Here is a 72,089-nt window from a genome sequence, read left to right on the forward strand (position 1 = left end):
GTCATTATCTTAAAATTCAGACTAATGTATAAAGTCAAAAGATGCTGGGTAAAAACCAGTGCCCAAGAGAGAGGACTGGCTCACTAAATGATGATACAGCCACAGAATGGAATAGATGCAGTCATTAAAAAGAGCATTATATATGTGCGTGTGCATGAATGTATGTATAAACACATCACTGCGTAAATATATATGCATGCCTGTACACATACATTGATACAAGAAATGTTCACAATGTAGTGTTAAACAAAAGAGCAAGCTTAAGAACACTATGTAGAGTATGACTCATTTATCTGAAATATATATATATATATATTTGTAACTGAGACACAGTCTCGCTCTGTTGCCCAGGCTGGCGTGCAGTGGCACAATCTCTGCTCACTGCAACCTCCACCTTCTGGGTTTAAGTCATTCTCCTGCCTCAGCGCGCAAATAGCTGAGGGTACAGTCACCCGCCACCACGCTTGGCTAATTTTTTGTATTTTTAGTAGAGATGGTGCGTCACCATGTTGGCCAGGCTGCTCTCGAACTCCTTACCTCAAGTGATCTGCCTCCCAACGTGCTAGGATAACAGGTATGAGCCACCATGCCTGGCCTGAAATATATATTAATATGCATGCATTTATGCATATAAAGTCTAAAGAAATATATTCACCAAAATGTTAATTATGGTTGCCTTTTAGCACTTTTTTCTTATCTAGATTGTATTGCATTTCTACAAAGATAATGTATCAATTATGTAAATTATAAAATAAAGATTTAAATAAGAAGTGCCCAGAAGTTTCAATATCGGCCACCCACTTGAATGTGCTGCCCTGGGAGGAACGGCAAGTATAGAGCTGCAGATGAGGTCGTCTTGCCCATTCCTCAATGTTGAACCCAAGACAAACACTGCAAACCTCCTCAGCCACTGCAACCTGCCCTCCACCACGAGCCTCTTGACAGCATACACTCACTGTCTGCACTTGACCCTCACTCTCTGCGTGTCCTCGGCTCCCTCTGCAGACAGCCTCCTTGCGCTGGATCTGCCCTCACTGCCTCCCTACTCTGACGACCCTCTTGTTGGGTTCAGCAAAGACCTCCCAGTTGCCATGTCCAAAGCGCTGTCCACAGCCCTCTTCCTGGTCAGTCCTCTTGGCCTTGATGCCTGCACTCTCTTCCGGTCTCTCCCTCGTTGGGTTTGGCTCCTAATATGAATTGCATTGTGTCTCCCCCAAAATAAGTCAAAGTCTTCACCCCTGTATCTGTGAAAGACACCTTTTTGGAAAGTTGGTCTTTGCAGATGTAATCAAGTTAAGATGAAGTCACATGGGATAAGGGTGGGCCCTGATCCAGTTTGATCAGAGTCCTTATAAAGGAAGGGACCATGACACAGAGAAGCACAAAGGGAAGATGACCGTGTGACAACAGAGGCAGAGGCTGGAGAGACATTGCCACCAGCCAATTAACACCCGGGGCCAGCAGAAGCCAAAGAGACAGGGAAGGGTCCTGTCCAAGAGACTTTGGGGAGTGTAGCCCTGCTAACACTTTTGTCCTCCAGAACTGTGAGAGAATAAGCATCTGTTGTCATTAGCCACTTGGTTTGTGCTAATTTGTTATGGCAGTCACAGGAAACCACCACAGCTCCTGAGACACAAGGGACCCGAGCAGTCCTCTGGGCCTGGGAGCATATTCTCGTTGTGCTGAAGTGTAAGGAACACAGAGGCCCTGTTTTCATTGATATGTCTAGGAAATCCAACCTTATTATTTACATTAGGTTGGTGTAGAAGTAATTGAGTTTTACTCATTACTTTCAATGGCAAAAACTACCATGACTCTTGCACCAACCTAAAGTAAAACCCAAAAAACAAAGTAAAAACTGTTTGTAAAAAAAAAAAAAAAAAAAAAAACCGTTTGCTTGTAAAAAAAACAAAGTGAAACTGTTGTTTTCCCATTTGGCCAAAGCCTGGCTTGTTTTTCTCCGGTCTTACGGCCTCAGGAGGGCAGAGGCGAGGGCCATGTGATCAGGTCCCAGGTGGAAGCAGAAGGACATGCAGGACAGAGCTGAGAGGGCCACGGAGAGGAAGGACCCGCACAGGGGGTCAGAGTTGGGGGAGCTCTGTGGGGAGCCGAGTCCATCAGGTGAGGCCCAGAAACAGGTTGTGTCCACAGAGAATCATGAGGTATGTTTTAATTTTGTCTGGAGCGTGCCCCTCCCCTTTCTGGGGGCTGTCCCTTGCCTCCTGCAGGGCTGTGTCCCCAGGGCCCTTCCCTCGAGGGTCATTAGGATGACCCTGGAACCAGCGGCAAGCGAAACCTGGGGCATCCAACTGGCAGCAGCAGGGGCTCTGAATCAGCCTCAGAATGTTGCTGACCTTTGCTTCAAGGTTGCGCTGGTGAATACTGCCTTGCAAGAGGCCTTCATGAAAAAGAAAATACCCAACTTGTTCAAAATTGAGGTTGTACTTGTTCCTTGAAGAAAATCTGAACAATGCAGGAAAGCATAGCGATCCGTAAAACCACCCGAGTGGACAGCGACAAGCCGCTCTTCCGAGATGTGGGCGCGCCTCTGGGCATCGGCTTGCCTGTGGGCTTCCCTGCCCACCGAGCTGAAATAGCCTCCCCATCACCTCCTGCACCTCTGCTTCCTGGCACTTACAACCTAAAGATCATAAATGCGATTTTTTCTTCTCTTAGTAGAATATAAGAAACTGAGAGAGAGAACTTGGTTTTGTTTTGCTTTTATTATTTTTTCTTACAGTCAGAACCTGGAAGAATCCCTAGACCGGTGGTTCTCAAAGTGTGATCCGTGGACCCTTGGGGTCCCCAAGACCTTTTCAGGGGTCCACAAGGTCAAAACTATTTTCTTAACACAAGGTCAAAACTAGTTTTCCAACAACTAAGACGTTGTTTGCCTTTTTCCATTTCATTCTCTCATGAGTATATGGTGGAATTTTCCAGCGTCTACATAAAGTGTGATATCATAACAAATTGAATGCAGAAGCAAACATGGGAATCCAGCTGTCTCCTATTAAGCGGGACTTAGAGAGATTTACAAAAATGTAAAACAATGCCACTCTCTCTATATGTTCTTTGTAGTAACATTAGATTTATTATTGTTATTTATTAAGAGGAATTAGTGAAATATTTTTAAATGATCAATTTTAGTCCTTAATATGTAAATATCAGTAGCTATGTTCTATAGGCAAAAAAATGTCTTGTGATTCTCACTAATTTTTAGTTTGATAACTGCTGGCCTAAACCATAGATGGTGCTCAAAAATATTTATTAAATAAAAGAATAAGTGACTCAGTGCAAGTTACTATTTCAATGTCATTTTCAGTTTTCTTTACATGTATTTAAAGTTTTTATAATTTTGTGTCTTGCTTTTATTGTTTCAACATGTATACTGAAACCCATTCCTATGCTATGGAACATTCTAGAAGCAGCATTTTGAGTGGCTGCATCATAGCCCGTCCGGGGGAACAGTTCTCACACATGGGAGATCAACACCTCTGGTGGAGCTTTAAAAATGACGTAGACATTCCTGGGTAAGGTTTGGTCATTTTCTGGTGTGTTGTCACATTGCTTCCCTGACGTTGCACTGACCCGACCCATTCCCATTCCCAGCGTATGAGAGGGCCACAATCATTTACATTGTCAGCAGCATTTTCATTAAAAAAAATTGAGTGCCACTTGTGTTTTGATGGGCATGATCTTAGATCATTTGTGCTACTATCATAAAATACGAGAGACTGGCTAATTTATAAAGATGAGACCTTTATTTTCTCATGGTTCTGGAGGCTGGGAAGTCCAAGGTCCAGGTGTTGGTGGAATCAGCATCTGGGGAGGTCTCCCCCTGTTTCCAAGATGGCATCTTGCTGCTGTGTTTGCATCCTCATAGGGCCAAAGTAGAAGAGGTCAGGCAGCTCTGTGGAGCCTATTTCATAAGAACATTAATCCCACCCCTGAGGGTGGAGCCCTCATGACTTCGTCATGCTCCCAGAGGCCCCATCTCATAATACCATTCCAATGAGGTTTCAGTTTTAACATATGAACTTTGGAGGGACCCTAGCATTCAAACCATGGCAGGTGCCTCTGGGATTACTTGTGGACAGAGTTCTTCCCAGGTGTCCATGAGGCAGTTGTGTCTCCTATTCTGTGAACCATCTGACCGTGCTGTCTAAGGAGGCCCCTGAGAAGACCTGACTTCACCACTTGTAGTTTCATTTCCTCCTCTAAACCAGGCAAGCAACACAATTGTCTCCAGAGCCTGCAACTCTTACCAAGGTCTCCTGCACTTTGGTCTGAATCTAGAGTTATAGCAGGTGACTTCTGCACCTGCCCTGACCAGCCTTGCTGTTGTTTACACCTTCAGGAGAGGCATCTTCAGCCCCATCTCTGCTACTGTGTATACCTTCAGGAGAGGCATCTTCAGCCCCATCTCTGCTGTGGATTCAGAAAACCCCTGACAGGTCAATGAGTAGCACAGCGCTCCACTGGGGACCACCTCAACCTTCCAAGGCCCCCAGTCAGGCACTGAGTGTGTCCTTGAAATACATGGAGGTTCTAGCCAGTATAGAATGTGGCCACAGAGAGAGGGTCTGGAACAGAGAAGGAAACACAAATGGCCAAGAACCATGGGAGCAACCTGGAACCTCACTCTCAAGAAACAGGCACAGCAGAGCAGGCTGGGCTCAGTGGCTCATGCCTATAATTCCGGCACTTTGGGAGGCTGAGGTGGACAGGTCTCTTGAACCCAGGAGTTCAAGACTAGCCTGGTCAACATAGGCAGACACCATCTCTAAAGTAAGTTTTTTTAAAAAAGTAGCTGGGTGTGGTGGCATGAACTTGTGGTCCCAACCACTCAGGAGGCTGAGGCAGGAGGATCACTGGAGGTTGAGGCTGCAGTGAGCTTTGATTGTGCCACTGCACTCCAGCCTGGGCAAAAGAGCAAGACCCTGTCTCAAAAAAATAAAAGAGAGACAGAAAGGAAAAGAAAGAAATAGACACAACCAACTAAAGCAGTGAGGTGCCGTTTTCCCCTGCCGGATAAGCAGAGATTAAAATAAATAACACCTCCTGCTCACGAGGGTGCAGCTCCTGAGGTGTGACGGGGCACCCTACTGGAAAGCAAACTGGTATTTCTCATGGAGAAAAATTCACACACTCCCAAAAGGGGCATCATGAGGTGAGTTCTGGAGCATTAGTAAGATAGACTATTGGGCGGGCATTCAAGTTTGTATTTTTTTTTTGGTAGCTTAACATAACACGAGAATGTATATGTTTTTAAAATCTGACTTCAAACCTCTGTATGTTATTTTCTAAATTATATAAGAAAGAGAAAGAAGGGTATATTTAAAAAAAGACATAGAAATGTTAATGGTGATAAGTAACATCTGGATTTGGAGTGTGTGTGTGTGTGTGTGTGTGTGTGTGTGTGTGTGTGTGTAATTTTTTTGGCTGGGCATGGTGGCTCACACCTGTAATCCCAGCACTTTGGGAGGCCGAGATGGGCAGATCATGAAGTCAGGAGTTTGAGACCAGCCTGGCCAATATGGCGAAACCCCGTGTCTACTAAAAATACAAAAATTAGCTAGGTGTGGTGGCGTGCCTGTAGTCTCAGCAACTTGGGAGGCTAAGGCAAGAAAATCTCTTGAGCCCAGGAGCAGAGGTTGCAGTGAGCCGAGATTGCACCACTGCACTCCAGCCTGAGCAACAGAGCAAGACTCCATCTAAAAAAAAAAAAAAAAGTTTTTTTCTCCATTAAGTCTCTGCAATAAACCAAAAATATTTACTTTCCTGAAATCAACATGACTTGAAAACACGAAGTTTTTAAGGTCCCAGGTGTTTGGAGATTCCTGTGAGCAGCAGAAACTGATATTTAACTTGGGAACAAGTTGGAGTTAATTGCAGCGGGAGAGTGGAGGGGTGGGGGGGAGAAAGAGAGAATTCCAGAAAGAAAGAATAGCCAGAGTAGAGGCTCACAGGAGGGATCACACAGGAACTGGGTAAGAGGTGACCTGGAAATTATAGAACAGGCTTCAGCAAACTGCAGGCCTTGGGCCAGATCCAGCCAGCTCCCTGTTTCTCATAAAGTTTTATTGAACACCACCACACTCATTTGTTAACAGATTGCCTATGGCTGCTTTTGCGTCATGATGGCAGAGTTGAGACACAGAAGCTGAATCAATACGGACCTGAAAAGCCTAAAATATTTACAATCTGGACCTTTACAGGAAAAATCTGCTGAGCCGTGGTCTGGAGGATGTTGACCACAGGAGACTCCTGGGCTGTGGTAGGGAGCTGGGCTGCTGTCCTGAGGGCAATGGAGAGCTACTGACCCATTTGAAGGTGGAGGATGATCAGAGCAGATTTGCACTTGTGGAAGATCTCTCTGGCACAGTGGCGAACCCAGGTTAGAGGGGACAAGGATGGGGATAAACCAGGAGTTGGTGTGGAGGTGATGCATTGAGAGAGGACTGGGCTGGATCAGAGTAGCAGTGGGAAGGCTGGAGAAACGGAGAGGCCAGAGGGAGATTTAGCACCTAGCATTGACAGCAGCGGTGGTGGGGAACTGAATGCATGGGCTGAGCTGAGGAAGGGCTCAGGGTGACTGCCAGGTCCTGGCTCAGAGAAGCGCCACAGGACACAGGGAGACAGGAGTCTTGGGATGGGTGTCGTGGTGGAAAGATGGCTCCAGGTGGGAATGTCCTGTCTGAGGCTCCTGGTCAAGGGACATGTCCAGAGGCAACTGGGCCTGGGGCTTTGGGGAGAGAACTCATTTAGAATCCAGCAGCCTGCAGATGTGAATTGCAGCCTGGGTGTGAGTGGAGAGAAGGTAAGGGGTCTGGGCCAGAGCCCCAGGAAGGGGCACATCCACGGAACGCCTGTGGAAGGAGGTGTCTGCCGAGGATGCTGGGAAGGAAACAGGGAACGTGGACTCCAGAAATCAGGGAAGAGTAACTTCGTCAAGGAGGATGCTCCAGGTCACAAACGCTGCAGAGACGTCGACATGGAGAAGGATCCGTGAGTGTACACACCCGTGTGTGTCAAGGATTCGGCCACGAGGAGGCTGCTGACGCCTTACCGAGACTGTGACCTGTCCAGCCGGTGAAGTGGAAATCTGCCTCCCCAGCCCTCTTTCCTTACCCTGTGGTCTCCTTCAGGGCTGAAGACCCTTAGCCAGGGCCACCGTCGGCAAGGGTCATCATCCACGAGGGTCTTGGCCGCAGCACTAGCTGGGCCTCTGATAAGCTCATGAGTCTTAGTAACAAGTTCAGTAATGACACGGGTGCTGCTTGTTCTGTGGGAAATAGAGGAAGAAAATGACCTGCTAGGAATGGACTGTATCTGTAGATCAGTGCTGTGCCATTGGACCTTCCGCAGTGAGAGACACGCTCTCTCTTTGCTCTGTCCAGTGTGGGAGCCCCTGGCCACAGGTAGCCGCTGAGTGCTTGAAATGCGCTTAGTGCAATTGGGGAACTAACTTTTACAACTGATTTGGTTTGAATTCATTAAAATTTAAATTTAAATAGCCATATGGGACTAGTGGCTCTCCTGCATTGGATGGTGCAGTTGTAGATGATAATTTTCCAGGGGTGAGAATTGTTCCTTTAAATTAAGAATATACGATATTGACTTCAAGTAATTACTCTTTTAATACACTTCTTTCAATGTACCTAGGATGTATTTGCAAGCCTGACACTTGGATATGTTAGCATATCAAAGCAGCTATGCCGTTCTCTTTACCTAAGAGTCCATGTAGACAAACTCCTTGAGTGGAAGGGATTTGAGGGCGAAGGAGCCACTTAGCAACAGAGTTTCCCTTGCTGCTTCCTTGAGTCCACTTTGAACGCTACTATTTAATCTGAGCACAATTGACGTCATCTCACAAGTAATCCTGGTGCGCGGTGGCCAGGGCCCTGCTCTGCCTGGTGGACAGGCTGGGTACAGGCTGTTAGAAAAGCCTCTCACAGCTCTCAAGAGACCTCCTTGGCAGTACCACAGCCTGGGGCGCAGGATGAAAGAACCACTCCCAAGATGCCTTATGCCTCCCACCACAATTTCCCTGCAAAGTTGAACAGTGAGTGTCTTCTCTCTCTGGGGGGCAGAGTGGGGAAGATGGATGTCAGGCCTCAGAGAGGCTCACACACTCACCTGGGCAGGTCCTGGGCATGCCTCTGCTGTGGCACACATCTGCTCCCCATCCCAGACCACCAGGGCCACACTGACAGAGCACAGAAAAATAAGGAGTCCTTGTTAACCCCGGGCCCCCAAACTCATCGGTGGCCCCAGCTGACCTGAACTGACATGTGACTCTTTGGGGTCTTTCTGCTTCCATCTTCTGCTAGTATTTCTAGGTCACTGCAGAAGTATACAGGTGTTTGTCAGTGCCAGGGTGAGGGTGAGGCAGGTGAGGCACCCAGGCGCTGAGCACCTCCTTGAATCTTGTGCTTCGGCCCCTCCCTTGCTTGTCTTGGTCCCATCCTGTGTTTGAGGTTGCCCTGGAGCCCACCCCAGTATTTATGTAATACATTGGGGCATTTATTATGTTCTATAAATAGCATATACATACTACAAGGTGTTATTGTTCTGAAATCTGAAAAATTTGAATTCCAAAGCACATCTGGCCTGAGTTTTCAGTGAGGACTTGACTTGGGTGAAAATCATCCAGTGGATCTGGTGGACCCAAGTCATCCTCGTCTGTCCCCACATGCGGCAGAGTGCAGGGCACACAGCAGGAGCATGCTGGGGTCTGGTGCATGCCGGCTGGCTGGAAACATGGGTGGCATGGTGCACTGCAGAAAGGCCTTGGCCTAGACCACAGTGGTACCGGCAAGGGTTGGGGTGGGGCACTGTGACCAAAGGAGCATGGGTGGCTCCTCTCTACTGGGGAATCATCAGATTTGAAACGTATTTGCAGCAAAATTAATACTGATCTAGGCCAGCGTCCCAAAGGTTCAGGAAGGTCCCCAGAGAATGAGAAGTTTCGAGGACATTTGTTTAATCAACAATGTTCATGTGAGATGACAGTGTGGAGACAAGAAACTGAATTCAGCTCTGGGGAGGGGGTACTGGGGTGGATTTCAAATAACAATATAGGGTAGTTTCCGTCAGTTTCAGATCATGAGACGTTTCTTTAGCATAAGTATGTTCTAGATACTTTAAAGTACTGGGACATACATGTGATCAACTATTATTCGTGTTTTACTTGGGATTCAGACTTGACTCATGTCCTGCGTTTATCTGGGCACGGGCTGGGAGAAGTTAGCAAAGGAGGTCAAGCTCTTGACCCTTTGGGGAACTGGAGCGGATGAGCAGACACCAGACGCCGATCCCGAAGGCCCAGGCCTGAAAAGGGCCAGTGGCAGTGAGGGGCGTCCTGGAGAGGGTGCCTAGGGCCTCAGTCCGTTTGGAATCCCCAACCCCTGCTCCAAGGGCACCAGGATGTGGGTACAGTGGGTTCCTTACTCCACTGCAAGAGGAAGGGGACTCAGGTCTGCTTCCTGCTGGATCTGCGGGAAACGCCACCATGGCCAATTCTGGGCATGGAAACAGATAGCAGCTTCCACAGGCCCGACCTGGCCCCTGCTCTGCACAGGTGTGGGGGACCAGTCCCACGCTTCACTGCGGAAGGGCGTGCAGCTGTCAAAGCTGGTGAGGTGGGGTCACAGGAGCTCAGCCTCTCTCCTTCTGGCCAGAGGGAGCCTGTTCACAGGCCCCTCTTAGCCCACTCCAGAGCAAAGCCTGGAACTCTTAGAGGGCAGCTTGGATCTGCTCATTTGGTTCTTTATTTTTTAGTTTTTATTAACATGTTCTCAGCAAATTCCATACAGCTAGCAGTTAGCCTAACAACCCAAGACTGACTGCGCCTCAGCACATTCCTCTCCACTGCAGAGCGTAACTGCTACGTGAAGTCAAAGCTAACGCTTGGCAGAGGGTGCCTGTCAAGCTGTTCTAGGGCTGCATTCAGAGCCGATTTAAATGCCTTTGCAAGTGACATGGAAGAATTCCGGGTAGATGTTTCCAGATGGTGGTAGCATTTTTTCAGAGGCACCAATGTTAAATTGATATTGTGTGACATGGTACAAAACCTTGAGTTTCAGAAACTTGACTTACCTTGGGGACTTGCTCCAGCCCTAAAGCAGCGCGCAGCGGGCGGTCCCACCCTATTTGTATGAGTCTCTCAGGCTGCATAGACAGAAGGCTGCTCTTTCTCTTGACAGAAGAACTCACTTCTGTGTCTTGGTTGTGGGCACGAATCTAAGATAAATGAACAAAAGTTCCATTCCACATTAATAAACGATGTCCTCAGCCCATCCCAAAGCCACCTCTGGGATGCCCCCCGTATTGCTTCTCTTTATGACCTGCATGTGTGGTCGCTGTGAGCCCAGCAGAACCTTGCACGTGGGATATAAAGACGCCTCTTTCTGGCCCCAGAAATGCAGCCTGCTGTCCTTGTCCTTGACTACCCCGCTCAGGATGGTAAATGTGGCTCTCAGGAATACATTACTGTGCATCTTGAGCCACCAAAATTGTGAAAGAGACAGAGATTCCTCTTACGTGTGGTTTTAATGGTTTGAGGAATTTCCCCAGCGACGGGGGCCTGGCAGCACGTCCTCCTCCGGGATGCTGTGACATTATGATCAAATGGCTACACAGTGTGAACAGGAAGCAGAGGGCACTAGGAGGAGCTGCTCACACGCCCAAGCGTCCCATTATGAGGGCTCCCTGGGAGAGAAGCCGGCCAAGCTTCGAGAAGTGAGAAAGACCTCTGAGATGGCAGGCCTGCTCTGGGGTCCTGAAGCAAGGCCTGGACTCCCGGAAGAGGACCGACTGTGTTTTGGTGGCACGGACAGTGAACCAAGTTTCCTTGTCACCCATGAGCTAGCCTTTGCCACCAACCCTCCAGTTCTGGCCTCTTGGGGGACTCCCCATGTAAAGAATGTGCTGCTTGCTTGTGGAATTTGAGGATGTCTTTCTTGGGGCCACGGTCTGTTCCTACTGACTGCAGAGCAGACTCCGTCATGAGGCCGACCTGTGAGGGGCAAGGGTGGGCATGGAAATCCCATACTGTGTGTGGCTTGAACAGCAGGGCCAAGCCCAGGTCCAGGCCAAGTCACTTTGACTTCTGCCTGTGCCATTTCCAAGTTATGACTCTGCCTCGCTTGGTGCTGGGGCAGCCCTGTGAAGTAGCAGTTTGCATTTTCGATTTTATTTTTCCGGGTAATTTTCCATTTACAGAACATTGAGTGGAAAGTCCAGAGTTCCCACGTAGGCTGTCCCTCCTCACACACAGTCTCCTCTGTTGCAAACATGTTCCTCAGTGCGGTACATCCATTATGGTGGACGAGCCAATATTGATACCTTCATAGTAACTAACTTCCAGAGTTCCCATGAGGGCTTGCTTTTGGTGGTGTGCAGTCTGCGAGTTTGCACCAAGGCGTGACATCACGTATCCATCGTCAGAGTCTCATACAGTACTTTCATTACCCACGCAATCCCATGCTCCGCCTACCCTCCCTCCTTTTCCCACCCACTGGCAGCCGATGGTCTGTTTCCTGACCCCATAGTTTCCCTTCTTTCTCTAGGGCGTCACATGGTTGGAATCATGCAATACGTCGTCTTCTTTTGCCGCCCGATTTATATTTAAGTTTCCTCCGAGTCAGTCGTTTCCTGGCGCAAAATCTCATTTGTGTTTTTATTGCTGACGAATATTTCATTGTATGAATGTACAATGTTTGTTTGTTTAATTTGTTTAATCTGAAGTTATTTTGAGTTTTGTTTTACAGAAGAGGAGACAGAGGCTGAGTGTGGTTAAGTGTTTTGCTATAAGTCACACAGTTTTGGAGATTTGGAGTTCTGGAGAACGGGACTGGAACCCCCCATGATGTCTTACTGTATCTCAGACTTGGGAAATCCGAGTCGTCATTTGTAATTATTTTCTGCATCTGTCACAGGTGTCATTCAGCACTCACTAAGGTGCTTTTTACATGGCTTTTCCAAATTGCTGGCAACTGCAGCACTATGGGCCAGACGCTTCTGGGGCTTGAAGATGGTGTGGGTGCGTCCAGCATGGACAGAAGGTGTTAAAGGACGACTCTCTGTGGCCACCTCACAATCTATGCACCCCCCAGTGCCCAAGTAGTAGGGGCAGAGCCGTGACCACCCTCGGGGACCGAAGCCCATGGTGGGCAGCTGCTGGTCTTTGTGACTGCTCCTATGCCAGGCTTGGGAGACAGAAGACATTCTTCTTTTGCTGAAACCTGAAGGGGAACAAATTGTTTAAAACTTGGCATCTAAAGCTTCCCTTTCCCTCTAAGGAAAACCTCTGGAATCATTCTGCAAAGTATTCTCTCTCCTTTTGTTCCGTTTAAGATTCAGGTGTTGACGACTTCCTCTGGGAGACCGTATTAGGGTCTCAGATTTCACCATCAAGAAAACCTCTAAGTATTTTGGCAGAAAGCTCCTGATTAAATTGATATCCTCGGCACTGCAGAATTCCCCCTCTCCTGGGCTAAGCCACAGAGAGACTCTGCTTGCTGGGCAGCCATTTGTGGGTATCTTGCGGTGGTGTTCCTGCTTTCTTGCTCAACCACCCAGATTTATCTATTTAAGTTCCCCTCATATATCAGCCACACCGAGCATCTTAATCATCTCCTTCCAGTTTGTCTATAGCTCTCTGCCCTCCAAGAAATAAATTACCCGCAATTACTTAAAGTTATAATTGAATTTATTTTGGTGGTAAAGAGAAAATTTATCCATTTTGCTAGTAATTTGTAGTCATTTTTAGTAATTGATGGTAATTTTCCAGTAAATACTAATTAAATGTTTCACTAAGTAAAAGAAGTATAGAGTAAGGTATTCACGAAGCATTAGTCTTCCCAATTTATCTTTATGCTGGTGGTGATTTCGGTGCAGTTGGTAAGATCCCGTGGCATTACTCTTGTGGTGTTAAGCTCTGAAAAAGCGAGCAAGACTGTGCTTCTTGTCCAGAATCAGCTGCGCCGTCACCACCAGGAAGGGGCCCTCCAGGCTTCAGACTTGACTCCATCCAGATTGGGCTGGATGCAGAGCAATGAGCCCCAACGGAAGGGTTTCTGTCATCATGCAGGAAGCTGATGTGGCCTTCTCCCTGCTGCATGTCAACCCCCTTGCCCACGTGGGGAGGTCCTGACCACAGTGTGGATTCCTCCACGCCTAGGCGGACAGGACCTTGAGCTGATGTTTGGGCCATTCTGAAGATGCGCTTATTTTGCAAACTTGTCAGCAAGTGAAATTTGCTACACCAACCATAGAAGTTTTTATTTCATGAAATGAATCCATGAATCCCTACTACCTGGTGGGTACTTAGTTTTTAACTCGTAAGTTATTTTTTTCCTTTAAAATCACTCTCTGCCTGCTCACCAGCGAAGCGAACGTCGTCCGCGTGGCATGCTGTGCGCTCACTGCGTGGCACTGTAATCTCGCCTTTGCTCCTCCATTGTTTCCGGCAGAGGCCTCAAAGCATGTTTGCTGGGTGAGAGGGGGAAGTAGTGATTTTCCCCAGGACATGCTCCCAGTTAGAAAATAATATCCCTCTAGAATTAATTAATTAATGGGAGTTGATACAATTAACAAATACTGAGCGACAAATTCTACAGAGGTGCCGTTCTCTAATTAGTGCTGTGGTTTAGGGCACTGCAGAGCCTCTGAGCTGCCATTTCCTGACCAGTAAAACGAGGGGCTAACCTGAAACTTCCCACTGCAATCTATCTTCCCAGGGTTTTCTTTTAAAGTAGCAAAACAATTAAAATATGTTTTTATGTTTATGTAAAATGTAATACACTGTCATGAGGAGTATTTTGGAAACTAAACCAACAAAAAATGCATCGATATCATTCATTGTTCCCAGATATAATTAATATATTAGTACATTTTCATTCAGACTTATTCTTTTCTGTGGGTTTGTTTTTTCATTGTAATCAATCAGAATATAAAATTCAATTTGTCTAATTTTCCCTTTGATAAGAATGTTTGAAAAATGTTATAATGTAGGCTGTATAAATGTAGTTTGTAATGATTCCATAATATTCTAGCAAATGTAACAACCGGAATTTGCTTAGCCATTCTTCTATTTTTTTAGACAGTTAGGCTGTTTTAAAGTTTTTGTTATAAATAACACTTCTCTGAACATCTTTATAAAGCTTTTTATATATTTAGATCGTTTTCTTTGGTTAGATTCCCAGAACAAAATTATGAGGTCAAAGGACATGAATATTTTAAGACTCACATTACTCACGGCCAAACTGTCTTCCAGAACTGCTGCCCTGGTTTCTCCTGCCCCCAGCACCATATGAGAATTCCCTGTTTCACCACTCCATCTCAGTTTTGGATGTTACCATTAAAAATTTCTGCTAGTTGGATGGGTCAAAAATTGTGCCATGTTTCATATTCATTTTATTATTAACCATGTGGTTAGATGGTTTTTGTCACATTACTCTTTGCATTCTGTCCCCTTGGAATTGCTTGTTTCTGCCCCTTTCCCATTAATCTATTGGGATATTTACATTTTTCTTCCCCATTTATACAAGCTATTTATATAATAAAGTTATTAACCCTTAATTGTATTTCTGCACAATCTTTTTCTAATGGCATTGATTTCTAAGTTGGCTTTCAGGCTCACAGTAATTCATAAACGATTGGAGGACAATGCGGCCTTTCTAGTGCTTTCCCTTCCGTTGAGCGCCAAGTGTAGAAGGATATAAGCCAACAGAACAGAAACCTGTGCAATAAAGATGTTGGGTGTTTTAAATATCCATGTGAGCCTGGCTTTTAAAAACCCTTCTTTTCCTAGCCAAGGAATCCTGGTATGAATTAAATATGAAACTTCCATCCCTTACAAAGTAAACATGTAATGATATACTTCTTGTCCCCATTACAAATCTGAGGGGAGCCTGCTCTCTGATCTCACATAAAACAGGTGACTCTTCAATTAAACATAAATTTTCAATTAAAGCACATCCCTCTGGGTGGCAGATCGCAGTTCCCATCCTGGCGGGGCAGAGCCTTCCTGGGCAGCCTCTCAGCGTCCAGCTGCTGCTGGAGAGGCCAGGCTCCCTGGCAGCTCCCAGGAGTGTGGGCTCAGCCAGCTGCCTGAGGAGCCCAGGCCTGGGCAGAGGGGCCCAGAGTCCTGCCGTGATGCCCACTGTGCAGAGCAGAGCCGGAACCTTTGAAAACCAAGGGAGAGCTCTCTCTTTCTGACCCCGCAGCCCTGAAGTTGCATCGGCTCAGCATGAGGCTCTGGAGTTACTTGAAAATAGCATCTTCCAGGAAAAGATCCAAGGGCTGCAGGATACTTGGGGCACTTGTCACACTCCTCAGGCCCAGCCAGGCCTTTTCTAATTCTTTTCAGCAACAGTGATCTGAAAAGATACATGTTTATCTGCATAAGGATTTTTAAAAATTCTTGTAAACTTAAGAATGTTCAACAATCAAGTCAAATTCCCCACCTCTCCCGTATCTATCCCAGGGTCCTTCCCCTGGGGGAACCACTGGTATCAGCTCTCTGTGTGCCCTTCTTCCAGATACATGCACAACTAGAAATAGAGTGTGCATGTGCATGTGGTGTGTGCATGCATGTGTTTGTATGTGTGCACGTGTATGCTTATATATGCATGTGCGTGTATGCATGTGTGTACATAAATGTACATGTGCATGCATGTATGCAGGACTGTACACATGCACCTGCATGTATGCATGTATACATTCATAAGTGCGTGCATGTATGTGTGATGGGGTTAAATTATGCATAGTCTGTGGCTTTCTCCTTTCATTTAACCTGCGTGGAGACCTTTTTACTTTAGCACATCTGGCCTGATCTTGTCTTATTGTGGCTCCTGTTGGAATTAGAAGTTCAGGTCAGGTAGTGAACTACTAGGCTTTGGCACACACAGAGAGTGTGGAAACCTACACTTACCTGGGCACTAGACCTCCCTCACCCCAGGATCAACGATGTTTCTTCCCTTTTGCATTTTAATTTCCTACCTCTATAGTGACCCTAAACTTCCAGTTTTATGATTCTAGGTTAAAAGGTTAAAAGCAGTTGTTTGATGGAAGAGTCAAGAGATATGTGGAGATTTTACGTCAAGAAGATTTAAAAACATTTTTGTGTTATTTAGAGTAAGAATTACAGCAATCAAAATGTACAATTTCTTTCACATTGAAAATACAATATTGTTGCAGGTATCTAAAAGCAACTTTACAATGCTACAATTTAGAAATCGGTGACATCTCATGCCACACAGGATGAGAGGCAGTTGGGCCCAGATGCAGGAGTAAGAGGAAGACTCAAGCCTCAGCCCCTCCCTACCTCAGATTCCTCATCCTCGAAATGGGTTGTGAAAACAGATGAAATAATAAATGTGAGTGTGTGTGTGTGTGTGTGTGTGTGTGTGTATGCCATGAAGAGACACACAAATGTTGGCAATTGTTGTTATCAAGGCAGCAAACTTGAAGGTTTGTACTGAGAAGGAACTGAAATTGACTAGCAATCCCAAATTTCCTCCCGAGGAACTGCTGGAAAAGCATCAAGGAGCTTCCAGCCTTAGCAACCTGCCTATCTTGCTGTGTAGAACGTTCTGCGAGGACACAGGAACCATGGGAGCCATGTTCTGAAGGAGACGCCTTGGTAAGGAGGGGGATCAGTGGCCAGAATGAGCAGTACCATGGATCTCTTTTTGCTGATGGGGAGTGCTCTCAGCAAACAGTGGAAATTCTACAGGGCACATGGGAGGTATTGGTGAGAGTTGCCTCCCAGGCTTGGCCAGGTACCTCAGATGTTCTGTGGCCAACTGTGCAGCTAGAGGCAGGTGGGCTTCGCTCTACAGTCCTGGCTGGGTCAGGCCACCCTGGAGTCCTCTGCCTTCAGTGCACAGCAGATTCTGGGGTGGGGACAGAAGAGCTGGCACCTTCCTCTCAGATATCTGCAGCAATGACAGCCCCCAAGCAGGGTCCCTCTATAGACCATCTCACATGGGCCCCAGCTGCGGCATGGGTCTTCTTCTGGCCCATCACCCTGCAGGGGTGGTCCTGGCAGGCTCTGTGGAGGACCGTGGTCCCGGAGGACCCTGTGCGGTAGCTACTGTTTCCATTGGGGGTGCTCTCCAGTTTCAGTACTGATTTCTGGTTCTCAGTGTTCTTGTAGTCATTTAGAAGGAAAAAACAAAACAAAAAAAGGTGGAGAGTTAATAATAATCTTTTTCTTCCAAGTATTCTGTTATATATAAAGGAGGTCAAATGGGAAGACAGGGCAAGCTGTTAGAACATAATTTCAAAAGCAGCTATGTTGAAAATGCATACAAATAAGTTATTTTAAAAGATTAATCCATTCCCAATAGGAGCTTGAACACAATGTACATGTGAAGTTAAACAAATATATGTGTGACCTGGCTCTCCCATGAAAATAACTCTTTTTGTTTTTTAAAAAAATATGACTTATGCATGGGGCAGTCAAAGTTGAGCTTGAATAAAAGGGTGGCATTTAAAATTCAACAATGCTCATCTACTACAGGCTGATGCACGTTTAAAAAGATCTACTTCTTATAAAGATCTCCTATTTAATTAAGAAAAACTAATATCAAAGCAGTTTTTTGCATTTAAAATTCGTGTTTAGACTTCTCCTAGATTAAGTGAGCTTAAACAGTTGCGATTCCTGACTTTAACAGCATTATAAAATACATTAGAGATTGAGAGGATAAAATTCTGCCATGTTAGGTTATAACCTAACTGCTATTTGCAGTTGTAAGGAGTACTAATGGCGCAGGGACAAGATTTATTGTCGCAAAGACATTCTGCTTAACATTAGCCTTGTCATTCCATTAATAATGACTGCTTATGAGCCATCTCGTTGGCATCTTTGTTGTCCTGAAAACTTAAAACTCACAGCACAATTCTTTACGACGTGTTCCATTGCCCCCTCTGGGTATTCCCGACCATTATCCCATTTGGTTATATTCAAAACTGCTGCCTCCGGAGAGAGCATTAGGCCGACCTTTCACCTTCCAATATTCTTGGTTCAAATGGCGTAATAACATGTAGTGAATATTTACAAGCACACTTATACTATAATAGAGTACTGCTGTGAACATTAGCACATATTTTCTGCTCAATCAGGCTTTGATGTAGAGCTTGCCAAGCACCCCAGAGAAAATGTAGTCCCCAGTAAGCTGTGCTAGTGAAACACCCTTGAACCTAAACAGCTTACATAACATAAACTGACTAGATGCAGATTAGGAAGGCGACAGAGTTTCTGGGATGCCTGATGTCATCGGGGTCTTCTTAGCCGAGGACTCCAGGCTGGAGGCGGGAGTCCTTCATACCTGAAATTCTAAATGGATCAGCACGTGGCTTATCCAGAAAAAGAAAATTAAAGACCATGTGATGCATTGGTACCAGGTGGCCTGGTCACCTTCCCCAGGGCTTTAAAATTTCTTAATTAATTTTTTTAATAAAAAAAAAATGAGATCCCCTTACTTAGAAGATAAATTGTAAAATACTTCCTTGTTCCTGTTCCTCCTTCCCACATCAACTCCTCCCCTCTTTCCTAGCTCCACCCCTTCTCCTCCAGCCACGCCCTGAGAAGCCCTTCCTTAGTTATAATGATTGGCTCTCTTTACTAGCTCCGCCTCCTGTTGGCCACGCCCATTACCTTAGTCCCTCCCCTTTCCCTGGATGGCTCACTGCTCTTAAATTAGCCCTGGGATTTTCTAGCTCCTCCTTGGCTCCACCCTCCCCAGCATACTCCACCCATTCAGCACAAGCCCCGCCCCTCCTTGTCTTCTAGAAGCCCAGTGTGGACAATCTCACCTCACCTTCCCCATTCTCCTGGTTTCTCCCAGGCCCAAGGGAGAGGCGGGCAGCACAAGCATAACTGAAACCTCTCATTTGTTTGCTTTGTTTTGCTTGTTCCCTCTATGCCTCTGAAATTAGAGAGGACTCAAGCTTCTTCTGCAGAGCCTGAATCAAAGACCAGAAGGGCTGTTGGCTTTAGGCACCTGGCTAGTTCTGTTATGAGGAGGGCTCCGGGCAAGAAGGGCGTTTGTCTTTGAACACAGATGCACGTCTGTCTGTCCATCTGTCTGCTTATAGTTACTTTCTTCCTTTTTGCAGAGCTGGCATAAATAAGGGTATTGGATTTTCAGGCGATTTCTACCTCGCAAATTCAAGAGGTCAGAGGCTTCTAATAAGATTCCTATAATTCAAAGGAACCTCGTGGAAGGTCGGCCATCAGCAGTAATTGCATGGCTGTCACGGGGCCTGTCTGTCAGGAGTTTCTTAGAGATTTACACTGAAATCTACTGATGCCGCAGGGGTCCCGAGGCCTGGCCAGCAGCTGAGGTCCCGGCTTCTGTATCCAACCCTGCCCTCCTGCTGATCTGTGTACAGGGCTGAGCGACATGCCTCTCCTTAAGGCCAGGCCCTAGGCTTAGGTACATGGGCAGCCTAAAGGTGACTTGCAGGAGATGGTTTTCTGCTCTTGTGGGCAAGTGTTTGTGGGGTGGGAGGGCTGCCTGTGGCTTGGATTAATGGGAACTTTCCCCATGTTTTGGTGGATGCCCCGCACTGCACCAGGCACAAATGTGGGGTTGATAAGCGCTCTGTGATCCAGTTCATCTGGTTTGCGTCGTGGTTATCAGTAGAAAGGAGGTAGTAATGGGACTCCAGACGGCCTCCTCTCCCGGGAATTGTTATTTATGTAGGAGCATGTTATAATCCAAGTCATTAAACAGATTTAAATTTACCATAGGTTAAACTGTGCATCCCTGTAAACAGCTACATATAACGAAAGTCTGATCTAATATGGTTAGGCAATAACACAGCATTAGTCTGTCGCCTGGCTTTATTGCTGGGTCAGCGTGAAGGTGGGGTGAGCCATTGCCCCTTAGTGGGAATTAAGACAGCCTTTTGGCATTTCCTATGTTTTATGAAACTCTTTTGTCCCTGTCTGGGTGTAGGGCAGTGACTGTGCCTGTGTTGAATCTTTTCCTTCTTTTTCTCTCCTACTGTTTCCTTATCTTACTTTGCCTGGAGATTGAGTTTTCATTATTATTTATTCAGTCATGATTGTGTGTCACACAGTATCCTTAGCATTTGAGTGAGATATGCGATCTGGTTTTTTCAACAAGTCCAAGAGGGAGCTACCATTGAACCCGTCTGTTAGTCAAAGAACCATAGCTCAGACACATGAAGGCACTTTCCTAGAGTCACACAGCCAGTAAGCAGCAGAGCCACGGTTCCAGCCAAGAGAAGCAGGCTTAGCTCCATGATCTAAAATGTTGTCCAAATTACTTTTTATGTCACAAAAATATCTCGAGGTTTTAATAAGACACTAGGCAATTATAAAAGGCCTATTCAGGTCTGGGATATGTAAGTCCTTATTCTTTCTAATGATGCTTCAGGTGCTTTATCATCACCATCCTCTCTTCAGTCCATTCGTGTGTTTATTGAGCATCTACTATGGAGCCTTTGTTAGTTGCCAGAATGAAGATGACTTAACCTCAATGGGGAAAGGACAGAGAAACCATTAATGGAAGGTAAGAGTGTTTACATACATAAAGGGGATTTTTTGAAGGTTTTCAGGAAGGGAAATAATCTAATTCTTCCAGCTGGGCTTCAGAAAAGACAAATCTGGCTGACTCTTCATGAAGAAGGAAAAAGGCTTTCTCATAAACCGTTTTTATTTATTGATTTATTATTAGTTTGTAGAAACAGGGTCTTGCAATATTGACCAGCCTAGTCTCCAACCCCTGGCCTCATAATCAGCGATCTGCTGATCCTTCTGCCTCGGCCTCCCAAAGTGCTGGGATTACAGCCGTGAGCCACTCATGCTCAGCCGTGAACTGATTTTGGTTAGATTATGCTGACAATATAGATGACAAGGCAGGTTAAGGTCACCGAGGGAGACAGAACAAGGTGAGAAGTAACTAAGTCTTGAGACACTTCAGTATTTAAGATAGAAAGATGAGAGGCCAAGTCGGGTCGGGAGAAGCAGCCAGAGAGGTAAGAAGAAAATGAGAAAACAAGGGAGTCATGAAAGCTAAGGGAAGAAAGTGTTACAGGAGAAAGGAGAGCTGTTAGCAGTGCTGGATGCAGCTGAGAATCCACGGAAGATGAGGCTTGGCAATGCCCATTTGACATCACAACAGGGAGATCATTGTTGATATTGGTCAGAGAAGTGGAGAAACAGAAGCAGAACCAGACAGGAAAGTGTGGGCGGTTGGGAAGTGTAGACAGCTCTTAGAGGCAATCTGGGGAGACGGTTCACGTTAGGGGAAGAGAATAATGGGAGTAATCAGGGACCGGGCTGGTTTTCTTCCTGGGGGTTTTGCAGACTCACGAAAGGCAGAATCTAGCAGAGAGGTTAAAGGCAGGAAGGAGAAGGGGTGGCTGGAAGTACCAGGGCTTTCAGAGGCAGGAAGCCTGGAACATCACGATGGATAATTGAAATCATGAGAATTTCATTTTACTCTTTTGAAAACTATTTCCTACCCAGAGCTTGTCCTCTCATGAACATATTTAACAGTTACAAAAGAGGCTTCCTTTTTCTTGACATCAGTGTCCACGTGGTGGTGTGTGTCTGTGTGGAACATCCTCGGTGCCCCGCTGTCCGTGCGTCTCATGAAGCTGTCTCCTTCCCGCCATCTTCACTGTCACCCACGGCACATCGGTAAGGGTCCTAAGGCCTTTTGCAGCCTCCTCCAGCAGCCTCCAAGCCTCCGCATTTGTTCACGCCCCCTGGGAGCACTTGCGGCATTGTGCTGCGGTTATGTTTTTATGTTGGCAAACTTTTTCTGTTGGTCAGGTAGTATTTTCTTCTTTGCAGAGGCTGCAATTAGTCTCTTCTGCCTTGTGTCAGTAAAACAACCACAGACAAGGCATAAATGTGCATGTGCTTGGCTGGGTTCCCATAGAACTTCATTATGGACACTGGAGTTAGAATTCTATAGAATTTTCAGGTGCCACAAAGCAGTTTGTTCTTTGGATTTTTTCAACCATTTAAAATGGTAAGCACCCTTCCTAGCTCACAGGTCATATAAAGAAGGTAGAAGGCTGGGTCTGGTCTGCGGGTACCGCTGTGCTGACCGCTCTAGGCTGTTTCTCCTGGGGAGAGGGGATAGCATCCTGTGGTCCAGGCCACTGCCTGAAACTTCCCTGATGAGTAAAAGAGTGAGTGACCTGTTTAAGCTGTTATATTTTCATCTGTAAGCTGTCCCAAATGGCAACATTCCTGTAACGTGTAAGTTAAATGTTCTTCTGGTCTTAGAAATCCCCGTGGGAGGACACACACAGTGCATCTGCGTGAGGATGACGTAACCGTCCTCTGAGAACCAGAGCATCTTTTCCAATGTTAATTGGGCTCCAAGTAATTAAATTCAGATATTTTCCTCAGTAGGAGTCTAAACTTCTTTCCTCCTTCAATTCCCTCCCAAATATAAGCATAGGGTAAAATTTCAGTCTTTCTGCGTGGTCCCTTACCAAAGATTAAAAAAAGAAACCCCATCCTACCTGACTCTGTGGAAGATTGCTTAGCTTATATAAGTGCCTTGGGTCCTCCTGGAAGGGAGCGGCGTGGCCTCTGCTCAGTGCCCGTGTGTCGGGAGCAAAGGCCACAGCACAGCCCAGCTGCCCAGGGCCTCCTTCCCAGGCTCCGCTCCACATACCTGGGGACTTGACGCCCACTCAGCTGGTTCCTTCTGTCTGTGTTCCAGGGACTGTGTGATACTTGTTTCTCTCACCTGTTAGGCTGAGACTTCTCCCTGCCTCCCCACATCCCAGGGCTAGTTAATTTGAATTCCACATGAACAAGGAAGAAGTTGTAAGTGATTTTATAGGTATAAGTATACCAAAAACTTCATCTACTACAAAGCATTCATTGCTTATCTGAAATTTAAATCTGACTGGGCACCCTGTATTTTACTGGCTGACCCTGGTCTCACTGGGTGCCGAGTGAAGGCACTCGTGTGGGTGCAAGCCACACTACCTTCACCAGTTCCCTGTCATTTAGGAACTCATGTTGATTTCTACTCGGTTTCTCTTAGTTTCCTCCTTCCTTTCTGCACTTAGGCTCTGGGATGATGCTGGAAGGAAAACGCAGCCCCCCTGAGTGGGTGCTGCACGAGGGCTCTCACCATCAGATGCCCAGAGCGGTCCCCTAGCCCATCAGTTCAGTTCTCCCAGGACTCTAAGATGGGTAGTTTGGTCCTCATGCGGAGAGATTCAGAAACTCAGCCTTTGAGCGGGTCCCTTACTCACGCAGGCCAGGTTGGTAGGAAGTGGAAGCAGGCGGGCTGTGTCCAGGGCGGTTCTCCATGGACCCACATAGTCAGGAGCTGGACAGCCGAGGGTAGAGCTCTGCAAGTCCCATTAGCTCCCCAGGAACCCCACGTAGACTGCGTCACCTGATGAAGCTGCCAGGAGGCGTTCGAAAGGGAGAGTTGTCGTGAGTCTGTAAAGCAGTGACAGTAGACTGGCCTGAAGGTGGGAGCTGCTGCTTGGCAGGTGGGGGGGTTGTGAGAAAGGACAGTGGGGTTGGAGCAAGCTTCTCCACATTGTACCCAAAACCAGAGCTGTCGAGACCAACTCCCTCCAATACACGCTCACTGGGACCTAAGATCTCTCTGCTAGAGAACCGCTGCAGCCGGTGACATCTGCAGATGTGAGCTAAATTGGTCCATATTTCAGAAAGCTTGGGAGGTCACCTCTGGGGTTCCAGGAAGCATAGGCAACCAGACTGTAATAGGGGCGTGAGTAAATATATCTCCCTCTCAGCTCATGTGATCCCCCTGAGAAGTTTTTGGACACAGATCATTATTGATATATTGGAAGTGTCTTCAGCCATATCAGGTGGGGGCTGGGGGCACCAGGATGCCAAATGGCTGATATGTCTGCACAAGGACTAATCTTCAAGATTGATGCCCAGCCCTGCTGCCAAGGCGAATGTGTGGCCATGCCCATTCATCTCAGCCTAAATATGGATGTATATCGATGGACCCATTAAATGACGCGGGCTTCGGAGACGTAGGATCAGATTAGATAAGCCCCTACATTTCTTCTTTTAAAATATGCAGAGAAAACAAGTTCAAAATACCAAGTGCTGATGAGGACCAAGGGTCTGGGAGGAATTGACGAACATCTTGGAATTCAGAATGAATGCTTTAAACTTTAGGCCTCTTTGGCAATCAATACGTACACAAAACTCCCATTAATGTTCACAGGAGTTAAAACATGCATATGAACAGCAGACCATTTATTTCCGAGTCGTTGACACCCGGTCTGATGCAGGTTCTGTTCTCTGGAAGATGGCCGGGATGCTGAGAAAAGGGCTGCTTGCCGTGGAATTTCTTCCATTAAGCCTGGGGCGGTTTAATAGCAGATTTCCGCACACTGCTGCATTTTCTCTCAGGCCGACCTCCCCTGCATCTGTCTGTTACTCCAGTTGACAGAAATCTCAAGCAGATCCCAGAGTTTTACAACTTTCTACCCACGCCTGACCCCTCACAGGGATTCAGGTGGCTGCACCCCTGTCCATGGCTCTTGGAGCTTCCTACTCTCCATATGGAGTCCTTCAGGAGGAGGGGGACAGGATGAGGATTCACCCCCTGCCAGCCCCAGACCACTGATGCACAGCCTATAATTTATCATAAAAGGTTACCAGGTTGCGTTATCCCACTCTGTTATTAATCAGAGTGCTTTGGCAGGTTGGATTTCGTGGCCTATAAATATTCATTACATTTGGACTGCGTTGTAAACAGCAGCATTTCTTTCTGTTTTTAGAGAACATTTTGTATCTTCTTGCCTTCTTGTCAGTCCTACCTGTGGCATAAAGTGAGTTGACGTCATATTGAGAAACACGGGTAATCTTTTCAGTGGCCGGTGGTTGTGTCTCTGGTCACGAGGCGCCTGTGTGCATTTGTGGAACGAAGTGTCACCAGATATTCCCACCAGAGGGGCTGTAGTTCTCCTTATGAAAACGTCCTTCTTAAAATTAGGAACTATTTCAAGCATTCCAAAAATAAGAGAGCCTAACAACTACCTTGCCCACTGCCATGATCAAACCCTGAAATTAGAGACCAAATGGACCCCTGCGCTCCTCTGTGACCACAGCCCCTGCCATCCCTCTTAGATTCACTCAGTGGTCATCATCCCTACGTGTATTTTAATACTTTTACGACATACAACATATCTATGTTTCAATAAGTTATCTGACAGTGGTTTGTAGACTTGAAAACAAAGGTATGGTTTCATACTGTCTGTATGCTTTTTCATTGTTGTTATTGATTTTTTTTTTTTTTTTCGAGTTGGGATTTTACTATATTGCCCAGGCTGGAACGCAGTGCGATTCACAGTTGCAGTTCTAGCTCACTGGGGTGCTGAACTGCTGCACTCAAGTGATCCTCCCGCGACAGCCTGAGTAGCTGGGACTACAGGTGCATACGGCTGCACCCAACTATCCTTGTTGTTTTTCCACTCCACATTATGCTTTTAAGCTTGCATTTATAACTCTAATAAATTCATTTTATCCTCTCTATGTTTTTTTAAATTGTAGGACTCCGATGCTGTCTATCCATTCTCCTATGGATGGCTAGTTAGCCTGTTTTCGATTTCCCCAGTAACCAAAACCGTGGACTTGGATGTTCTTTTCAGTACATAACTCATTCCAACTCTTGTACGCAGGAGCAAAAGTTTCCATTGAGAAACCACATTGCTAAGTCATAGGGCATGAGTGTCTTCATCTTTGTTAGGTAGCCTCCAATTACTCTGCAAAATTAGGTACCATCGTACGTTCACACTAGTGGGTATGGAAATTCCCCTCCCCCTCACCTTACAACAGTTGTAATTGCCCAGTTGAAAAACGTTTGCCAGTCAGCTGGGTGTGGATTGATACCTCCTTGTTTTAATTTGCACTCTCCTAATTACTCATGAAGTAGAGCCTTGTCTATATTTATTGGCCATTTACTTTCATCTTCTGCAAACTGTGTGTTCTTATTACTGGGCCATTTTCCTATTGTGGTATCTGGTTTTTAATTATTGATTTGAAAGCATGTTTTAAAAATATGTATATCTGGGTATAATAGTTTATTTCTTATGCATATTACAAATATTTTCTCCCTGCCTATGGCTTGTTTTTCCACATTATTTTACTGTGTCTTTTGATGGACACATGTTTTAATATCAATATTATCAAAATTACTAATATTTTAATTTACATCTTATGCTTTTTATGTTTGTTTAAGAAAAGTTTCTTTGCCAGAAGAGCCTAATGTTACTGGTACATTCAGTTACTAGAAAAGTGACATGCAGTTGCTAGAAAAGTGATAAAGCTGGTTTTCAAACGTAGGTCTTAAATCCATTGGTGAGACATTTGAATGTAAAAAATGGGTATCTGGTTTTACATTTTCCTCATGGATAACCAGTTGTCACAGCTTCATTCATTGAATAATCCATCATTTTGCTAGTCATTAAAATATTGCATGGTAAAATTTACCATAGAAACTGAAGACTCTCTCTCTCTCTCTCTCTCTCAAGGATTATAATAAGCCAAGAAAGCAAAATAACAAGCCATCAGCTATGTTATGACATAGAATATTTCCAGTATTTTAGAGCATTTGTGTCGGCCCCTCCTTCATCTCATTCACTTCTCTTCTCCTTCTCAATTTGTGTGATAATTGGTCCCCTGGTCATCTTTACCATGTTCCACACACGTATGTGTCCCTGCATAATATATTCTTTACCGTGTTCCACACACGTATGTGTCCCTGCACAATATATTCTTTACCGTGTTCCACACACGTATGTGTCCCTGCACAATATATTCTTTACCGTGTTCCACACGTATGTGTCCCTACACAATATATTCTTTACCGTGTTCCACACACGTATGTGTCCCTACACAATATATTCTTTACCGTGTTCCACACGTATGTGTCCCTACACAATATATTCTGTACTTGTGCTTTCCTTTTTCCACTTTATCTAAATGGAAATATACTATAGGTATTATTTTTTGACTTTCATTCTGTTCCATTGGCCTTTTTTTCTTTCCCTATGGCAAAAATTTACTCTCTTATCTAATATAACTTTATAATAGCCTTCACGCCTGAGAGGGCAAGTTTCCTCACATTGTTTATTTTCTTCAGTATCCTCTTGATTATTCTTGACCCTGTGCTCTTTCATTAGCATTTTAAGAAAAGCTTGCAAAGTTTCTCGAAAAACCCTGTTGGAATTGTAATTGTAATTACATTGACTTTATAGATTAATTTTGGTAGGGTTGATGTATTTATAACGAAGTGTTCTAATTCATGTCCATGATATGTCTTCTCATTTATTTAGGTCTTGTTTTATATCCTTTGATAATATTTTATATTCTTTTATAATATCCTCTAAGTACTGTTCTCATACGAGTATTTTTTTTTTTTTCTAGTGACATTTTTGCATTGTGGTGGTGTTGTGATCTGGAACCTTAGCATTTATATTCTATAATAGGATGCTTGGTGATGGACATGATTTTTATTTGCTGATTTGTGTATTAGGTTTCTATTGCTGCTGTAAAGAAGATATCACAAACTTAGTGGCTTAAATAAATGCAAATTTATTTTCTTACAGTTTGGTAGGTTGGAAGTCCGACGTGGGTCTCACTGGGCTAAAATGAAGGTGTCAGAAGAGTTGTGTTTCTTTCTAGAGACTCTAGACGAGAATCTGTTTCCATGCACTCATATTTCTTGGCCTGTGGTCCCTTCCTCCATCTTCAGAGCCGGCAACATTATATCTCTCTGACTCCACTTCTTCCATTGTTCCAGCTCCATTTCTAAGGATTTGTGGTATTAGATTGGGCTCACCCTGGATAATCCAGGCCAATCTCCTGATCCCAAGGCCCTTAACCTTGACCACACCTTTTGCTGTGTTGGTCAGCATAGTCACAGGTACCGGGAATTAGGACACAGATATCTTTTGGAGTCATTATTCTGCCTACTACAATTTGATACCTAATAACCACACTGATCTTTATTTCTAGTATTTGTCTATAGAATTTTCTTGAATTGATAAATAGACTATCATATTATCTCTTCCTTTGCTATATCTGAAACATGAATTCACTTTTCTTTTCTTATTGCATTGGCTAGAGGAAAGTCAATTATAAGTAGTAATAGCAGGTATTCTAGTCCTCAGTTTTAATGAGAACTTCTAAAAGTCTCACTATTATGTATAATGGATGTTGTAGGTTTTGAAAAAGTGTCCTTTGTCAGGGTAAGAAAGTTGCTTTTTAGATTTAGTTTATAGTTTACAAATACTGTGACTGTGGATTTTAATTAATATTTTTAGAGACGGAATCTGACTGTGTCACCAAGGCTGAAGTGCAGTGGAATGATCATAGTTGGCTGTCAACCAGAACTCATGAGTTCAAGCAGTCCTCCCATCTCAGTCTCCAAAGTAGCTAGGACTACAGGTGCATGCCACCATGCCTGGATAATTTTTTATGTTTTTGTAGACATGGGGTCTTGCTATGTTGGCCATGCTGGCCTAAACTCTTGGTCTCATACAATTCTCCTGCCTCAGCCTCCCACAGGCATGAGACACCACCCTGGGCATTAGAAACTAAATTTATCCTTGTAGTGCTTCCAGTTTGAACTTGTTACATTCTGGAGCTATGTTGTTAGAAGGACAAAAAATTTATAATTGCTAATATCTTTGTGGTGAATTTTTCCCTACAATAGTGTCATTATTTAGACATTTTAATACTTTTTGCTGTAAATTGTATTTTTGTGTCATATTAATATAGATTATACTCCCTTTTCATTTGGGTAATATCTGCATATTATGTCTTATTTTTATTTTCAATTTTTCTGTGTGGTTTTGTCTTATTTGATTTCCTTTTAAGTCACATATACTTATATTTCTTAAAAATTCCCAAATCTGGCTGGGCATGGTGGCTCATGCGTGTAATTCCAGCACTTTGGGAGGCCCAGCAGGCAGATCACTTGAGGCCAGAAGTTTGAGACCAGCCAAGCCAACATGGTAAAACCCCATCTCTACTAAAAATACCAAAATTATCTGGGTGTGGTGGTGCATGTGCCTATAATCTCAGCTACTTGGGAAGCGGAGGCAAGAGAATTGCTTGAACTTGGGAGGTGGAGATTGCAGCAAGCCAAGATTGCACCATTGCACTCCAATCTGGATGACAGAGCAAGACTCTCTCAAAAAAACCCACAAAATCCCCAAATCTGATCAAATAAGATCCTCTTTCAATAGGTAATTTAAGCTATTAATATTTATTGTGGTTAATGGACACATTGGGTCTTATATGTATGATCTTATTTTATTTTATATTTTGTTTTTAATATCAATTTCTTTTTTTCTAATTTGTTTCCTCTTTCTTCCCCCCACATTTTGTCTTTTTTAAATCTTTTTTATTGCCCTGAAAATTAATAAAATATTTTATGATACTTTTTTTTTCTTTTACTTTGGAAATTACAGGTTATATTTTTATTTTTTTGGTGGTTATTCATACATTTTTAAGATACTTAACTAAATATTTCCTAACAAAGGCTAGAGCTGTTTGGTATTTCTATTTTCTTTTTTCTGACTATGATAAACACCTTAGCTGCTATAGAATACATCCCCATCTTGTGTATTGTTGTTAGGAGTTTGTTTTACCACTATTTTTTAGTATAAAACATTGTCATTTTCTAAATTAATTATTAAATTTATATTTTATTTTATTATTATTATTTTTTTATCAGTTTCTATGTTCACATTTGCCTCTTATTTCCCATAAGCCCCTTTGGAACTTACTTCCCTTTCAAAGTGCATGATGGTATAGTTCTTATACTGAGGATCTGTAGATTGTAAATACACTAAATCTTTACATACCTCAACATTTCTTTATTTTGCTTTCATTCTTGATTGATAGTTGGACTGGTTTGGAATTCTTGGTTAAGTTTATCTGTTTTTCCCCCCAAAACTTAAAAGGTGTTTCTTCCTTGCCTTATGAAATTTCTTGTTGCTTCTGAGAACTCTATTGGCATTGTAATTATCATTCCTTTATAGGCAGTTTCTTTCTTCTGGAAACTTCGAGGTTGTTTCCTTCTTTTCTCTCTGCCTCCCTCCCTCCTTCCCTCCCTCCTTCCCTCTCTCTCTCTCTTTCTCTCTTTCTTTCTTTCTTTTTCTTTCCTCCCTCCCTCCCTCCGTCCCACCTACCTACCTACCTTCTTTCCTTCCTTCCTTCCTGCCTCCCTCCCTCCCTCCTTCTCTCTCTCTTCTTTCTTTCCTTCTCTTCTCTTCTCCTTTCTTTTCCTTTTCCTTTCTTTTTTCTTATTTCAACACAGACTCTTGCTCTGTCACCCAGCCTGGGGTGCAGTGGTGTGATCTCGGCTGCCTGCAACCTCTGCCTCCTGGGTTCAAGCGATTCTTGTGCCTCAGCCTCCTGAGTAGCTGAGATTCCAGATGTGTGCCACCATGCCTGGCTAAGTTTTGTATTTTTAGTAGAGACAGGGTTTCACCATGTTGGCCAGGCTGGTCTTGAACTCCTGGCCTCAAGTGATCTGCCCACCTTGGCCTCCCAAACTGCTGGGATTAAAGGCATGAGCCACCATGCCCAGCCTTGTTTCCTTATTTTCTTATTTTCTAAGGTTCTGCATTTCCTTCTAAGCTGCTATGCTGTGTGGACACAGATATTTTTATTTATTAGAATGAATTACTCTTGCATCTGAAGACTTCTTTCTTACTCCAGTTCTGTAAAATTTTTAGCTATTATTTATTTTAAATTATCTAATATCACTTGTCTCCCATCCTCAGCTTTAAGTCCTCCAATTTGATAAATCTTGGAGCCTCTTGATCTGTTCTCCACGCCTTTTAATAGGTTCTTCATACATTAAAACAAATGTTGCTGCTCTTTGATCTTGGGGTAATCCTCAAGTCTGCCTTCAATTTTATTCTTTGACCTGAACCACCTTCCTCTTACAGTTTATCCCACGTTGTATGTTTAAAACATTTTCAGTGACAATACATTTCATTTCTAAGATGTTATAAATAATTCTCATTTATATACATCTATTCTTATTTGGTTTTAATATTTACGGAGATGTTGGATATATCCGTTTAACATTTAAAACATATTTTTAAAAGTTGTTGCTAGGATTTTCTATAAACTTAATTTTATCTGGAATGAATTCATAATCTTTCTTTTGTGATTTTTCTTGTATGAGCTGTGTTTTATGTGTTTTGGAATTTTGGTGAGTGGGCTTGATTTAAGTGGGACGTTTGTGATTTTGTGTCTTGCATCCATATTTTCTCTCCCTCAAGCTTTCCTCTCTCTCCTCCCCCACCTCTCCCCCATTTACCCTCACTCTTTAGTGCTCTGGTTGTTGCCTGTACACAGCTCACGGTGTCTCTAATGCAGAATTGGAACTTCTGCTCCACTCTCATACTGGGCATGTGGCTGATACAGTCACAAAGCCACAAGGTGTAAGATTTGACCTTGATCTTTTTCCAGCCTCCTTTGGTGAGTAGAGGGAGAGAGGCGTCCCTCCCTCCACCCTTCAACAGCATTTATGTGTTTTTGATGAAGCCCTGTGTTCCCTGCCTTTTTTGTCATCCCTTTTCTGCCACTGGAAGCGAACTTCTGATGCTACTGCGCTTTGAGACCCAGAGCCCTGCCAGGCTGCAGCTGCAGCCCCCCTCATCACTGCATTTGTGTTTCACTCTGCGCCCAGGCAGTGTGTGTCTCGTGCTGGAGCGTGGCTATGCTGTTTTGGTTTTGTCTGGAGCGCTGCAGGCCATGTTATCCAGCTCTTTGCAGCGGCAAACGCACAATCAACAGGAGCTCTTTCTTCGTTCAGCGCCGTCCTGTTGACTTCCTCTCTCAGGCTGAGCTGGATATTCCAGTGGTCTTTTCTGTATGAAAAAAATCTAATTTTGGCAATTTCCATTGCTGCGTTCCTAATGATTGTCTATACCCCTCTGGATTTACTTCTTTGTGTGGCTTCTGGAAAATGTGTGTGCGTGTATGTGTTTGTGTGAACTCATACATGGAAGCTCCCTACGACACTGGCCTTATGGGTTTCACACCCTGTGGTTTTCTTATTTGACAACATTTTATTCATTCACCAACTACATCTTGAGTCCATGCTGTGCACCACATATGATGTAGTCCTGTGGCCTGAGGTGTGGCCTGGGGCCCAGCAGCCTGCGCGTGGCCTGGAAGCAGGTTCCAAAGGCTGCTCAGGCTCCTTCCCAGGGCTCCTGAATTAGAGGCTGCATTTGCAATAAGATTTTCCAGGTGAGGTTCATGAATAGGAAAGTCTGAGAAACACTGCCTTCTAGTGAAGGTGACCATACATGCTGAGTTAATTATTTCTTTTCTTTTCTTTTTCTTTTTCTTTTCTTTTCTTTTTTTTTTTTTTNTTTTTTGAGATGGAGTCTCGCTGTGTTGCTCAGGCTGGAGTGCAGTGGCATGATCTCAGCTCACTGCAGCCTCTGCCTCCCGGGTTCCAGCAATTCTCCTGCCTCAGCCTCCAGGGTAGCTGGGATTACAGACACATGCCACCATGCCAGGCTAATTTTTGTATTTTTAGTGGAGTTGGGGTTTCGTCATGTTGGCCAGGCTGGTCTTGAACTCCTGACCTCAGGTGACCTGCTCTCATCAACTTCCAAAGTGCTGGGATTACAGGTGTGAGCCACTGCGCCTGGCTGAGCTAATTATTTCTAGGCCTCTCTTTGCTCTGAACGTTGTCCTCATTTAGACATTAAGTTGTGTTTACTACTTTATGGTGAACCTCGGATACATCATCTTCTAAATTCTTAAGAGTCTGTTGGAGATACACCTGCTGTTCTGAGTTCCCCTTAAGAACAAGTAGAGATAGAGTGAGGCTGTGGTCGGGGGATAGGGCGGTTTGAGGAAATTCGATGAAATAGATGCATTTTGTGTTGTAATTATGTTTAAAAAAACAAAAGCAGAAAGGTCTTGGCTTTCCCATCAGCAGCCTTGGGGTCAGGCACTGTTTTCTCTCATTATGTCTCTTCAGCTTGTTTTGGTCTGTGACCTCAGAGGTGCTGGGGCTTTTTGGGGGGCTATCAGCAACAGGGCATCCTAGCCCCTTGCAGTGGGCAGACCCAGAGCATTCTCTCCCCTGAGACAGAGCTGTCCCGGTCACAGCTTGCAGAGGGCCAGGCTCTGTCATTTAGTCAAACTGTGCTGTGGGGTCTGGACGAGTCTCCTGTGGCTGCTGTGGTAGACCTGCACAAGTCGGGGGGCTTCAAACAACAGTTCACCTCTCCCAGGCTGGAGGCCAGAAGGTCTCAAGGTGCCGGCAGGACTGTGCCCCTGCTGGAGGCTGTGGGGTAGAGCCCCTCACTGCTTCCTTGGCTCAGGGCCACATGGCTGCAGCCTCTGCGCCTGTCCTCACGCGGCCTTCCCTTCTTCTGTCTGTGTCATCTCCCTCTGTGTCCACAAAGAACACTTGTGATTGCATTTTGGGCCTGCTCAGATGATCCAGGAATATATCCATATTTCAAGATTGTGAATCACATCTGCAAAGTCAATGTAGCCGTATAAGGAAATGTTCACATGCTCCACGGAGCAGGATGTGGGCATCTTTGGGGGCATTGTTTTCCAGCCTACCACAGCATTCAAAAGGAAGTGTTCCTGGATGGAGCTGGAGATCATTATTCTAAGTGAAGTAACATAGGAATGGAAAACCAAATATCGCATGTTCTCACTTACAAGTGGGAGCTAAGCTATGAGGACGCACAAGCATGAGAATGACAGAATAGACTTTGGGGATTCAGAGGGAAAGGGTGTGGGGGGTGAGGGATACAAGACTGCTCGTTGGGTACAGTGTACACTGCTTGGGTGACGGGTGCACGAAAATCTCAGAGACTTACCTGCATAACCAAAAACCAGCTGTTCCCTAAAAACAACTGAAATACAATAAAATCACAACAATTTAAAAAGAAACAGTTAGTTATATTTCCAGACAAATTAAATGGGACATGTCCCACCCTGAAGAGCAGATGCACTGAGACAGTCTTCTTAAAGGGAGGTGGCGGAGGGCCGGAGTCCCAGCCTCGCTCTGCTCCTCTGGAATCTTCACTGCTGCTTGCTTAGTGCCTCTTCTGTGCCCTCTCTTGGTCCTGAGAGCCCCACAGGGTTGCAGCAAGGGTTGGATATCTCTCATCTGAAAATATGACACCCCAAATGCTCCAAAATCTGATGAATGCTGACACAGCGCCTCAAGTGGCAAATTCTACACCCAGCCTCATGCGATGGGCGGTGGTCAGAATGCAGGTGACAACACCTGGTGCCCTCAGCCCGCCGCTACGTGCTGCTTGCTGCTGCTGTTTCTAACAGCCAATGCACGTGTCCTGCCGACACCGCCACGCTGCTGAGCGCACATTGTGTTTTCATTGTATTCGTGGTATGTCATCTGGTTGACTGTTAAGTACTTATGTGTAAGTGTAAGAAAATGATTGCTTGTTGGTCACATATAAATTCAGAGTCAGGAACGATGGTGGGGCTCAACAGCCACAAATTGTTCATATGGGCACCTGAGATGGTGACACTTTTGCTTTCGATGGCTCCCTGTACACAAACTTTGTTTCATCCACAAAATTATGAAAATATTGTATGCAGTTCCCTTCAGGTATGTGCATAAGGGTGATGTGAAACATAGATGAATTTTGTGCTTAGACTGGGATCCCATCCCCAAGATGTTTTATTTTATGTATGCACATATTCCACAATCCAGAACAATCCCAAATCGGAAACACTTCTGGTCTCAACCTGTGTCATGCTCGTATCCTGCAGGTGGGAAGATACGGTGGTTTGCCCCGTTTTACCCTGCAAGGGTTGGTTCGGCAGAGTGCCTTCTAAAGCAGGGCTGTTTCCACAAGAAACTAGTGTTGTTGGCTCAACTAGAATCAGGGCAAATGACGCTGCCCATTGGATGGTGGAGGTGGGGTAGGGGAGGGTGGGGGCTTCATGCTTTGTGGAAGAGCCAGGCTGGATGCTGGAGGAGTGGGGTTCCAAACCCTGCGGGCTGGTGTGGGGTGCCCTGCCCAAGGGCTTCCTTCCCATGCTTGGCTGGTGCCACCTGTGAACCAAGGGCTTTGTCCCACGTGCCTGTCCTAAGGCACATTTTGCTGTGGGGGCAGAAGCCTTCTCACAGGGCATTTAGAGAGCGCTGGCATCCAGGAGTCTGCATGCGTCTCCTGCCCTTTCTCGCCTGCTGCCCACGGTTGAGCCCATCCCATCAGAAAAGCGATCCCACTGTCTCTCAGACTTCCATGGAGGATGGTGAAGTTTTGACAGTTTTACCCTTCTAGCCCCCCTCCCTTTTTTAGAGTATAAAGACTTTGTAGGAGGGAGCTCTGCTTTGGGGGTCCCTGGCTTATCAAGATTCCCAGGGAGCAGGAGTTGGGGCTGACTCAATTGTGGAGGGGTGTGATGGATACATTCTTGGGGGCGTTTTGGGTGCATTCTCCGAGGGAAGATGAGTGGATGCTGCTCAGTCAATCCCGTTCCCATCTGCTATTCCAGCTGCACCACGTGAGAGCGAGTGTTGAGCCATGCGGGTGAATTTAAAACAGAACATGTGAACGTGGACTAGGCCCACAGGAGGCGGCGGAGAGAGGGTGCCTATGACTCAGTTTGGTCCTGGCGTGTAGCAGGCTGGGTGGGCACTGGCTGAAAGTTGGGGGTGCCTGTCTCTTGAGTAACAGGCCCAGGACTTTGAGGGGTCAGGCTCCCCTCTGCAGCACCCTCTGAGACGCCTAGTGGGGGCAGAGGTAAGTGGGCTGCAGCCCCAGGCCTGAGCCCACCCTCTGGAGGCACCTGGCCCTGTGCAAGCTGTTCGTGAGCTCAGAAGGCTGCTGTGCACAGCCAGGCACGCCCCTTGCCTGGGAGCCTCTTCTTCTCTCCCCCAGCACAGCCCCCAAGGACAGAGCCCCGTCTGTGGCCCAGCAGTGGGGAAGGGTGTGCATTGCCCCAGCCCCCTCCCTCCTCCTCACTAGGCTGAGCTCCTTGGAGCCCGGCAGAAGCGCACGGCTCCTCCTCCGAGGATGGTGTGGGTTATGAATTGTGTAACCCTGGAGAAGAGTTCACTTGATCACTGTGTTTTACACTTCTCTCTGCAGAACGTTGGTGACTTAATTAACCTACTTGTAGACGTAGCAGCCGAAAGATACATTTGCCGATGCATCTCCATCTCTTCTTCAGTCATCATATACTTAAATTGCAAATTCTCATGAACTGTAACCCAGTGTCTTATGGCTCTTGATTCTACATTTCCCTGTAGATCTTCTATCTTCAAATGTGTCAAAGTTAGAGTGTGTGGCTGTTAGAAAAAGGTATAGCTATATTAAACCACATAAAAAACCCTTCTTGAAATCATGTTAAGAATATGGCTTAATACTCCTAATGACAGACAATTCGGACTTTGGTTTCTAAGCCTATTGTTCACCTAGCGCTGTGACAGAACACGTGCTGTGGCGGCCCAGGCCCAGAGGGTGGACTGGTCAGCCGCACGCTGAATTTCCGCAAGCTCACCATCTGCATCTCCTTATTTGCTTTATTTTGTAAACTCCTCACTCCCCCACCCCAGGCACGCATTCTCTGTCCTCTGTCTCCAAAAGACCCTCTACCCCCACCTTTAGAAAAGACTATATTACAATTTAATGTGTGCTTTTAAAAAAATAATTTGAGGATAGAGATGGCTGAATTATGATCAAGGCCAGTAATGGTTAATTTGTGTTTGATTGTTTTCCCTTAAAATGGCTAAGAAGATATTTTCAAATTCCTGCTTCTCCCCCACTACAAAAAACCAATTGATTCTTTTGAGCTCAAAAAGTTGTATCATAAGCACATTTTTATGGCTAAAAATTGGGGTTTACAAAGGGAAAATGACAAGCCTGTAATTGGCGTGCTCAGTATGAAAGTTTGCTTGCATATGAGAGATTCATGTTTGTAATTTCATTTTAGGAAAACATTCTAAGTATCCCGAGAAACCACAGGAGGGTGAGGGCTGTGGGAACTCTCTTTCCAGAACCACCTGGTTTCAGATTCACCCATAAAAATGGAACCGCATGGAGTTTTATTCTAGTGTTCTGGGATCCGGAGACGTTTTCACCCAACTGGAGATGAAATTTGAAGTGCAAACATTTGGCAGCTGACACTTTCTGAGTATGTTCACCATTGCATTATATTTATTATGATTTTTGGGGTCTCCATTCCGAGTTCCAATTTATGCCTGTGCCATGCTTAGCTTCTTCGTATTCTTGCATGCTCTGGGTTGTGGGGCTCAGCCATGTCCTGAGACATCTCCCAGACACAAAGCAGACGGCGCTATGCAATTAACCGTGTCTTAAATCCGTATGTGAACGGAAGGTGTCAGGACCTGCCTTTGGTCTGTGGGGTTTCCATTCTCCTCCCCTCCCCTCCACTCTCCCCTTTACCTTGGTATAACACAATGGCATTTTCACATTGGACTTGTTCTCGCTCTGTTAGGGGACAGGTGCAAAGATTTTCCTTGGACTGCAGTGACATTTTCTTGGGGCTTTAAATCATACGTGGAAATTTTATACAAGAGGTGTCAATGAAAACTAAGTTGTTTTCTGTCGGTGTGTCCAGTTGCCCTTCAGTATACACCGGAGATTGGTTCCGGGACCGTCTCTCACAACCCAAATCAGCGCGTGCTCAAATTCCTGAGTGCTGCAGTCCACGCTGCCAGTCGCGTGCAGAGGACACACTGGCCGTCTGTACTCATGCGTCACATTCCCACTCTGCCTTTGGTTGAACAAAAATCCTCGCAGAAGTGGGACTACATGGTTCAAACCCACATCGTCCAGGGATCAATGGGATCTGAGCGCCTTTCCCGCTGTTGCCTGTCTCTCTTTTCGCCTTTTTTATCCCTGGTAAAATGGGATCTTGCTGCACGCGCTGGTTTGAATATCTGCTCTCCCCCTTACTTGGATGTGATTCCTCGCGAGCGCATTTTCCTCCCAGCTGCAGGGACCGCACCACGGACGCACCGTGAGTTTCTCTTTTCCAGGCCCCACCTGATGGGCGCTCAGGTTGATTCCAGTTTTCCACCTTAAGAAAACTGCCGCCATGGGCCTCTGTGTTCATGATCTGCGTGTGCTAGTGAGATTATTTCTGTAGGATGCATTCATAGACATGGAGTAGCTGGGGACTACTCCAGACGTTCATGAAGCAGAGCTCCTGCATGTGTCTAAATTGTAGGTAGGTGGTCCATCATGAGAATTTGAGGAGACACGCATTTGCTGAGTTAGGCTCTGTGACGGCCTCCTTCCTTCCACACCATCTCATTGCATCCTTACTGTGGTCTCAGAGGGTGGGAGCTACGATTTGCATCTTACAGATGATGGAGCTGATGTTGAATTACTTGGCTCAAGGATTTTTTTAGAACCAAGCGGTGGCCACACCACCGGTCAGGGTAGACTCTGCATGAGTGGGGGGCGGTGTCCTTAAGGGAACTTTGGGACATTGTGGAAAAGGCAGGTGACCCCTGTGTCGAATCCTAAAAGTTGCATAGGCAGTAAGTTAAGATAACCACCTCTACCAACTCTGGAGACCTTTGGAGAAGACACTATTTAAGGATTCACTGGGCTCTAAGAATTTATAATACCAGAAAACACCTGACAAGCAATTGGCAAACTGCATAGTGCCAGGTCTTGAGGTGTGAGCAGATGCAAAATAAAGTTAAAATAAAAGTGAGCACCCACTCACCCTGGGCCCTGACTGTCGGCCCTGCTGACTGACAGCAGAGGCACCAGGCGTCTCCTGGGAGAGCGTGGAGAAGGGAGGCTGCCTCTGTGTTCAGAATCCTTCTTCCTGGATACAGGCAGCTGAGGGCCCTCCCGCCATGAAGCGTGGCTTCTCCAGGCCTTTGTTGGAGGGACATTGCTGATGCTTCTGTTTTGAAGAGTGGAGACTAGAATTGCAGCTTAATGGGCGGCCTTAACTTTCTCGACTTCCTTTTTCTTTATTTCCAGTTTCATTGTAATCAAGTACATATATATCTGCCTCTTGTCCTTAAAAGGCCATTATATTTAAATGTTTTTTGCTTTTGTACTGTCATTTTGAAGGGTCAAACAATTTTTAATCATCAGTGTTAGGAGCCTAGGATAATATTGGTCGAATTTTTCACATTCAAAGGCAAGCTGCAACCTTTAATATCTACTGAACTTCAATTAATTTATTTCCTCTTTAAGGACCTAAAGGCAATCTGAATCAGCTTTGCTGTCATGTAACATCCCCAAACAATATTTTATGAGTCCGAGTTTCGTTAGTGGTTAATAGATTCAGGCTTAGTTAAGGCTTGCACATGGGCAGCGCCTTGCTTTAGAAATGTCTGTTTATTATCGGTTTAATGCGGATGAAACTACTTATTCACTCTTCAGAAACCCTTTATGACTCCTAATTAAAGTCTTTGTCTGAACACAAAATAATTAATACATAAAATGAAGCCACAGGAAAGAAGCGACTGTGAAGCAGTCACTTGCGTGTGCGTTGAGCAGCGTTTAATCATTAGGCTCACACAGTGTTTGCACTTTTGGAAGGAAAACAAGACACAGCCTTCATGTTTATTTAACACTTTGACTAGTTCTTCTTGGAGGTATGAAATGAGTCTTATGGAGTACCGCAACAGTAAATCATCTGTTCTGAAAATTACTGGGTCTTAAACAGTAGTGTCAGTTTAAACCTAAATAGTTTGGTGCTGCTCCGGCATATAAAACTGACCTCTTAGAACAACATCAACTGTTTACACTGAAAGACAAGCCAAGGAAATAAACACAAGACATAAAATATAGTGCTGCCAGGGTGCAATTTCTTCTCGTTTGGTTTCGGCCTGAAATCTGATGCTACTGATGGGCAGTAGGGTGCTCAGTGGCACGGAAGAGGGTCCTCACTGGCACCCCCCCCATAGCACTGTGGTCCCTTTTGTCCCATACCAGCATCTGCAAAGCTTCCCTGGCTTTCCTGAGTGGGGTGAGAAGTAGCTGGTTCCCCAAAAGATGGGGAATATGTCCATACTAAATGAGGTCTCATAGTGGGTATCTGAGGGCAGAGTGGAAATTTGCAGCAGACTCTTTTTCCAGGAACCATAAATAAAGGTGAGTGGCTGACCCATGGGATTGGTCCTGGGATAAGGAATTTTCACCTCTGGGTCACTGCCTCAGACTAGACCGTGACAGAGACACTAAGCTCTCAGGCCGAGGGAGAAGCACATGGGAATGAGAAGGCGCTCCTGGGTGCACTCCCGGCTCAGGACTGCGTCCTGCAGGATTCAGGGAAGTGCTCTTGAGAAAAGGCAGACCAGGAAGGAGGTCAGTGGTGATGGTGGCGGGTGCATCCCCGTGACTCATCCAGCAGCCTCTGGCTTGGGTTTGGTTCTGGACTGAGGAGGAAGAAGGAGCCGGGACCCTGCCCTTCTTTGCCTTTGTGAAGGCCTCTTTTCGCCAGCTGTGGAGGCGCCGTTCCCATGGCAGGCCATTGGGGCAGCCCCAGCCTTTCCCGAGCTCTGGATCCAAGGCTGCTGCATGTACTTCAGCGTGGAGCAGGCAACCAGGCCCTTGGATTTTCACAGCCATCCTGTGGCCCAGACACAGCCAGGGGCGGGACCTACCTCTCACGCCTCCTTCTCCTTAACACTACATATTCAATCTAGAGAATTTGGAACATACAGAAAAGCAGAAATTGCAAAATAAAAGATTGCCCATGTAGGAGAATTGGTTGAACCCAAGAGACAGAGGTTGTAGTGAGCCGAGATCATGCCACTGTGCTCCAGCCTGGGTGACAGAGTGAGACTCTGTCCAAACAAACAAACTAACAAAACCAATTGCCTGTGATCCCACCACACAGTCAGCACCCATGTGGCCACCTTGCCTTCACGTATGCAGTCAGTCCTCTGTGTGTGCAGGATGGTGGTTAAGCCGCATGTCCTCTTTCATGCTTGCTATCACATGATCTTACAGTATTTTATTGAATATAGGCACCATCTCTATTTAACCCATCATTTCTTGTTGGGCATTTTGGTTGTTTTCCATTTCATGCCATCCTACAGGCCCAACCCCTTTTGACCCGTCTAGCTGAGCGTCTTCTGCTCGTCCTGGCTTCTCCTGGGGTCCCACCTTGCCACTGCTCTCTCTCCTCACCCCACCGTCCTGCTCTGTGTTGACCAGGGGCTCACACTTGTCGGTGCTCCATTCCAACTTGGCAGTGCAGGTTCTGGAGGGGGCACAGGCCGCCTCCTTCCCCACCCACACCTCCGACCCAGCAGGCATTTCTCCAGTGCTCCTGGGGAGCTGGGCTGGGCTATGTGGAGACAGAGGGTGAGGGGCACCCAGCCTCACTCTGTAAGTCGCTCCCAGTCTCCAGGGAGGTGGAAGGAAGATGGGGCCCGTGCCTGTGGTCCACACAGCTGCCATCCAGGAAGGGCCAGGAAGTGTTGTTGAGTACAGAGCAGGAGGTGGTGCTGGGATTTGAGATCGAGTGAAGTTTTTGGGGCCAGTGGTAGTTTAACTGAGCTTCGAGGAGCTGATGAGGGTGAAGTTGGCACTGGGAGTGGAGGTGTCTGGGCTCGGGAGTCCTCACCAGGACTCAAGGCTGGGAGTCGCAGGTGTGTTTGCTGTGTTGCTGGCTGGGGATGTTACCAAATGACACCTGATCCTACCTGTGGAGGTCTTAATTCCTTCCTTCCTTCCTTTTTTCTAGAAGGGTCTGGCTCTGTTGCCCAGGCTACAGGGCAATGGTGCTATCATATCTCACTGGACTCCTGGGCTCAAGCGATCCTCCAACCTTAGCCTCCCAAGGAGCTGGGACTACAGGCATAGGCCACCATGCCAGCTAATTTTTATTTTTGGGGGAGCTAGGCTCTCACTGTTGCTCAGGCTGGTTAGGCACCTCTTCCTCTAGTGAGCGCCAGAATATCTCAGGGGCTCGCTGTCAGCATGGCCTGTGTCTTTTCTCAAGTCCACAGCTTCGCGAGGACAGCAGGAACTGAAAGGACTGAGGTCCTGATTCAGACATCGAGGAAGCCTAAAGGGGTCTTTTTGGCATTTATTAAACCTGTGATGAACAGGCCACTGTAAGCCTAATTATTAATCTTTGGGAAATTTGACCCTTCAATTAACTGAGTAATAATTGCATTGTGAACCATCAAACACCCTGCATTATTAATGAGCACTTAAGGTCAATATTCCTTCGCTTCACTTTATTGTCTGTGATATTTATCACTTGTAATATGACTTCCTGGTTAATTATACAGAATCATGCAGCATTCACTTTTGATTAATATGGAAAGTTCATACAGACTTTGTTAAAAAAACATTTATTATGTGTGATGTGTTATAATAAGCCCTTTTCCCCGAGCTTTGTCCTATGTACATATGTTTTCAATATTTAGAAAATTTTCCTGTGCGGAGGAACTTCCTAATACATGAAATTGAGAAAATTTAATAAATCATGTTAGCCACCTGCACGATGTGTGTTTTTTATTGTGATACGATCTTCTTGTGGGAAGGTTGGGGTCATAACTTATGCAAGATGATAAACGCATTTTAACTTGAAGGAACTGCTGTGAAATCGTATTCCAGGCATCCCTTAGTGCACAGGGGACAGCGAGGGGTGGTGGAAGGAGTATGTTCTTGGCGTCGCAAGACTTGGGCCGTAATTAGCTGTGTGACCTTGGGCAACTTACTCTGCATCTCACCATCTCATAAATTAATCTGTATTCATTGATTAATACCTCCCCAGCCTCCCTTGCAGAGTGAGTTGGAGGATCAAAGACTCCAGTGCATGTGCGAGGGCTTTGTGTGGTGAAATACACCCACCAGGTTGTCCTGTTCCTTCCGGGTAGAATCCCCTCCAGTTCCTCCCGTAGCTGTGGCGTGATCACGTGTCATGTCTGCGCAGATGCAGTTTCCAGTTGGGAAAGCTGGCAATAAACTTTCTGCAGCATAAACAAGCTACAGAGCTACTCACTTCTAGGAAGGGAGCGAGATGCCACTCCGCTGTGCCTGCCCTTGTTGCAAACTCATGGTGAAGTCCTAGCCCCCAGGACCTCAGGGTGTGACTGTGTTTGGAAATAGGGCCATTAAAGAGGTACTGAAGGTAAATGAGGTCATGTGGGTGGGCCCTAATCCACTATGACTGGTGTCCACACACAGAGGGATGTCCACGTGAAGATGCAGGCACCCCCAAGCCAAGCAGAGAGGCCGTGGAGGAGGCCACCTGCCCATGCCTTGGCCTTAGATGTCCAACCTCCAGAACTGGAAGAAGATACATTTCTGGTGTTGAGGCCACCCAGTCTGTGGCATTTGTTATGGCGGCCCCAGCAAATAGACCCAGTGCTTATTAGTGGGGGATTCTTAAGGGCTGCAGTGCTGAGACATGCCCCCAGTCCCAGCAGTCTGCACATCAAGGTTCTTGTGTGGCACAGTGGGAGGGGGTGATCTAAACAGAACTGGCAGGAACAGACCTGGGGGAACCACACCTCTCGGTCCACTGCTGGGGAGGGGCAGAGCAGGGGCTCTCAGGGTCTCGGGGCTTCCGGTGTGTGGAGGGTGGGGTGTGGCGGATGGGTGAGACCTTTTTCCAGGCTCCACTCCCAACACGGGGTGCCTCTCCTCCAACACAAACTTTGAGAGAACTCCAGCCTGCAGTTGCTGCTTGAGACGCTGTTGGTGACTGGCAGATCTGCACTGCGCTTGGGCTGAGGCTCAGTGGCGGGGCTCGCAGAGCCAGAGGTCTGATGCTTTACTACGCTGTGCCGGCCTTGGAGGCTAGCATTCATCAGCACAGAAGACCATGTATGCTCCTCTCTGTGTGAAGTCCACAGGCCGAGACACCCCAGAAAAGGGATTCATTTTAAGCCTTTGCCGGTAAGGAGAGCAAAAGGGTGTCCCAGCCTGATGAGCAGGACTGCTCATGACGTGAGGGCAGCTGTGGACATCGGGCATGATCCAGGCCAGCAATCCCGCTGCAGGCTGCCTGAGAGCTGTTTCTTGTGATGCATGATGATGGCTATAAATCTGCTTCCATTTCCCCATCTTTGAAAAGGGGATGCTACTTAGTACATGCATATACCAGGGGAGGTGGAGGCAAACTTTAAAAAAACGCACAATATCCAGGACTCTTAGGACAGAAGGAGCTCTTGTTCAGTCACCTGTTTTATTCAAGAAAGGGGAGGCCTGGAGAGGTGACCTCTTCTCAACCATCTGCATATAACCATGACGAGGACCTACGGAGACCCCGCCATGAGAAGCAGGCCACATGAATTGTGATATTAGGTCAGATGGCTTGCAGCTGCTGGGCACCGTTAGACACGGTTGGAGTGGGGTTTGAACGTTGGGACCGGTGAAGTTTGTGGCTTTCTCAGTCAGTCAGCTATTGAGCAGAAGCTCTGGGATGAGAGGGAAAACAAAGTTCGTTCAATTAGAAGGACTCAGTTTGTAGAAAGCAAATGAAAATTGGAGACACAAAGGAATGGAAACCCTGAATGACAGAGGAAAGGAGAGTGATTTTCTCTGGTGCAGGACCAAAGCATTTGGAGGTGTGTGTTCCTGGGTGTATCTGCAAGGGCTTGGCATCTGGACCTGGAGGAACCGCCTTCAGGAAGATGAAGCCCTACTCTCTTTGGGCGAGGAAGCCTGGAGGCTGGGCGTTACTGTGTGGGGCGAGGCCCCTCCACACCCCTCCGGTCCAGCCCGTCCAGCCTCCTTCCTTCCCTGGGTTTGGGTCTCGTCCTCTCATAGAGGACGCTCAACCTCTTTCCTCCGAGCAGCTCAGGCTCAAGTCTTGTGGCCCAAAGACCAAGCACTCATTTCCTGAGCCACCTTAGTGATGAAATGTTCTGTTATTTAAAACATGTTTTGACAAATTATCTGTCAACAGTAGATGAAGTTAACATTTCTTTTGATCAATGAAATAAGCATTGAGATCTCACGCTCAATACTGTCCACGTTTCTGCAATCACCTGCTTCCGTGCTCACCGTATTCCAGCCCATCTGCTTCAAGACACTTTAGCAGAGCTGTTATAATATTCATTCATAATGTATGATGGGTTTGTAGAAATTTCCTCCATGTGTGAAGCGTATTTAATGTTAACATTCTCAAATTGGAGTTGGTTATAAATAATGCACCAAGAAATGGGGAATGGGGCAAATTATTTCTTTGTATGGTATCTGTCAGGCCAGCAGTTACATTTTTAGTATCTGCAAATAGTTTTGTACAACTTGTACGCAGATTACTTCTTTCAAAGGGAGAGAACTATTTGTCCCACTTTATGTAAATGGTAAAAACCTTTAGCTAATTTGTGGTCAAAAAATAAATAGTAGAAAGAGCTTGCAGGCCACGTTTATTTTGTATGTACGTTAATGGGCGCTTCTGTCTTTCCTGGAGGCCAGACTCCACTTTGAAATTCATGTTTGATAAATTCCCTGGCTTTCCGAGTAATTTCACTGTCTATAGGGCTGTTGATCCTCGGAGTGCATCACTGAACCTCGGGGACTTGTGCACCATGTCTGCATATCCAAGTTCAAATATATGCTCAAGATTGGTTTAAATTTTAAGTTGTTGATCTTATTTCTGATAGATTTGTTAGCTTATCCTCCATTTCATTTCTAAAACCTACTCCTAATCCTCAAATACTCTCTTCTTAAACACATCTTTGCTAAATTCATTGATTGTGTTAGTAAAATGTATATTGAGCAGTCGCTCTGCAAGCACCCTGATGCAGGAATATTGTTAGTGCCTTTGCTGCAAGACCAGAAGAAGTTTGATAACCCGGCTGTCAATTACCACCTGCCTTCTCATTCCTTCTTACTTTTAGTTTGACCATTAGTTTTCAAGTCACAGTATGTTTAAAAAATGTTCACCAGTTTTAAGAGATTTTTTACTAAATTTCATGCTACTGTTTATGCAGCATAAAATGCAAGCTGAGTCTATTAAAAATTTTTTGTTATGTTTCTTCTTGGAATTCTTGAGATTTTGTTGGTGTTACAAAGGTTATGTTTGCAAATGAAAGTTTCTAACTCGTTGCTGATAAAGGTATATAATTGATTTTTTTTTATCTCCAGTTCATTTTTAAAGAAAATTTCTAACGTTAAAAATAAGTTAATTCTACAAACACTAATTAAGTGTTTGCCATGTTCATAAACTGCCTTCTCCTAGGCATGTCAAAGCACTGGAATACTTATATATTTTTCGGAGTCGTGAGCTTCTCCATCACCTTGTGCTCTGGTCAAGTCTGGTGGATGAGGAGGCAGGCTCTGCTGGCCAGCGGCTGCTGTGTTGAAGGTAGGGCTGGTTCCAGAGCCCAGGTGTGCCGCTCCCCAGCTCACGACTCTGTCCAGTGATGTTTTCTCCCCCCACCTGGATTGCTTCCATCTTCCTGAAAGCAGTGCTTTTCAGTAAGATCCATTTCGGCCCACATCACAGAGCGCTGTCTGCATTTCTTCTCTTCCCGTGTTTCCTGACCTGTGGGGTTGACCCATCCAGGGGGAGCTGGTGTGCCCCAGTCTCATCCTCCACTTCTTTGCAGCTCATTTCTTCTTGTAATTCAGTCCAGAAGTCACAGGCCTTTCTACTTCCATATTATTTTCTTCTCCATGAGGAAATTAGTCTAAAGGAGAAAAAAAAAAAAAACATGCAGTTTGATGACAAAAGAAGTATGAAAAGTAATTATGAATACATTATGAAAATAAATTATGAATTTTGGAAAAAAAAAAAAAAAAAAAAGAGGTCCTTGTGTGTGGCCTGTTCAGCAAGACTTAGGGACTTCCTCTCCTTAGTTTTCAGGCCCAACCGGACCTGCAGTGCCAGAATTCAAATTTGCAGTCTCTGGGGTAACATTTTAATAGAGTTTTTGCTGGTGTTAGAGCTTAACTCTGGTGTTACATTCATACTCTACGACGGAGGTTTAACCACCCAATTTTATTAGCAGCAAAATAAAAGTATCAGGAAAATGAAATCTCGGTGTTTGTGCCATGGGAGGGAACAGCCTTGCCCCTTCTCCCAGTGGTAATTTATATCTTCTTGGATCATGGTGCACGTAAACTTGGCGAGCAGTAAAAAAAGAAGCCATTTGAGAACATTTCTGACTTAAACGAATTATGTGCAGGAAAAGAATACACAGCCCATATTATCTTTGCCTTTTAAGGAAATAAAGCTTTGATAGTAGGAGTATTTGATACAGTTATGCACCCTGGACAAAGATTACTTTGGAGGCTGAATTAATAGATGGGAACATGGAAATGAGAATAATGAATCTATCTAATTTCAATTTTTTTTTCAAATTGTTTCTAGTCTGAGCTTTCTGGGCCCTTAGAAAAGTTTTGGGCCTTGCACTTGCTGTCTGTCTCAGTGCTACTTTGAGTGGCCACGGCCCGTTCTGCTTCACGGACCACACGTTGTCCAAGCCTAGAGAAAAAAATGTTGATATCATCCAGACTGTTTATGTTTTCATGTTGTTGGATTCACAATGTGAAAAGGAAATTGTGGCTGTGGCTCTTAGGAAGAGTTAAGTATGATCGGTGTGATGGTTGAAGACTGGTCAGGGCAGAATTTCTCATTTTAAACAGAGAGCCCTGGCCTCCAACTTGGGAGGCCTGACCGTGACTCTGCCACCAACTTTCCTAAGCTTGATGACAGTTTCCTTTGTCCATGACGTGGGGATAATGATGCCCATGTCCTAGTTCTGTAGGGAGTATTTGACGAGATAATCAGAGGGAACATGCTTGGAGAGATGAATGCCCTACAACGGCTGGCCTCTGAAATGGGAAGATCACTGGGCATTTTCTAATTGTTCTTGGGGCTTCCTCCCCTGGGTTGAGAAAAGGGTTAGAGAAGCCAACGTTTGCTTTCACTGGGGATGCCAGATAGAACAGCAGACATTCAGTTGAATTTGCCTATCAGAGAAGCAGTGAATACTTTTAGTATAAGTATATCCCACCTGTTCCATGAGATGTACTTACACTAAACGTTACTTGTTTCTGTGAGGTTCAGACTAAACTGGGCATCCTGTATTTTTGTGGCTCTCTCTGACAAACCTAGCTTTCTTGCCTTTGGTCTAGAACGGATCACTCTCTTTCTTTCCATGTCCTACCAAGACCCAAGATCTTAGCCTCTGGCTATGGCTACGAGCTTAGCCACAGGCTGGGGTAGCACTTGGAGTCAGATGTTCAGCCATGGATATGGATCCACATTTGCACATGATGTTTTCCTTGGACACCTGGGCAAGTCACCTAACCTTACCAAGCCCCAGTATTCATAGTTCTAGAACAAACATCAGAACTCACCCTGTAAAGCTGCTATGAGGGTTCAACAAGCTGATGTACATTTTCGGAAAGCTTTGGGGCTCCAGGAACAGCAGTGTTTCCATGTACTTTGCTCTGGGAAGCACAGTCTTATACTGTACATACATCCTTGCTCTCTGTGCTATGAAGGGATGGTTATGTATGTTAGCAATACAACAGCTTGAACATGTTTTCCAACAACAAAAAGTCGACACATTCTATTTCCCCCTAATTTAAGATGTAAATGTCTTTCATTGGCTTCATGTGTTTTGTCAATAAATCTTGTAAACATTTGTCTGCTGCTGGTAGCAGCTGTGTTTCTAGTTCAGGTCTCAGAACGGTCCCTGCATGCCTGACCCTTCAAGGGGCACTGGTTTGTGGCCCTGACACTTAGAAAAGCCAGTCTGAGGCTGGGCTTGTGGCTCATGCCTGTGAGGCCAAAGTGGGCACATTACAAGGTCAGGGGTTCGAGACCAGCCTGACCAACATGGTGAAACCCCATCTCTACTAAAAATACAAAAATTAGCCAGGAGTGGTGGTGGGCACCTGTAATCCCAACTACGCGGGAGGCTGAGGCAGGAGAATCACTTGAATCCAGGAGGCGGAGGTTGCAGTGAACCGAGATTGTGTCACTGCACTCCAGCTGGGCCACAGAGGGAGACTGTCTCAAAAAAAAGAAAACGAAAGCCAGTCTGAGCTCTCTGTCCCTAGCTGCCCCAACATCTTCTTCCTCTACATAAGAACGGAAGTGTGTCACAGTTACTGGGAAAAGAGGGCGGCAGGGAACCCAGGGCTCAAAGAGAGAAAACTCTGGCTGTGCACCCCTGCCCTGGACGGGCTCAGGAAGGTTGGTGGGGCCAGGAACCCATTAGGCAAGATGGCAGCAAGTGAGAAAAGGAGGGGGGGAATGGACCAACGTCACAGCTGGGGGCGAGGCCAACGTCACAGCTGGGGGGAGGCTGCGGGGCAGACATCACTGTGGGGCAGCTGAGGGCTGCTGGGTTCCCTAGTGATGGGTTCTGCAGAGCAGGGAGGGAGGGAGCGGGGTTCTCGGCCCTCTGCCCTCTCTCGTCACCCTGCAGATCCCCTGTGGCCTGACATAGCGGCAGTCTTTCCCCGGCTTCTGCATGGAGCCCGAGTTAACTTTCACCATTCCTTTCTTCTCCTCTCCTGGAAGGCTTGTGTTTTCTCAGCCATTCTGGGCACTTCCCTTTCATTTCCTGGGAAAGAAAAGCTCAATCTGTCTTCTCCCGACAGTAATCCTCCCTGTCGGGTTGTGAGTCGGTCACATCCATCCCATCAGATCCGTCTGGTCCAGGCACCTTGTTGACTTTCTTATTGGCTCTTTCTCTCAGCTGCATTTGGCCTTCTGATGCTTTTGAGATTCCTTTTGCTCTGGTGGAGCCATTTGTAAGGCTTCCCCTGGGTCCTCTGAAGCGTCTGCTGTTTTTCTCCTTCTCTGTTCCTCTTCCTGCACTCTGTGTTTTCTATTGTTCCAGCAGGCTTTCGTTGAGAGCATATGATTTTTCATTTTTTCTTTGTTTTTTGCTTAATTTTGCTCTGTCCTCACAAAGGGGGGTTTTACTGTGATTGATGGAAAAGAATATTGTACCAATTGATTGAGATAAAAAATTAGTGCTTCACCATCGAGAAGCCAAATTAGCCATCACAAGTAGGTGCACAAAGTATTTTAAGAGTTTTTTGATTAATTCTCGTGATGTGAGGCCTTTTGACACAAAGTTTTATGTGCTGCAATGTGGGAGGAAGAAGAAGTGGTAACGGGTTATTACGGGTTTTACTTTTACCTCTAGTTGATTTATTGGCCTACTCTTGTGGTATGAAATGAGGGCACTGCAGATGTGAGCATGTCTCCTTTTGGAGAGAGCAGTTCCTGTGCGTGTGGTGACTGTGTGTTCTCCAGAACGTAGGCTCAGGATTTCAGGGACTAAGCCAAAAAGACTCAGAGTAGAATTTTAGTGAAAATGCCTACAGTTATGGAAACAAAACAGCAAAAAGAGGCCCTTGTAACTCAGATAGATATCACTCAGCACCTAAGAGTGACAGCTACTCAATTCTTTTATCACCCTTCTAGAAGGAGAAAATCCTAATTTAACAGAGTGTTGATAGAAAATAATTATTAACTAGAAACATATTTGACAGTGACTCATTTGTTCTTATTTTAAATATACAGAAACATACCCTATTTCTTAAAACCTGTTGTCAGCTTCACGGTTTCCTTATTGCATCATTTAGGAATTAGTTTTATTACAAGCTACAATTTAACCTAAATCGTGACAGCAGCAACCCTTCCCTTTTTGCCATCTGAAAGCCCTGTTCCAAAAGACAGCAATCCTCGTTAGACTTGCTGAAGATTTCCTTGGCCATCCTCTTGAATCCCTATTTTAAAAATCAAGACTTCATGCATTGAATACTTTTGTCTATGGAAAGCAATTTTACATATGTGAGTTTGAATAGATGTATTAAATTCACAGTTCCACTCAATAGAGAAGTACCATATGGTGTAAGCACTGTACTTCGCTCTCAGAGAATCTGCAAAAACTCCGTTGTTTTTTCAGTTAGTGGAGATACATTTCAATGTCTTACATCTTTACGTATATTTATATGTTTACTTATTGAGGTTAATTGACAAATGCTTGGTACGAAATATAGCTGCAAATCGTGATTGGGAGCAAAATGTATATTAATACTTCTAGGTAATCTGAGTGACAAGTCTCTACTAAGGTTTCTGACTGTAGTTCTTTTTGTTGGTTATTTATCATTTTCCCTGTGTGATGGAAGTCTTGGCAAATAGACATACATCGTATTTTCACTAATGTGCTCATCAAGTTTGAAGCTAGAAGCATACGAAAGGAATTGTCCGCTTCTTTGGATTTTAATTGCCGTGATAGCTTTTCATGTCTTCTTCTTTCAGGTGAAAAAAAAATTCCCAGATGCAAAAGGTGCCGTATGCACTACTTCCTGGCCTTTGTCCCCTCTCCCCCCACCCCCCATTTCAGGAGTGGGCGGGCACACGCAGCAGTGCATTTACCACAAGATGGTGCTCTGTAGATAACGTTTCCTGAGTTTTGCCAAATAAGAATGTAATTCTCCTGGACAGCTGGGGTGGCATGAAGTAGCCCGTTATCCCCCAAGTCCTTCTTTGGATGGCCTCTGTCTGGGGCTCCTGACTGTACTGGAGAATGCTCCCAAACACATCCTGGGTGGACCTAAAGCTCTCGCCACGCCACTGGTGCAGCTGCTGTACATGGTTTGATAAACATTTTCACCTTGCGACCTTGCTGCCTCTGGGAAGTTTAATCAGTGGCAGGCAGAAATTGGCTTTTTCTAACAACGAATTTATCCTTGTTCTTGGTTGACTACTTGCGAGCAAGAACGAGGTTCCTTCCACCAAATTTTGCTGGGAATGACATACTTGGAGTCCACAAAGGAAGCGGCTTGATGAGCTTGGGTGTTGGTCATTCACACTCCGACGATCTCCGCTCTTCCTTCTGCAGCTGTCTTCAGGAGCATCCCCCGCACCCCATAGCTGAAGCAGAGGAGTGCTCAGGTGCCCGGTCCAGGCACGTGTTGCCTAGCAACATGCCGGGGCCTGGAGAAGCTGACATCACCTTGGAAGACAGCAGCTTCAGCCCACCAACCAGGGGAGTAAATTCGTTAACAAGGCTAGGAGCAGGCAGGCGGCCTGGTGCTGTGCTTCTGGACGGGGCCTCTCGGAGCTCGAGAGAGAAGCCTCAGTACTCATCCCTCTTTATGAGGGCAGCAGAGGGGGAAGCCTTCCACGGTGCCTTGTTGCTATCCCTCAGGGGTAAATTTTTAGCTGCAGAATTTATGAGTTGCACATTTATTTGATTTGGCTTTTGGTTAATTTTTTTTCTCCTCTTGTCAACCTGACAATATGAGGGCAGACGGATGCAGTCCCTGTAGAAGAGGCAGTAAACGGTGCTCTTGGAGGCTGCTTTATAGAGGCCTTCTGGATGGCACTCCCTCAGCCCTCCCCTCCCGGCCCTCTCATTCCTTCCTCCCTTCTCCTCTGATTGCTAGTTCAGCCAGCCTCCAGCAACCAGAACACTCCACTCTAAATAAATAAATCCTGAAATAAATATGGGTGTGAGCCTCATTAACATTACCTGTCAAATCCCTAAGCATAGAACCCCCAAATGGCCCCCTGGGTCTCCCAGTAATTTCTGGAAAGCACATAAAAAAAGACGATCAGTGGGTATATTTGTGGAAGTCATTAGCAGGGTGGGGGAAGATATGCTTATAAGTCAATAATTCTTTTTGACATGACCTTAGCACTGGTTGTGTGGCAACTCCCCTTAATGGAAGGAAAAGACACACGGCCTGAGCTTTATGACAGATGTCAGGAATCCTGAGAGGTGGCACAGGGAAGATCTTGGTGATTTTTTTCCCCCTTTTAACTGACATGGATGTATGGGACACTTTGTCAACCTAATGACTGTTTTCTTTCGTTCTTCTGATCATACGGTGGCAGGAGAACATAGTGACCCACTTTTCAAAGGATGGTAAATAGTGAAGGCAAAGTTTATGTTAGAAAAGATCCAGAGAACAGACGCTGAATCTGAAATCTTAAAAATCATATGGTGTTGGATTTATTCCATGTTCCCTCTCCAGCGTGTTAATCTTTAATTGGGGTTTCAAAGTCAGTAAGGGAAGATTGACATTTAACTCTCAATTAATACAATTTCTGTGGCTCTTATGTTGTTTATTTGGGAGGGTGTTGAGGTAGTGGTTCACTCCCAAAGAGCGTTTTGTGCTGTTTTGCATTTTGGAGTTCATAAGCGTGACCCTCAGCATGGCCTGACAAAGACATAGTCATCAAACCTAAGAAGGAGTGAGTTGCCCGCGTGCCTTGCTGGCCTGCCAGGAGGCCCCTTGTTATTCCTTCGAAGGCGTGCTATCAGGTGATATTCGGCAGAACTGCATGTCCAGGAGAGCTGATGCCCGAGCCGTGAGTGCACAAGGTGAGAAAGTGGTTGCATTTGGAGAACACGTTCTCAAGGCAGAGCTATTAGATTTGATTTGGGAGGAAAGAAGGTATGAGATGCAAAGCGGCACTTTGTAATCATTTATTGGGCTTGGAAAGGGCCCTGCAGGTGCTTGAATTATAACAGAAAACAGCGGTTATACATCAGGCTGGTCGGCGGGCAGGGCCCAATCTCTGCAGCATCCAGCATTCGCTTAGCTAAGAGCTGCCATTTTCCGGCCCTTGCGTTGGTCGGCAAGCAGAAGGGAAGCTTAGCTGACATCAAGATGCACTTGATTTTCCTTCTTGTTTTTTCAAGCACTGAAGCAGTACCAGTAGATTTCTGGGCTGTATTGTCAAAGTGACTGTGGCCAATATTTTATCAAAAGCAGAGTCCTGGGTACTTCTGAGTATTTGGCTGATTGATGCTTTCACTGACTTTTGCAGACCAAGTTTGAAAATAATTTTATTTAACATATCTACCTGAGCCTTGTCATTTCTTTTGAGACAGTCTCGGTGTTGCCCAGCCTGGAGTGCAATGGCACAAGCTTAGCATACTGCAACCTCTGCCTCTTGGGTTCAAGCGATTGTCCGGCCTCAGCCTCCTGAGTAGCTGGGGCTACGGGCGCGTGCCACCATGCCCAGTTAATTTTTGTATTTTTAGTTGAGATGGGGTTTCATCATGTTGGCCAGGCTGGTCTCAAACTCCTGACTCAAGTGATCCACCTGCCTTGGCCTCCCAAAGTGCTGGGATTACAGGCGTGAGTCCCCACACCCTGCTCCCTTCTTTCTAAAAGCTGACCCTCTTCATCATTCTATTCCTGTCACCCCTCACTTCTGGGGCACTGGAGGGAAGGAAATATTAACCTACATTTTTGCAACCCTGGGTAGGAGCAGTGGAGGAGGTGACCACGGAGAACATTTTGCTTCATGAGATGGTAGAGGGTGATCCATCCGCCCTCCCTGCCCCAGACTCCACCTAGATCAGCAGTTCTTTGTCAGAGTTGGCTGGGCCAAGTCAGACTTCATTTTCTCATCCCAGTGGCGAGCGTGATGGAATAGAAACATGCTCGCTTGATCTGGAACCTCCTCCAAGTCTTTCAGGATGTGTTGGAGTTCTCACAATGGCCTTCTCCCAGGCTTCTGAGCACAATGGGAATATGTCCTTTAGCAATGCCCAGAGACAGGCCATCAGAATCCTGAGCAAGAGGCTTCTGTTTTAAAAACCCGGGTTAACTGAGCCATTTGGAGGGAAGAGTTTCAGCTGAAGCTATGCACTTTGACGTGTAATTTTGCACATGGATCTGCAAGTCCAAAAAAAAGTCAAAAGTGGCATTGGGAAATGCCATGTCAAGTTTTGTTTTCTTATTTTGTTAGGGTTTCCATTTCTAGCAAGCTTTATTTGGCTATTTACTTTGCTTATATTAATACAATTCAGTTTGATGTTTTTCAAAAAGAACAATTCTTGTTTCCTTTAAGTAAGTGAATTATTTAATTATCAAATAGAATTTTTCAATGAAAACCTTCTTCTAAGAAATAGCAATATATTTAAGTCAATCTAGGCAATTTCTCTTCTGTGATTAGAAACAATTTTTGGCCTCTGCAGAGTGGGCTATTTTTTCCCCCAGCTGCCAGGCTGATGCATATGCTTAGCCATCATATACATTTTCAGTGAAGAGTGGCTTAAATGATCTGCTTTGTTCACTGCTCAATTATGTTATTTTACTGTTCCTGAAAACCTGACACAAGGCAAATTTACATTACTGTGCTCCTAATTAGCCAATAATCCTTGAGGATTTGAATGATACATACCCAAAGTCATTTCCTTCTTCACTAAATATGACTTTCCTTACGTCAGGTTAGGAAGACACTGCAATGACAGAAGGCATCTTGGTGACGGCAGCCCTCAACATGCCTGTCTCCTGAGTCACACTGCGTTAAAAACCACATAATGATTTCAGCAGTATCATAAAGCACATCATAGGAAATCAATAAATAAACAATGTAGTTGGCTAAGATGTGCTTAATTGTTCATCAGATGGTAAAAACCCTTGTAGATGCTGCTTCTAGTTTTTAAATTAAATCAGCTGTGCATTTCTTCGCCTGTAATCCACAGTCTGCCCTATCTGCTTCACACTCTCTGTTGGAAATGTGTCCATGTCACCCAGCAGAGGATCTGGGTGGCCCCACAGGCAGTTCAATTAGTACCTGGAATTGCCCTGTTCACCGCAAAGCCTAGCTCTCAATCCACATGTGTCTCTGTACACATGACAGGCATCGCCTCCATCCAGGAGACCCCCTTTCTCACTTGCTACTTACCAGTTGCTGCCCCTGAGGCTTCTTTCCATACCGCATTTTGTCCGGGCCTCCCTTCTGTCATACATGGCCGTGTGCTTTGGGGAAGGCAGGCTACATCTTCTGCCCCAAGTCTAGGTCAGGACTGGTCTAACTAAGTCAGTGCTTCTCAAACTATCTGGACCATCACCTAGATACAAGAAATTAATCTACGTCACAGCTCAGCACACACATACATAGGTAGGCATGTGTATATTCATATTTATATTTACCTCTGAACTCAAATTCCACTTTGAAAATGGGAGCTGGGACCTACTCCATGGATGTCATAGATTTCAGTTGGCAGTGTGTGTCTAAGCCAATCACTGCTGCTCCAGTCTTCTAGCTAGGGATGGTTTTAGGCAAAGGCATGTCATACGATTCTGGCCGATAGGAAGCTGTGCGGCTCCTTGAGGGGTTTGAATTTTAGCAGAGAGAAGGAGGCAAGTGTGTTTTTTTGGTCTGGGTGTCCTAAGACTGAGATGGGCTGCAAAGGTGCTGATTTGTGGGTAGCAGATGACACCTTGGATTTTGGTGATGTTGCTGAACTAAACAGTATGCTGCCAAGCTATTTCAGGAAGTCTTGTTGTGAGATAAATTTCCCGGTTGTTTAAGCTAGCTGGATTGGAGTTCTCTGTTACTTGCAATCAAGAGCTTCTTAATATACTTCACAGTGTCTGGGAATCACATCATCTGAGTTGGGGTTTGTGGTACCTGATGTTAACAGACTAAGGTCATATCCCAACTAAAAGAAGAAGATGAACTTGGAACGCTTTTTGTCATGTGAAGTCAACTGAATATTTGTGGCTTTAATGGCCCATGGGACTGGTCTGAGGACCTGATGCAGCAGAAACTGAAATTTGTGAATTGACCTGTGTGGTTTTGGCTATTTGTAGGTGACCTGGAAGGTTATGGCATATAGTCATTTACAATTTGCTGAGCCACATATTTAGATTTTGTACGCCATAAAATAGATTCTGTATGCTGTGAATACTGAACCAAGGAGCCCAGATAATCCTAAGCAGTTTATGATGTAGCTGCTGGTCTCTTCTTGTCTTTGTAGACTCATAAATTCTTGAAAATGACTCAGACTCATTTTCTCATGATGAAGTGTTCTCTACCCCTCCCTTCCACCTTATGTACACAAAAAGCTATTTGTTATTTTGGAAATAAAGAGAAAGTAAAGTAAATGGTGAGTCATATCTGGGAAATGGAACTTTGGACAAAGCTGAGAACAAAATACTGGGTGGTGGCCTCTACCCAGTACCAGAATGGGTTCCTTGGAAAATCAGTGTGGTTTTGTGAAAAAGTGACCTTTGAAATCGTGGATGTGAATGCTTCGTCCAGTGCAGAAGTTACTCGCTGATGAGGGCTAAGCATCCGTGGAAGTTTGGAGAGGATTCTATAATTATGTGTAGATTGCTAGTAAGCTTGTTGGACATGATATCATGATATACCTCAATGCCCCTGGATGGGAGTTTGTGAGGTTCTCAGGACATGCTCCCATGAATGTGAAGAGTCTTCTGAATCTACAGTATGTGAATGCTCTGTAAGCAAGAGGATAGAAAAATGATCTGCTTTATAGGAGCTGGAAGTTGCTAATGGTCAGGCAATTGTGGTAATCCTTTTATTTTAGACAGTCTTGCATGATGTGCATTCACAGAGACTCTCGTGGTCATTTAGCTGGTCTCCTACAACTCACCTTTGCTCAGGTACAGTGTTTGGGGTCTGTCAGTTTCCACGGAATTAATTAATTAAGCAACAATGTATTGGGCTGGTTCTGAAGAGTCACTGGAATTAGAGACCAAAGGGGGACACAGTGAATTCCTCTGGTGATGACCAGGTAGAAACTAGAGACTTGGACCCAATACTTCAACCAGGGCCCTGGTCAGTTGTCTGATCCATGCCCTCCATCCACGGCATTGCTTGTCTCAGTGGCCTAGCTTAGCTCACCGTGGGAGCAGCAGTCGGGGCTGAGCATTGCTTACCACCACAGTCTTCACTGTGGACTTAGGCAATTGTTACGGCTAATTCTACCAGCCCGTGGAAGGAAGGGGCTCTACCTGGGGAAGTCACTGTGGGTGACATACGTGTTCATGAGCTTCACATACGTGTTTGTGAACTTACCTTTGGTTCAGGTGGGTACATTCAGGTATCCCTTTCAAGGATATGACAGAAAAAGCAGAGAGGGGGCAGCTAGAGAGAGAGTACCACGGACAGGGGTAACATGGCCGGGCACAGTGGCTCACACTTGTATTCCCAGCACTTTGGGAGGCTGAGGTGAGAGGATCACTTGAGCCCAGGAGTTCGAGTCCAGCCTGTCTCTACAAAAAAATAAAAAATTAGCTGGGTGTGGTGGCTTGTGTCTGTAGTCCCAGCCACTTGGGAGGCTGAGGCAGGAGGATGGCTTGAGCCCAGGAGATCAAGGCTGGAGTGAGCTATAATTGCCCCAACGCACTCCAGCCTGGGTGACAGAATAAGACCCTGTCTCTTAAAACAAACAAACAAACAAACAAACAAACAAACAAACAAAAAACAGGGAGCATGGAAGATTCCGGAGAAGACCTTGCAGTGAGACTTGAGGACCACGCTGCAGAGTAGTGAATTGGGTTGAAAGCTGCTGCTCTGTGATCTGCCAAAGGCCAGATATATGGTTCATAACACAGTTCTTAATGCTTTAAAACTTGTGGTGACTTCAGTTTCATATCTAGAATTTATCATTTGTTTATTAACAGAGATATATAATAATTTGGTGCTGTCTTCAAGTTAATTAAAGTCAATTAGAAATTGGTTATTTGCTTTTGAATAGAAAAATTAGCAGTTGCTCTTGGTAAAGGTGAAGCTAGTCCTTGAAGAGTCCAGTCAGCTCTGCAGAGCACAGATTTTCCCCCACACTCAAAGTATCATGAGAATTTGCTTCTTGTGGGGCCCAAACACCAAGACTGTATGTGGCCAGAATGCATTTTTAATACTTTTTGTGTCTTCCACTCTAAGGCACTAACTTGTGGGAAATGGTTACCTCAGGAGCCTCTTTCATTAAAGCCCAGACACCAATAATTGGTGACAGCCCCCTGAATTGTCACTTATGCTGTAAAATCATTTGCTTTGGGGAATCTTGTTTCATTCATTCTTCTTTCAAAACAGAATTGTCGGAATCCAGAATAGAAAACACTTGAACATAAAGTACTTCAGCCAAAACTTAGAAATGTGCATTAAGAAATAAATAAAAGGCGTGGTGGCTCATGCCTGTAATCCCAGCACTTTGGGAGGACAAGGCGGACAGATCACGAGGTCAAGAGATCTCGACCATGGTGAAACCCCATCTCTACTAAAAAATACAAAAATTAGCTGGGCGTGGTGGCACGCACCTGTGGTCCCAGCTGCTTGGGAGGCTGAGGCAGGAGAATTGCTTGAACCCAGGAGGCAGAGGTTACAGTGAGCCGAGATCATGCCACTGCACTCCAGCCTGGTGCCTGACGACAAAGCAAGATTGTCTCCAAAAAAAAAATAATAAATAAAATTAAAAAAAATAAATAAAAAGCATGAAGGAGCAGTATTTTTGAAGTTTAAACTATCCTTACACACTGTTTGAACCTGTCATCCTTTCGGCCTTAAAGGAAGTGATTCCCTCCAAGAGGCTTTCTCTCCAGGAGTAATGGTAAGCCTCTTTTGGACAGGAGAGACTCACGGATTTTTTTTTTTGGCCATTCACAAGGATTCTAGAATACTCCATAGGGTTGGTTCTTAGTTATACATTACTTAAGGATGTTAACTTGGTATTGTAATACAAGCTCCTGGTAATTTTGTGATGGTGACAGGGCTTACTGAAATCCAGAGTTCTTGGGTTCTAAATGTCAGACCCTGAGCTCCATCCTCCTCTCAGTTCTTAGCCCTCCAAAGTGACACTGTCATTAGCAACTTGAGTGTATTGCAGAAGACAGCAACTTAACAGGATGAAACTTTAAAAATTAAAACTGGCAAAACAATTGTTATTGACTGAAATGGAAAGTGAGTTGTAATTTGGAACTAAATTATTTATAAACACGGCTGGTGTTGTGTCTGAACTACGTAGATGGTAAAAATCTGCCTCTGAAACATCTTGCTAAGCATGAAGGTTTTCAGCATCATTTGAAAATGCTCCAAGGAGCTCTTGTGACGGATTCAAATGCTTTACGCAGTCACCAGATAGCTGATGTGCAAAATAAGAGGAGATGAAGTCTGAGGGGCAGAAGCCGGTGATGGTGATTCAGAAGAAATCTAAACTGTAGGAGCACAACCTTTCATACAGAGATTCTAATTTTTCATTCAAAATTTAGGCAGACGGCAGGCAAAATGTAATCACTTTTTAGCATTACTGTTCTGCATAAGCATATTAGAAAAGCCCTGTGATGGTAATCGTGTAGTGAACTTGAAACCACCCCTAATTAAACTGTCTGCATCCTCAAGCATTTTCCTGTAATGATGTCAAACCATGTAGCAATTAGTTGCACCTCTATGAATGTAAACACTGTTTGTAAATCATATAAACTTAACCTGGTTTGCTTATTGAAAATCTCCTAAAAAGGAATTAATTAGCTTTGTATGTTTTGGAATCGCAATTTATGGGATCATTTTGGAATCTCTCACTGAAGTCAAATTAATTTTTTTTTTTCCTGAAATTCATACAAATGGAATCTCTCTTGCAGGGGACTACGAGGAAAGACTGAGCACAGTTTACTTCATCTTCATTTTATTTCTGCAACGATTGGTGAAGTGTGGAATTCTGGACAGGGGTTTACTGAGTTAACCCAGTTTTATGATATTTTTCTCAAGAGAAAGGTGTATATCATCTGAAGGTTGCATCTTTCCTGTGTGTTTCGCTTTCTCCGGCCAGCATGGAGTGTTTCAAGCTCATTTGAATGTGAAGTTTGGGCACCGAAGCAATCTTTGTGCAGCCTGGCGTCATCTTGGAAGGCACCAGCCCCAGACTGCGTGGCAACAGCCTGGGAGCAATTGCCGATTAGGAGGGAAGTGGCCAATTCCAAACAAAGACATTGAACAAACAGAACAGACACCCAAGTGTTTTAACTCGGCGATCTTTCCTCTGCCGACAGGAAGCACAAAAAGAAGAGGGAGCCAACTTTAAAATGTGCCATGCCTTTGTTGCAATTGTCTTCCTGAAACCTTGGATCCTAGAGGTGGATGGTTTACCTGAGCCATCAGCTACCTAGCACATTTATGGTTATTGTATTTTACAGGTTGATAGATTTTTATATTCTGTCCAAGTCAGGATCTTACACCACCTGGTTTATTATTTAGTAATTTACAGGGCAGTCAGGCATGTTTGGCTTAATGTAGGATAAACTTATAAATCTATTGTTCCTCCAGTTGCCGGGGTTGGTGTGCAATGAACTACAGACTGGATGCGTACATACATTTCAGCTCTGCTTTTTTCTTTGATAGGGAAGCAGGCAATAGATAACACAGTGACAGTAGCTTCCCAGGGGACAGCAGAATGTGAGAGCAACACCACGTCAGGTTAGTAGGTCATTATTGTATGAGCCGTGAACCATTAATGGACTACTACGCCCGGCTCAATCTGTGTCAGATTATGGCTCTTGGCAGGAGAATTGTTATCTAATAGCTAACTTTGCTGCCTCACTATCGTCTTATTAGTTCCTCTGATAAAAATGTGCACAGGTATATATTAATAGGGGCCTCTTTGGGAAAAGGCAAGATCTTAGCTCTTCCCCCCAGGTCTGGTGACGATGCCTCTATGCTAATTGCGCGCGGGTGGCTCTTTAAAGGAATGGCATTCTTTCGCAGGTATTTTCGGATGTCTTCTAAAACATGCAGCCAAATACATGGTGTTAGTTGATGCAAAAGGCTCCCCTATTACTATGTTTTGTTGACGATGTGCACTGAAGAATTGGTGGGAGTGAAAGGAGAGGGTAGGTTAGCACTTGTCTTCTCTACCTCCACCCTAACTCTTCAAACGAGAGGAACACTGATGTACTTTCACATTCCGGGGAAGAAAAGCACCTTGCTTGAAATAATACCTAAACAACAAGGATCACGTGATATTATATAATTTTTATTATGCGTAAAATAGGCAAGACGAGCATATGTGTGGTTTCAGATAAAAGCTTATGATTTTAGGAAGAGTGTAATGAATTGCAGGTTTTTTGAATTAGAATAGTAAGAAGTTTATTGTGCCTATTTTGGGGCCCATGGTACAATATTTCTACCTTCTTTTCAAGACCTAAAGGTCACCGTGCAGTGTGTGTCTTTCTTTCTAAGCCCCTCAGCCTCTTTGCTGCCATGCGCATCCCAGAACAGAACCACTGGAATGAAGAATTCCAACATATTTCCAGGAAGGAAGAACATTCGAATGAGTTTAGACTGCTATTATGGACCCAAATCTCTGTGCTTGATTATGGAAATCATTTTTGGAAATGTTCTCTGATGTCAAGAATGTGAAGTGATATTTTCAGCAAATACTGGAGAAGGTTTTTCCCATATAGGTGGAAAGTGAATGGGCAGAGCTGAGAGTCCAGAGACAGAAAGGATGCTGGGAACGCAGCCCTGGTGTGGATACAGACCCCGGCTAGACACTGCAATTGCTCCCAAGGTCACGGCTGAGTGTGCTGAGGAGGAGGAGCCCAGGCCATCACATCTGGCTTGTCACCCTATCTGGCTTGTCACCACGTTGTCACTTCCAGCCGCACAGGCAGGAAAGGCTGCCAAAGGACACCACGACGTTAGCCTGCTGAGGATCCAGAGGGCAGTGAGAAGGCCTGAAAGGCCAGCTCAAATGCGCTTTTGGTGATACTGTTTGAGAACATGTCCCTGTTTGATAAAGCACCAACATAATGAAGTTAAGTACCAAATTAATACCCAAATCCATACTAATCCAAATCCGGTTACTCATTCCTGCATGCATGTATACATGTATTCGTATGTGTATATATAGAAGATTATGTTAACACCACCCCCATCCCAACATAGCAGACAATGGCCAGGACAGCCTGATCCATGTGAGCAGTGAGTATGGGCTGTCTGCTCTTCTGATGATTTCTGACCAAACCCCAAGGTCTCCTCGTGTACACTCCCTTATAACTCAGCCATGGATCTGAATTTAAGAAAATGCACCACATAGTGCATTACTGCAGCATTAAGTGTAATTTTAATCCTGGACATCGTTTTCTCCCTTGTCTTTATTTGGATACTACCCAAACAAAAGCCTATAGATAAAATGCCTGAAATGCTTTTCAGTAATGATACATTCCTTATTTGCCTTCTTAGATGAAAACAGTCAAGTTATTATGGTTTATTATAAAAGATCAATATATATTCTATATTCTAAATATTTCATTAAAACCATGATGATTGCATTAGAAGGCATGTTATCGCTTTGTAACCACCATCTCTTTGGAAGCCTTCACCCTTCTAATTATTCTATAAGGGGCATTTTTGGAGTAAAATGTTGATTTTAGGAAGAAAACTGGTACAGATTGGGGTACTTTAATCATAAATAAATTCTGACAGGCGATAAGTCAGAACCACTACCCATCCAAGGAAATGGCTAAAATGTAAAAACTGGCAGTCCCAAGTGTTGACAAAGACATGGAACTGGAGTGCTTAAATATGGCTGGTGGAAATGGCAAATGGCTCAACCATTTTGAAAAGTGGCTTGTGAATGTCTTATCAAGTTAAATATACAGCCCAGAAATCCTATTTTTATGTATTTAACAAAGAAAATGAAAACATAGGTTCATACAAATGACTGGTACACAGATGTTCATAGCAGCATTATTTCTAATAGTCCCCAAACCTCACTAAAATGAGAACCAAAACTAATAACCAACAAAACTAAAAGCAACCTGCTATCCATCAAGAGGTGAGTGGATAAATGAATTCCTCTTACATCCCGGCCAGGAATGCTGCTCAGCAGTCAAAAGGAGGAAATCCCGATGTAGGCAGCAATGTGGATGGCTCTCCATACCTTAGGGGGAGTGACAGGGAGGGGCCAGACCCATGGGAAAGAGCACGTACTGCATTATCACTTATATGAGATCATTGACATGAAATTATAGGAAAGAAAATTGTCAGAAGGCAGATAAGTGGCTGCCAGGAGTGGGGATAGGGGAGGGTGTGACTTTGAAAAGGCATTAGAGAATTTTTGGGCTGCTGAAAATGTAGTGGTAGTTACAGCACTGCATAGCATTGTCTAAAGTCATCCAACTAAACAATTAGAGTGGGTGGATTTTATTATGTATAAATCATATTTCCATAAAGCTGGCAAAAACTAGATAAGACCAAATATTTAACATCAAGTTCCTCCTTTTTAAAGTATGACCTGAAAGCCAGAAGCCATCCTGGGAAAGACCGATGTGGTGTCTGAACATATCCATGGTACCAAGACAAAGTGAGAAAACAAAGGAATGGCTGCAGGAGGGATTTTAAAACTGTGACTCATTAATTGTCTTCATGTGTAAAGTACTCCTACAAAAAAGGGAAATCAGTAGAAAATGAGTGACTAGGCTATCCACCTAGTGGAAAAAAACATTTGATGAAAAAGTAACAGTAATGGTAGCTAACATCTGGTGAGCACCTACTGTCTTTCTGACACTATTCAAAGTGCTTTATATTTTTAACTGAGGTACAACTGACATACAATAATTGAACACATTCCAAGTGTAAAATCTGATAAGCTTTGACAAGCATATGCCTGTGAATTCATTGCCACAGTCAAGATAACAAATCCTCATGCCACTTTGTGATTCTTTCCTCCTTGCTTTCCCTAGGTGCCACCAGCCCCAGGCAGCCACTGATCTGATATTTGTAACTACATATCCATTTATAGCTACTAGAATTTTACAAAAGTGGAATAATACAATACATATTTTTTTTTGCTTGGTATCTTTTATACGGCATAATTGTTTTGAAATTCATTCATGTTGCATGTGTATCAATAGTTCATTCCTTTTCTCTTAAAAAATAATTTATTCTTTTTTATTGCTGAGTAGTCATCCATTGTATACCACAATTTGTTTGCCCATTCACCTGCAAGTGGAGGTGGGTGGTTTCAAGATTTTGTATATTAATAATGAAACCGACTTAATAGTCCCACAGACTCCTTTAAAAAAAATAAACATAGAAATGTATCCTTCTGGTCTTAAAGCTTGAAACGTATTTGTTTTATTTGATTTCCTTCCTCAGGAAAGGCTCCTAGGACCTCTCAAAAAAGTATTAAAAAACTGAAACTCACCAGATCATCACATCAGATAATGGACCCTACATTCATGGTGATTGCTTCCTTGCTCCTCCCTAGTTTCTGTGTTCCTACACATGTTTCATTTCTTCCCTGCTATATAAACCCTGAGTTTTAGCTGGTCAGGGAGATGGATTTGAGACTGAACTCCCATCTCCTTGGCTGCAGCACCTGATTAAAGCCTTCTTCCTTGGGAATACTTGTTGTCTCAGTGATTGGCTTTCTGTGCCAAGAGCATCAGGGCCTCGACCAAACCCCTGGTGTTTCAGTAATAATAATAAAATGCCATGAACATTTTTATACACGTTTTATATGGGCACATGCTTTCTTTTGGGTGAATATTTAGGAGTAGAATGGCTAGGTCATATGGTAGGTGTGTGTTTAATTTTTTAAAGAAACTGCCAAGCTGTTTTCCAATATGCTTCTGACATTTTATATTCCCACCAGCAGTATGTTATAATTCTAATTCCTTCAGAATGTATTCTTCATGTAGTTGGTCTTTTTAATTTTAGACATTCTAACATGCATGTAGTAGTAAGTTAGTGTGGTTTTAATTTGCATTCTCTATGCGGATCATCTTTTCATGTGCTTATTTTTCAAAAGTATATCTTTGATTATCTCTTAAAATTTTGGCATAGTTTTAACACTTGGGTTGCTTCCTTGTTGTTGAATTTTGAGTTTCCAAATATGTTCTGGAAATATCTGGATAAAACTTTATATCAGCTATATGCTTTGCAAATAATTTCCTTCATGTCTATGGCTTGTCTTTTCATTCATTTGTCAGTGTCTTTAGCAGCACAAATGTTTTCAATATTTATCAAGTCTATCTCACAAGTTTCTTTTTATGGATTATACTTTTTGTATAGTATCTAAGAAATCTCTGCAGGCCTCAAGGTTATAGATAGTCTCCATGTTTTCTTCTAGAAGTTTTACAGTTTTATTTTCTATACTTTTTAGGTCATTTCTCCATTTCAAGTTAAGTTTTGTATATGGTTTAAGATTGAAGGAGGGGTTCCTTTGAATGCGTTTGTGGGGAGAGGGGGTACGGATATCCCTCTTCCACTGAATTGACTTTGCACATTTGTAAAAAATTGCCATAAATGCCTGAATCTCTTCTGTATCCCATTGCATTGATCTGTGTCAATTTAAGCCAATACTACACTATCTTGATGGCTGTACCTTTAAAATAGCTCTTGGAATAGTTCGTCCTTCAACTTTGCCATTTTTCAAAGTTGCTTTGGCTATTCCAGGCCTTTTGCATTTTTATACAAATTTTAGCACTAGCTTGTTTGTTTCCACAACAACAACAAAACCTGTGGGAATTTTAGTTGGGTTCATATTTAATCTAGAGATCAATTTGGAGACAATAAGTTAAGAACATCAACTCTTCCAACCCATGAGCATGCTATGTCTCTGCATTTATTAAGTCTTCCTTATTTATCTCAGCAATATTTATCAGTTTTTCAGTGTAAGAATCTTGCACATCTTTTGTCTGATTTATCCCTAAATATCTTATATATTTTGATGGTATTGTAAATGATGTCATCTGGTTGATTGTCGCTACCATATATAAATACAATTGATTTTTATCTTTTTGATTTTGCATCCTGCAATCTTACTGAACTCGCTTACTATTAGCAGTTTTCTGTATATTCCATTGAGTTTTCTACATAGATGGTCACATAATCTGCGACAAAAGATAGTTTTGCCTCTTCTTTTTTAGTCTGGATGCCTTGTATTATTTTTTTTTTCTTGCCTTGCTACCCTGAATAGAACCTCTGGTATAGTGTTCAATCTTTTTGCTTCCCTGGGTCACATTGACACAAGAAGAATTGGCTTGGGCCACAGATAAAATACACTTACACCCACAATAGCTGATGAGCCCCCCCCAAAAAAAATCACAAAAGAATCTCATAATGTGTTGAGGAGGTTTACGAATTTGTGCTGGGCTGCATTCAGAGATGTCCTGGGCTGCACGCAGCCTGCAGGCTACGGGTTGGACAAGCTTGCTCTGGTACAAGGTTGAATAGAAGTGACAATAGACATCCTGCCTCATTACTGATAGTAGGGGAATGAATTCAGTCTCTCATCATTAAGAATGACATTTGCTGTAGGCTTTTCATAGATGTGCTTGATCAAATTTAGGAAGTTCTCTTCTGTTCCTATTTTGCTGACAGCATCTATCAGTAATGGATGTTGGATTTTGTCAAGTACTTTTTTTGTGAGTTTCTTGATTGAGCTTATCGTTTTTCCTTTTAGTTTGTCTATGTCATGAAACATTGATTTTCAAATGTTAAACCAACCTTGCATTCCTGGGATCAACTCCATTTTGTCATGTTGTATTATCCTTCCTATAAAAGTGCTTTACATTTATTATTTTATTTAATTTTATAACAACCTTATGTCATATGAATACTGCTATTATTCCTATCTCTCATATGAGGAAAACTGAGGCACAGATGGCTTCATTACTTGACCATACCATGTAACTAGTAAGGGCTTGAATAGATTTGAGGTGGTTGTCTAACTCAAAAGTTGAACTGTTAACTTCAAGAGTAGAAATACAATCTAGAATATAAATTACACAGTTTTACCTGTTTGCATGGCAATGATTAAATACAGTAACAATATTTAGTGCTGGTCAGGAAGTAGGTCAGATTAACTTATAAACTGAACTGCTGGTAGGCAGATGAATTAATACAAGCTTTCAAGGGAGTCTTTAACAATATATCCTAGAATGTCAAATTTGTACTGCAATATTCCAATGCAGGTGCAAATGTGTAGATGCAGTACTTTTTTATTGCAGCATAGGACATTTAGAGCATGAGTAAGATAAAATACTATGAAATTATTAAACTAATGATTTTTTGCCTCTATATTTTTCTATCTTAATAAATACTATAAAGAGTGTATATAGTGAGATCCCATTCCTATCAAACTAATCTCTACATTTACATTCAAACATAGAGTCAAGAGAGGAGCCTGGAAGGATCCCCTGAAGTCAGTAAAAACATTTTTATTTTTGTGCATTGTGGGGGTAGGAAGCAGAACATACAAGCCAGCTTAGAAAAGTAGAGTGAAGGGTGTTGTGGCCCTATGCTCTGGATAGAGTGTGCCCATTATGCAGCAGCTGTGCTCACCAAGGTTTCCAAAGGAATTAGAGGCCATTGCCTCAAAGGGCACCAAGGCTTTTCCAGGCCTAAGAACGACCTGGGAGCTGCCACGTAGAATTGCTGGAATATTGTCATAGCTTAAGGGGAATGGCCTTTTTAAAAATCGTCATGGAAAATCAGCACACATGCTTAATAAAACCGTATACGCTGCTTTTGTTGTGGCTGGACTGCCCCTGGGCAAACCTTAGGACACTGAGGAATGCTCCCTGTGAGGACACCCCTCCCATGACAGTTCCATAACAGAGAGGCCCGTGGCTCCCGCTCACTCACTCCCTGCAACTGAGATGGGCCCCATTGCTCAACAGTATGTTTGACATCAAGAGATGGTTTTTCCTCTACTGAGCCAAAATCTGTATCTCTCCATCTTTTATCCATGGATTTAAAGAAAGACCCACCTGACAAGGCAAATTCCACAACTGTCTGGAGATAGTGGTTCCAGGTCCTATATTTTTGTTTTAGATTAAACCCTCTCTGTTCTTCCTTTCTCTTTGCTCTGGTTGTTGAGCCCTTCATTTGCCTGCATTTTCTCTTCTTGAGGAATCCTCCCTGTTTGTTGATGCTCAGAACTGTGTACAGAAGTCCAGATGGTGCTTGATCCGTGCCCTCTCCTGGGATATGGAAACGATCATTCTGGTAATTGATGCGAACTTGGCCTTAGATTTCCTGCAATCCCTCTACATGGTAAATTCATATCGATCTTGGACGCAAAGAAACTTTGCAGGCCTTTGTCTCCAGAGCTCACGGAGACCTTTCTCTCCTCCCTCCTAGATATTAAATGCAGAGCTTTGCTGTCCTTCCTGGTTATCTTGCTGTTTAGTTGTTTGTTTTCTGTTCTCACTTTCTGTGAGCTCTGTGCCTTCAGGCCAAGCCCCGATCAATTGCAGACACAGTGAGAACCTCTGAGAGCACAGCCCTGGAGGCGTGCTTGAGACCCTCTCCAAATTAATGGTGAACCCTTGTTCTGTACACATGGGGATAATTATTCTGTCACCTGTGAGTTCAGATTATTTTGTCCTCAACCAGACCTCACTTCAACCATACTACAGAGCTTTCATGGTAGTATTCATCAAATATTTGCCCAAAGCAGGACCACTTCTGCCTGAACAGCTCTCTGATCAACCAATCTACAGACACTTGTAAGTGAAGAAACATGGCCAGATCGAAGTGATTATTCTTTTTTCAATGCCCAGAAAATCTGCGTCTGCCTCTTCTTTTTATTTCATTTTTCTTGATCAGCTCTTTGGCTCAGAGCCCTCTGAGCTTCCCAACCCCCTATGCCCCTCACCCCTACCACCACCTTCTAGCTTTTTAAATAAAGGGAAGTTGTCAACACTTAGGAGAAGAGTAAAAGTATTTGGTCTTCTCTGTAGATATTTCTAAATATCTAGATTATTCTGAAAGACAAGGTATCTGAAAAATTGATTGCTTTTCACTATTTAGCTGAAGGGTTAGTCAACTTTTCCTGCAAAGGGCCATATAGTAAATATTTTAAGCTTTTCAGGCCTATAGTTTCTGTCATAGCTATTCAATTCTGCTATTGTAGCATGAAAGCAGCTTCAGACAGTATGTGAACAAATAAGCATAGTTGTGTTTCAATAAAACTTTATTTGTAATGGTAGGCAGAGGGCCAGATTTGGCCCCCTGGGTATAGGTTGCCAACTCCATGTTTCGTTCATTGTATCTTCTCATAGAGACATAATCCAAGCCTCAATTCCAAAGAAATACACAAGCAGTATGGCACTGAGGGCATCAGGAAGCCCACTTGAATGGACGTCATTGGCCCCTGGCTTTTAACCCATTGAGTAAAGTTCTTTCAAAGCAGTTCTTGCAGCTCTACACCTGTTCATGGTAGCAGAGAGCTCATTGTTTACACTGGTATCAATGTAAATTTTTTATCCATTTGTTGGGATTTGTCCCCCTTCTTTTTATTTGAAATGTGGAAAAATGTCTCCATTTTGTAGTAGCTTTATGTTTCCATGTAGCCCTTTGTTTTCACTATGTTGATACCTTCTCTCCAAGTACTAATATTTTTTATAACTGGTGAAGGTGGCCCAGTTAGACAGTGGTGAAGTCGGAACTCTTCTGTTTGTAGCTAACTCCCTTTGAGGATCTTATACACTCTCTCTTGTTGAAGCCATGAAATAACGTTCTGTAAAATGTTCACATGTGCTAAGATAAAAGGAAGTTTTGGGGATGCCATATGGGTTTGATTTTCAGGTACTTTCATGAGATTGTTTCAGAGTCATTTGGTTTATGGAAAATAGGGTTAACGCAATTTAATACTGTGAAATTATTTTTTACTAGTAAGCATCTTTCAAGTAACTAAATCTTTCAGAAACTAAATTATTATCAGCTTTTGGTGTTTTGGGATTTCCCAATTTTAATCCAGATAGACTACAATTGACCCTCGAACAGCAAGGATTTGAACTGCTTGGGTCTACTTCCACACGGATGTTGTCAGTACGTCTCTCCTGCCACCCGTCCACATCCTCCACCTCTTCTGCTTCTGCCACTCCTGAAACAGCAAGACCCTCCCTTCCTCCTCCTACTGGACATGAAGATGTTGAGAATGAAGACCTTTACGATGATCCACTTCCACCTAATGAATAGAAACTGTGTTCCCTCCCTTATGATTTTCTTAACATGTTCTTTTCTCTAGCTTACTTTACTGTAAGTAAGTAATATGTATATAAAATATGTGTTAATTGTTAATATTATTGGTATGGCTTCTGGTCACCAGTAGGCTACTAGTAATTGAGTTGGAGGGGAATAAAAAGTTATGTGCAGATTTCCAGCTGCCTCGGGGGTTGGTGCCTGATAATGATTTGAATCTGTGTTCCTGACCAAGTCTTATGTTGAAATGCGATCCCCAATGTTGGAGGTGGGCCTGGGAGGAGGTGTTGAGATCATGGGCTGGATCTCTCATGGTTTGGTGCCATCCTTGTGGTAGTGAGTGAGATTTCATGCGATCTGGTTGGTTAAGTGTAGTACCTTCCTCCAACTGTCTCTCGTGCTCCTGCTTTGCCGTGTGATATTCCTTCCCCGACTTTGTCTTCTGCCATGAGTAAAAGCTTCCTGAGTCCTCACTAGAAGCCAAGCAGATGCCGGCACCCTGCGCATACAGCCTGCAGAAGCTCTTTTCTTTATAAATTACCCAATCTCAGGGATTTCTTTACAGCAATGTAAGAACAGCTTAATACAGCATTGTTCAGGGGTCATCTGTAGTTTGAATACATCCTCTAAAAATGAGACAGTGGATTTGCTGAAAAATTAAAAAGCTGAAACTGCCTACCAAGTAGAGTTTTCCAGCATGCCTCCAGGGCCACCAGAGCTGCCATGTGCACTGAGTGCTGTTTTCCACGCGTGCCCAGGCCTCCCTGGGCTTCCTCGGCCCCCTCCTGGCACCTGTATGCGTGCTGATTTGCTTCTTCATGACTATATATATTTGCCACTAGATCAAAAGTAAATTTGAGATCAGGGTTTGAGTCTTATTCTTCTCATTTGTCTTCCATGTTGAGCTGAATGTGCTGCACGTAGCAGGGCCTCAGTCAGTGGCCCTGTCATTGGCTGGTGCAGGAGGACAGTGGCTGTCAGTGATGTGCAGTGATGATTTGCAGTGAGTCTGCAGAGCAGCCTGCACATGACAGTCAGCTTTCAGTCCTTCACTTGGAAATCCCCAAACTAGAAGAGGGCAGAAATACTAGTGCCACCTCTACAGCCCTTCTCTAGCTGCCCCTCCTCCCTGGGAAGCTGTCATCAGAGCAGGCTGCTTGTGGGATGAACGGTTAGACTTTAAAAAAAATCTATATTCTTTGCAGAAGAAGGCAAAGAGGAGAATCTGTTCAGGATGTTACACTGGTTAGTTCTGACCTTCACGAGAGATGATACTCTTTTGCCTAGCCTAAGTACACATATAGAAGATTTTGGAGATGTCATAGACAAATTCTCACAGCAGATCATTTTAGCTGCACTATGAGAGCTGGCGTCTTTAAGG

The sequence above is a fragment of the Cebus imitator genome, unplaced genomic scaffold (assembly GCF_001604975.1).
Source record: "Cebus imitator isolate Cc_AM_T3 unplaced genomic scaffold, Cebus_imitator-1.0 Scaffold107, whole genome shotgun sequence".
Lineage (NCBI taxonomy): Eukaryota > Metazoa > Chordata > Mammalia > Primates > Cebidae > Cebus > Cebus imitator.